The sequence below is a fragment of the Desmodus rotundus genome, chromosome 1 (genome assembly GCF_022682495.2).
Source record: "Desmodus rotundus isolate HL8 chromosome 1, HLdesRot8A.1, whole genome shotgun sequence".
NCBI classification, from domain to species: Eukaryota; Metazoa; Chordata; class Mammalia; order Chiroptera; family Phyllostomidae; genus Desmodus; species Desmodus rotundus.
The window spans coordinates 94,872,440-94,940,472 of record NC_071387.1 but is presented as its reverse complement, the minus strand read 5'-3'; the positions used below and the strand labels follow the sequence as shown (position 1 = coordinate 94,940,472).

General features: G+C 49.0%; 6 protein-coding genes and 1 pseudogene across 11 annotated transcripts in view; 4 read left to right on the top strand and 3 right to left on the bottom strand.

Moving 5' to 3' along the window:
* LOC128781188 (small nuclear ribonucleoprotein E-like) overlaps positions 1–570 on the bottom strand; it is a 2,791-nt gene extending 2,221 nt beyond the window's left edge. The window contains exon 1 of the mRNA XM_053926433.1: positions 1–570. This exon is cut by the window's left edge and continues 2,221 nt beyond it. The gene's annotated coding sequence lies outside the window, so the exon portion shown is untranslated.
* Positions 571–747: 177 nt separating this feature from the next.
* Positions 748–2,336, top strand: LOC112304871 (apoptosis-associated speck-like protein containing a CARD). 2 transcript variants are annotated; one of them, XM_024560552.3, is made up of 3 exons: positions 766–1,313; positions 1,570–1,629; positions 2,000–2,336. In XM_024560552.3, the coding sequence occupies exons 1-3, from the start codon at positions 1,040–1,042 to the stop codon at positions 2,257–2,259; spliced, it is 594 nt and encodes a 197-aa protein (XP_024416320.2). In that variant the 5' UTR covers positions 766–1,039; the 3' UTR covers positions 2,260–2,336. The 2 variants fall into 2 exon arrangements, with proteins under 2 accessions (XP_053782390.1, XP_024416320.2); XM_053926415.2 differs by lacking the exon at positions 1,570–1,629 and having other exon boundaries at positions 748–1,313.
* A 22,522-nt stretch (positions 2,337–24,858) lies between these two features.
* ARMC5 (armadillo repeat containing 5) lies at positions 24,859–32,399 on the top strand. 2 transcript variants are annotated; one of them, XM_045195469.3, is made up of 7 exons: positions 24,860–26,504; positions 27,877–27,984; positions 28,079–28,383; positions 28,753–28,865; positions 29,922–30,427; positions 31,078–31,210; positions 31,313–32,399. In XM_045195469.3, exons 1-7 carry the CDS (start codon positions 26,045–26,047, stop codon positions 32,130–32,132), a joined length of 2,445 nt encoding a protein of 814 aa, XP_045051404.2. In that variant the 5' UTR covers positions 24,860–26,044; the 3' UTR covers positions 32,133–32,399. The 2 variants fall into 2 exon arrangements, with proteins under 2 accessions (XP_024416321.2, XP_045051404.2); XM_024560553.3 differs by having other exon boundaries at positions 24,859–26,504; positions 28,079–28,865.
* Positions 32,400–35,314: 2,915 nt separating this feature from the next.
* Positions 35,315–40,413, top strand: TGFB1I1 (transforming growth factor beta 1 induced transcript 1). The gene is made up of 11 exons (XM_024560554.4): positions 35,315–35,449; positions 36,679–36,794; positions 36,920–36,972; positions 37,075–37,217; positions 37,387–37,474; positions 37,593–37,698; positions 37,810–38,004; positions 38,872–39,045; positions 39,365–39,446; positions 39,745–39,893; positions 40,129–40,413. The coding sequence occupies exons 1-11, from the start codon at positions 35,437–35,439 to the stop codon at positions 40,393–40,395; spliced, it is 1,386 nt and encodes a 461-aa protein (XP_024416322.1). The 5' UTR covers positions 35,315–35,436; the 3' UTR covers positions 40,396–40,413.
* A 3,014-nt stretch (positions 40,414–43,427) lies between these two features.
* Positions 43,428–49,396, top strand: SLC5A2 (solute carrier family 5 member 2). Its single transcript, XM_024560322.3, has 14 exons — positions 43,428–43,591; positions 44,162–44,233; positions 44,309–44,413; positions 45,267–45,431; positions 45,742–45,847; positions 46,087–46,167; positions 46,313–46,542; positions 46,874–47,009; positions 47,250–47,357; positions 47,477–47,627; positions 47,753–47,921; positions 47,997–48,212; positions 48,955–49,084; positions 49,170–49,396. Exons 1-14 carry the CDS (start codon positions 43,454–43,456, stop codon positions 49,394–49,396), a joined length of 2,034 nt encoding a protein of 677 aa, XP_024416090.1. The 5' UTR covers positions 43,428–43,453.
* RUSF1 (RUS family member 1) lies at positions 48,331–66,928 on the bottom strand. 4 transcript variants are annotated; one of them, XM_024560323.4, is made up of 13 exons: positions 66,608–66,928; positions 66,299–66,413; positions 58,188–58,233; positions 56,532–56,564; positions 56,340–56,445; positions 53,976–54,077; positions 52,118–52,188; positions 51,854–52,038; positions 51,715–51,772; positions 51,238–51,308; positions 50,423–50,566; positions 50,243–50,320; positions 48,331–49,740 (listed from the first exon to the last, which is right to left on the bottom strand). In XM_024560323.4, the coding sequence occupies exons 1-13, from the start codon at positions 66,905–66,907 to the stop codon at positions 49,643–49,645; spliced, it is 1,407 nt and encodes a 468-aa protein (XP_024416091.2). In that variant the 5' UTR covers positions 66,908–66,928; the 3' UTR covers positions 48,331–49,642. The 4 variants fall into 4 exon arrangements, with proteins under 4 accessions (XP_024416091.2, XP_024416092.2, XP_045051333.2 ...); XM_024560324.4 differs by lacking the exon at positions 56,532–56,564; XM_045195398.3 differs by lacking the exon at positions 66,299–66,413 and having other exon boundaries at positions 56,532–56,586.
* Positions 58,240–66,288, bottom strand: LOC112304682 (thioredoxin reductase-like selenoprotein T pseudogene; annotated as a pseudogene).
* Positions 66,929–68,033: the final 1,105 nt, after the last annotated feature.

Here is a 68,033-nt window from a genome sequence, read left to right as displayed (position 1 = left end):
GGGATTCTAAACCTGGTCTCTCTGAGGAAGTGACATTTAACTTGAGACCTAAAGTCTCAAGAGTTTGTCAGGCAAAGAGTGAGGGAATAGATTTCCAGTTTAAGGGAACAGCATGGGCAAAGCCTTAAAGAAGCACAGGAGCCTGGCACACCTGGGGAACTGAGAGGCGAGTGTGCTTGGAACTCAGAGATGGAGGAGGGAGAGCAGATTGGTGCAAGACAAGGCGTGCGATCCACAGAGCCAGATCAAGAGGGCCTTCCCAGCCATGTCTAAGAGCAAGTTGAGGATCCTGGGCACAGTGTGGGCTCCAATCCCCCCCCCCTGTGTACCTTTCACCTGCTCTTCTGGGTCAAGTCCCCTGGGCCTGGGGTGACTCTCCATCCATGACTTTCCTTCCAGTCAAGAATTTTCTCAACCATTTTAAGTGTCTCTTATCATGTCCCCCAAAAATTCTCCTGGGACCAAATCCTGGCTCTCCCAGGAAGCATTTGTCAAGGTTTCAGGAACCACTAGGTAGCTCACGTTCTGTTGGAATATTTACTAAATGAATGAGCCAGTGTTATCCCTACTTTACAGGTAAGGAACCTGAGGCTGAGAGAAAAAGCACACACAGTTATTCATCACTGTTTTCTTTTACACCTCATTTCTCCCCAGTATGTGGAATTGGAGGAGCTACAAGGTTCTGGCTGTTAAGATTCTGATTTTATGATCCCATGACACATGCGAGAGGATGCTAAGGTTCAGGGAATGGTGGAGATTTCAGGGCTCTAAAATTCCAAGATTCTGAGCCTTGGCACTCCCGTGAACTGGGTTCCTGCTCTGTGCTAGCAAGTGCAAGCCTTGTGTCGCAGGCACCACCCATTAACCTCTCTCCTCTGGGTCTTGCGAGTCCCATTTTCTGGACCAGCTGGAGCATGGGTTCCTGGCGCCTCCCCCTAAGCCCTTAGCTAAGGGACTCAGGTCCCGCCCAAGAGCAGAACTTCCTGGTCGGCAGATACCGGGGTGAGCGGCAGTTGCGGCAGCGGGGGACCCCGGAACCATGGGGTGCACGCGAGACGCCATCCTCGACGCGCTGGAGAACCTGACTGCCGACGAGTTTAAGAAGTTCAAGCTGAAGTTGCTTTCAGTGCCCCTGCGCGATGGCTACGGGCGCATCCCGCGGGGGACACTGCAGTCCATGGACGCCGTGGACCTCACCGACAAGCTCGTCAGCTGCTACCTGGAAGCCTACAGCGCTGAGCTCACTGCCCAAGTGCTGCGGGGCATGGGCATGCTGGAGACCGCGGAGCGGCTGCAGGACATCACGAGCAAAGGTGAGCGAACCCCGCACACCCTCCAGAATCTCCTCCGTCCTCCGAGATCCCCTCGCGTACACCCAGCCCCCAACCTGAACGTTTGCCCCTTGGGCTCTTTCACTTTCTGTTCCTCCTGCCCTCTAATGAAAACTCCTCCTGCTGGGAAGGGAGGCTTCCAACGCTTGGTCCTGACTGGCTTCCTGACCAAAGGGCCCCTGACCCCCCGGGAGCCTGGAAAAAGAGAAAGGGAAGAGAACCACTTATTCCCTTACAGGCTCTGCAGCCGTGCCAGCTGATATCAAAGCCCATACCCCGACCTCAGCCGCGACATCAGGTGAGGCCTTCATACCCAAACTCGCTTGGTCTGGGCACCTCACCAGCCCCATCCCACCACACCACACCCCTGCACAACTTTGTCTGTTCCCGCAGCCAAGAGAACCAGGAGAGAGCAAGCCTGAGCAAACCCTTCCCACCCACATACCCACACACCCACACACCTCCTTGGGCCCAGCCTGGTTGAGGAGAAGGAGAGACCAAGTTATGCCGATCCCACTGTCTCTGGAGTCCTGGCGGGCTGCCCGCCTTGAGCTCCACCCACTTAGGGTACACTCAGAGCAATTCTGAAGCAAGCAGTGTTAGCAGGGACAGGCTCCAGCACCCACCCTGGGTGCCAGCTCATCTGTTCTACTCCCTCCTGCCCCCAGGACCGCACTTTGTGGACCAGCACCGGGCAGCCCTCATTGCACGAGTCACAGACGTGGATGGTGTGCTGGATGCTCTGTACGGGAAGGTTCTGGCAGAGGAGCAGTACCAGGCTGTGCGGGCAGAGCCCACCAATCCAGGGAAGATGAGGAGGCTCTACAGCTTTGCTCCAGCCTGGGACCTGACCTGCAAAGACCTGCTCCTTGAGGCCCTGAAGAACACCCAACCCTACTTGGTGGCTGACCTGGAAAAAAAGAGCTGAGGCAACAGCTGGAACTCACAGGGGTTGGTGTGCTGAATGAATCAATTTTTTAAAATACACAGTACATTAAAAAAAGAAGTGTGTACTTGTGTGGGTTTTTCCTACTTCCAGCCTGGAATCACATGCAGAGCTAAGCTACATATCTAAATGCCACAGAAGCTCAGGAGAAATTCTACTCCACTGCCTTTCCTGGGCAGCAGGCTCCCCAAACACTTCATCCTTCCTGCCTCAGTCACTGTGGTGAACATTCCTTCACCATTGAAAAGCATTGGTCCTAGGAGCCAGGAGTTTAAAACAGTGTTCATCAGTAGTTAAATGGATATGTAAATTAGTGGTATTTCAAAGAGTGAAATGCTATACAACAAAAATGAATGGTTATAACCATGTGCGATTACAGAGATAAACCTTGAAAGCATTGTAGCACAAAAGAAACAAGGGTGAATAAATACAGTCCAATTCCATTTATATAAGGTCTAAGTGTGGCAAAAATCACAGTACATAGTTTAGAAATCTATATATAAAGATGAGAAATCTATATACTCATGGATGAGAAACTACAAAGACACACAAGAAATTATCACAAATGTCAGGATAGTTTGATAGCCCTAGAAAAGAAGAAGCAGTTGTGAAGTGTGCTCTGGGGTACATTTCTTGCCCTAGGTAGTAGTTACTGGCATATTGCCTTTAAATTATTCTTTAAAATGCACATATAAGTTATAAGTGCCTTTCTGTAATAGGACATTTTTAATTTTTATTATTTATTAATCCTCACCCACGGATTTGTTTACTGATTTTAGAGACAGGGGAAAGGAGAAAGGGAGAGAAATATTGATGTGAGAGAGAAACACTGATTGGTTGCCTCCCATACGTGCCCCAACTGGGGATCGAACCCACAACCTAGGTATGTGCCCTGACTGGAGATTGAACCCACAACCTTTGGTGTATGGGCCAATGTTCCAACCAACTGAGCCACCGGCCAGGGCAGGACATTTTTTAAATACTGGAAGAGATAGGAAGGTACCTAGAATGGTGCCTGGCACACAGTAGATACTTAATAAATACTTGCAAAATGAATGAAATGATCCAGTGCTCTAGCAGACCCTTGGTCACACAGTAAGTGGCAGAATCAGGATGGCTCTGAGGTTGTTGCTCAGAGGCCTGAGTCAGAAGTGTGGTGAAAATGAAATCTAAGTACTAAGACCTTACAGTGCTAAGTGCAAAGAACAAGTGTCCTCAAGTGCTTACCAGAGATGTGTGAGGGTTGGTGTCCGGGTGAGCTCCTGCTAGGTCTCAGGAACTCTCAAAGTGGGGAAGAGGGGAGTTACTAAAACTTATTGCCCAACCACATGATCCTGAAATTCCAGCCCAATTACTTTTTACAGGGTTACAGAAACAGCCACATCATCTAGATCTAACACCTGAGGTCTTGGTGAAATTCCTTAATCCACCATCAGAGCCTTCTTCACCTTGTCCATACATTACAATGACCAGATACTCTCCCTGGATAGTCCTCTTGGGTTGATGACACATTAGTGGGTGTAGCGCAGGACACCCAAAACAGGGAGCTGCTTAAATGTTCATGATACTCTGAAAAAAACCATCTGATGGACTAGCAGATGTGGACTTGCCACTTATTATTCATATTACAGGTGAATGGACAGTGGAAGGTTGGTGTAAGAGAGACCTTACCTCCTCCAGTCTGAGGCTCATTATAAGGGGTACCAGACAAAGGCAGCATGGGTCCAGGTTGCACAAACTTGCATGTGGCCCAGAGCTACTTACATCTGTGTATGAGCAGAAGGAAAAGGTCAAGAAGCAGTCACAGGGCAAGAAGGAAATAAGGAGGTAGTTACAACCCATTCCCAAAACAATATACATTCCTTCTGGCCAAGGGACCCCTGGCTATCCCTTGTCACAGGTGGAGGGAGAGCCATGTATTGGCCCAACACTGGGCATGGACAATTACTTGAAGGCCAGGGAAGGACTGGACCTGATGGGCCCAATCTCCTGAGTGCCTCTCAGTTGCACCAAGTCCTGGGGATGTTGAGGAATCATACCCTTCCTTGAAGAAGTTAGACTTCAATCAATTTTTTCAAAAAGCAAATCCCCTAAAAGAGTTTGCCCTGTAAATTCAATAAGAAAACAATCTATACTTCCAGTCAAGATGGCAGCATAGGTAAACATGGCTTGCCTCCTCACACAACCTCATCAAAATTACAACTAAAATATAGAACAACCATCATTCAGAACCATCAGAAATCAAGCTCAATGGAAGTCCTACAACTACAGAGTTAAAGAAACCACACCCATCCACAATGGTAGGAGGGGTGGAGATGGAGAATGAGTTGGATCCACACCCACGTGTGGGAGATAAATATTTGGGAAGGATATCTCAGGAAGAGTCCCTGCCCCACACTATGCCCCCCAGCCCAGGGTTCCAGTGCCAGAAGATAAGTCCCCATAACTTCTGGCTGCAAAAACGAACAGGGATTGAGTTGGTGGAAGAAACTTCTGGAGTCCCCAAGCAGTTCCCCTTAAAGAACCCACACATGGACTTATTCAGACTCACTCCCTCTGAGTTCCAACATCGTGGTAGCAGCTTGAAAGGCACCAGTGGCATATAGGGAGAGACTGAAGTATCTGGCATCAAGGCAAGAGCTGGGGGGACAGCCTTCTCCCAGACAGAAAGGTGGGCAGAGGCCATTGTCACTATTCTGAGCCCTTTCCCCCACAGAGCCACAGATCCATCAGGTGGGTGCCATATCTGAGACTCCATCAACCTGGCTAACACTGTTTGCCCTGTCCTGGAGATCCCCTGAGACTCTGTCCCACCCAAATTACCGACCCCCTCAAATTGTTAACCATGACTTTTCTATATGAATATCTGGCCTTGGATCATGCTTCACTATTTCCCAAATCCTATCAAACAAGCAAGAGCTAAGTGGCCCCAGGCCTGGCAGTAGCAGCAACCAGCATAGATTCATAGCTTGGCTTCACCTGGGAATCTCCAAGCTGAGCACAAGTAGCAGTCATCTCAGATTGCTTTAGAGCTTAGGTAGGCTGGCCCTGGGCAAGACACAGGTCGGTGATGACCTTGGCCTGCACCACTCAGGGAAATCCCAGAGCCTGAGCACCCATTGGAGAGCTACAGACCACATCAGAGCATCGTTACCCTGCCCCTGCACAGCTAATCCTCCACAGAGGGTGGAGGTTGGTGGTCAGAGGTCACAGCCAGTCTTTGCAACTGACTGGCTTGAGTAAATCCCTCCTATTGATGTGCCAACAGCAGTCAAGGCTTAACTACAAGAGGAAGGTATAATCAGCCCACATGAAGGGCACACCTTGAGGACCTAGCCTGGGTGATAGGGGATTCTGTGCCACTGGACCCTACAGGACACCTACTACATTAGGCCACACTAGCAACACAGGGAGTCATAGCAGATCTACCTAATACATAGAAACAAACACAGGGAGGCTGCCAAAATTAGGAGACAAAGAAACATGGCCCAAATGAAAGACTGGATCAAAATTCCAGGAAGAGAACTAAACAAAAGGGGGGTAAGCAATCTATCAGATGCAGAACTCAAAACACTGGTTATAAGGATGCTCAAGGAAATTAGTGAGGTCCTCAACCACATAAAAAAGAAAGATCCTGTCAGAAACAAAAGATACACTAATTGAAATAAAGAACAATTTACAGGGAAACAACAATAGAGTGGATGAAGCTGGAAATCAAATCAATTATTTGAAACATAAGGAAGAAAAAAAACAAGAAGAAAAAAGAATCCAAAAAAAATGAGGATAGTGTAAGCAGCCTATGGGAGAACTTCAAGCGTTCCAACATTCGCATCACAGGGGTGCCAGAAGGAGAAGAGAAAAACCAAGAAATTGGAAATCTATTTGAAAAAATAATGAAAGAAAACTTCCCTAATTTGGTGAAGGAAATAGACATGCAAGTCCAGGAAGCACAGAGAGTCCCAAGCAAAATAGATGCAAAGAGGCCCACTCCAAGAAACATCATAATTAAAATGCCAAAAACTAAAGATAAAGAGAAAATCTTAAAAGTAACAAGAGAAAAGAAGGTAGTTACCTACAGGAGAGTTCCAAAAAGGTTGTCAGCTGATTTCGCAAAAGGAACTTTGCGAGCTAGCAGGGATTGGCAAGGAATATTCCAAGTCATGAAAATCAAGGACCTGCAGCCAAGATTGCTCTTCCCAGCAAAGCTATCATTTAGAATGGAAGGGCAGATAAAGAGCTTCCCAGACAAGAAAAAACTAAAGTGACGCAGATCCCGGCCTACAGGATCTGGTGTTGTGGTTGCAATATACAAATACACACGGACTACAGAAATCCTGTGGAGGAAAAGGGATGGCACGGCCACTCTCTCAAGAAGAGAGCGCCCGACCCTTGCCTTGACAGGCTTTTTATTGTTTTTCTAGGCCCCTTACATCAAAGATGGTCCTCATTTACTACACATAGGTTTGTTTTGGGTGGTTATCTTTTACAGACAAAGGAGAGGATGTCACTAAATACATCAAAGAAGGATATTTGCAATGTAAAAGGAGAAATGGTCGAAACAGGCTATGCTCCATATCTGGAAGGTCTAGCTCAGATTTTGGGAAGATAAAGATACTCAGTAAATATTTGCTGCCTCAATTCAGGGTGAGGGAGTTTTAGCAAGAGCAAGTCTCATAGCAGTCTAGGTACAATGCAGGCCTGATATTTCCCACTGGAGAACTTATCTATGGACGTGGGTCCTGTCCACCAACCTCGCTCCCCACTGGCTTTTCCGAGTGGAGGCTGAGCCACATTTCCCATGCTTGGAACAGTTCCCCACACTAAAGGAGTTCCTCATCACCAAAACATTATTATATGAAATGTTACAGGGACTTAGTTAAGAAAAGTAAGATTAAAACTCTGAACAATAAAATGACAATATACATATCTATCAACTATTGAATCTAAAACACAAGTTAAACAAACAAGAAGAACAGACACAGAATCATGAATATGGAGAGCATTTTTATGATTGCCAGATGGGAGGGGGTATGGAGGAGAATGGGTGAAGAAGTGAGAGGATTAAGAAGTACAAACAGGTAGTTGCAGAATAGCCATAGGGATGTAAAGAACACTATAGAAAATGGAGTAGCCAAAGAACTTATACACAGGACCCATGGACATAAACAATAGTGTGTGTATTGCCTGAAGGAGTGGGTGGTGCTGGGTGGAGGGGAAACTCTAATACCATAATCAATAAAATATAATAAAAAAGGAAAACAATGTATTATCAGCTATTTGCTCTTATCAGTAGGTTCACATTTCTAAGAAAGTCGCTGTCATCAGATAACAATGACAACATAGAAACTAAGGGGTATCAGCTCCATCATCTCCTCTGAGAAAGTAGAGACCTTAAAGATGATGTTGGGAGCTGAGAGGGTATATGTAGACCTTGGAGTGAGGGAAGGACATGGGGAGAGGAACATTTCAACCAACACCTGTCCTGCATTCTTGGCACTCCTGTTACACTGTGCATATCCCCCTAGGAGAGTTAGTGTCCACTGAATGTCCCAAAGCAGCCTATCATTATTTGGAAGATGCATATGTTGGAGTTAAATTTAATGCCAAAAAAGTTACTGTGAACCCTTGAATACTGAGAGCTAAGAAAGGCTCCTGGTGGCTATGTGGGCTCAAATTAAACAAACAAAAAAGAATTCTAGTCAATATGGAGGCATAGGTAAACACACTTTGCCTCCTTGCACAACTACAGAAAAAATTACAACTAGACCACAAAACAAATATCACCCAGAACCATCAGAAAATCAAGCTGTATGAAAGTCCAATGTTAAGTATATAAAGAAGCCACATCATCCAGACAAATAGGAGGAGTGTAGAGGCAGAGACAGACAGAGGGGTGCAAAGACACTCTGTGACATGGAGAGGGGGCAGGATGGGTGGTCCCACATCCATGTGCGGTGGATAAAAATTGGGAGGGATATCTTAGGAGTGAGGGATCCCAACCCCAGGCCAGACCACACAGCCTAGGGTTCCAGAGCCAGAAGGATAAATCCCCATAACTTCTAGCTATAAAAACCATGGGGTTTGGGGCAGTAGAAGAAACTGCTGGATTTTCAGGAGACTCCTCTTAAAGGGCCCTACATAGACTTAGGACTTATGCAGACCTACCCTTCTGGGATTCAGCACCAGGGCAACAACTGGAAGGGCACCAGTGGTATAGGGGGGAAAGTGAAGTGACTGGCATCAGGGCAAGTGCCAGGAGACAGCTTCTTCCTGAGCAAACCTCCAGAAGGCAGGCAGTGGCATTGTCCCCTCTCCAAGCCCTCCCAACACAGAGCCCCAAAGTGGTAAAACGTGTTGCCTCACCCTGCAATTAGCTAAGTCTCTGCCCCACACAATTTACAGGTGCCTTTTCTACAATAGGCCACACTACTAAGACAGGGAGTCAAAGAAGCTCTACCTAATACACAGGAACAAACACAGAGAGGCTGCCAAATTGATGAGACAAAGAAATATGGCCCAAATAAAAGAACAGAACAAAACTTCAGAAAAAGAACTAAGTGAAACAGAGATAGCTAACCTATCAGATGCAGAGTTCAAAACATGGTTATCAGGATACTCAAAGAACTCATTGAGTACAGCATAAACGACTCAGGCAGAAATGAAGGTTACATTAAATGAAACAAAGGAAAATCCACAGGGAACCAACAGTTGCTGAAGCTGAAAATCAAATCAATGATTTGGAACATAAAGAAGGAAAAAAACATTCAATCAGAACAGCGAGAAGAAAAAAGAATTTTTTAAAAATGAAGATAGTCTAAGGAGCCTCTGGGAAATCTCCAAATGTACCGACATCCAAATCACAGGGGTGCCAGAAGGAGAAGAACAACAGCAAGAAATTGAAAACTTATTTGAACAAATAATGAAAGAAAATTTCCCTAATTTGGTGAAGTAAATAGACGTACAAGTCCAGGAAGCACAGGGAGTCTCAAACAAGTTGGACCCAAAGAGGAGCACACCAAGACACATCATAACTAAAATGCCAAAGGTTAAAGATAAAGAGAGAATCTTAGAAGCAGCAAGAGAAAAGGACACAGTTACCTACAAAGGGGTTCCCATAAGACTGTCAGCTGATTTCTCAAAAGAGACCTTACAGGCAAGAAGGGGCTGGAAAGAAATATTCCAAGTCATGAAAGGCAAGGACCTACATCCAAGATTACTGTATCCAGCAAAGCTATCATTTAGAATGGAAGGGAAGATAAAGTGCTTCTCAGATAAGATCAAGTTAAAGGAGTTCATCATCACCAAGCCCTTATTATATCAAATGTTAAAGGGACTCATCTTAGAAAAAGAAAATGATAAAAAATATGAACAATAAAATGACACAAACTCACAACTATCAACAACTTAACCTAAAACAAACACAAAAACAAAAACAAACTAAGCAAACAACTAGAACAGGAACAGAATCATAGATATTGAGACCATTTAGTGGGTTATCAGTGGGGAGGGGGAAAGGAGAGAATGGGGGGAAAGTTACAGGGATTAAGAAGCATAAATTAGTAGGTACAAAATACACAGGGGGATATTAAGAACAGTATAGAAAATAGAGAAGCCAAAGAACTTATATGCATGAACCATGGACATGAACTAAAGGGGTGGATTTCTGGAGAGAATGGGTGTACTGGGTAGAGGGGGACAAAAGGGGAAAAACTGGGACAACTATAATAGCATAATCAATAAAATATATTTAAAAAAACAAAAACAAAAAAAAAAGAAAGAAAGAAAGAACAAATAAAAAAAAAACCAGAGCCTAGCAGCCATTTCTGGACAGGGGCCTCTCACACAAACTGCAGACTGTACATCAGAGAAGCTTCTGTGCCAGACTGCATATTGCATTGTTTCTGCCATCTGAAGCAGCCTTTATAAAGGAGTTTCTGGAGTTCTAGTTCAACCAATACCACTGAGGCTTTCCCCATCCAATCAGAGCTGTGTAGCTCTAACCAATCAGAGCAGCTCTATTCTGACCAATCAAGGACCAGGGGTTGGGGACTTGTGTCTATGTGAGCCAGCTCCCCTCTAGCTCAGAGAGTGCACTGTCCCTGAAGACTGTAGACTGTGATCACTGGGCTTCAGCAGAAACAGGAAGACTGAAGATGGAAAGTGTTTCACCAGAGAATATTTGTTGTGGACCATGGTGGAGCTGCCTAGCAGAAGAGGGGCTTGGCTCCAGGGCGGCCTGGACCAGGGGGCAGCCTTGTGGTTGTGATGTTTTCACAGCAGCTGCAATGTAGAACTATCAAGCTGTTCCAGAGCGGTGCTGATTTTACAGCCATGCTGTATTACCTTTGAGCTGTTTGCTCTCAAGTTTCCTTCTTCACCACACCCCAAACTGGGGATTCCTGTTGGCATTTGAATTGGTGCCAACAACTATGGTTGACACTACAATAATCTGGGTGAAAGTGTTCTTGCACAGATTCTAGATAACCTCTTTAAAGACATAAATTCTGGGAGCTGTTTGTTTACTTGTCAGGAGCACTTGGTAAACTGAGAGGGGGACTGTGTTTTGGATGGCAGTTTCAGAAAGGCCCAAAGTGAAAAATGGCATAAGGCTAAGTCGGTAGCTGAGGCTGTTGGTCCCTGATCAGAGTCCCTCACCCTTACCAACTTCTGTGCACACTGACTGATTTCTAGCTGCCAGCAACTGTTTTCTTTGAGGACACTTCTGGACTCCAGAGTCAGCTTTGCCTGCTATAGGCAGGCCACAGTGTGTGTGGAGAAAACAACTATTTTGAGTTGCTGCCTAGGCATTTTACTGTTGACAACTCTGCTCACACTGAATCTAAACATTTACAAGAGGACCTGAACTTACAATGCCTGCCCCCAAGTTTCTGCTTTGGTTTTTTGAGAGCTCGTTTTAAAATAACCACTTAGGAGTTGAGCCCATGATAAGTTAGTGAACTTCCCCCAGCCACCTTATAAGTAATAGGTGCTTGCTACCCTGCTCTGTCTCCTGCTACATGGGACCTGGGACAGAGGACTGCCTTTCCCCCCTCAGCCCATTGCACCCACACTGCCCCCCACACACAACTTCTGTGATCTGTTTGTAATAAATCTTGTGACTTTACTTCTTTTGTATGAGTGAACTGAAATTATGCTTTCAATCAAAATGACTCTGGGATATTTACTTCCCCAAAGTGAGAGCTCAGATGCTGAGGAAGCTACCTGCTGACTCTGTGTGGGTGGTTTGTGATTCCTTATTCAGCAGGTCATAATCCACATATTCTTAATTTAATACACCAGCCCTGGCTGATAAGGGTCAGTGGATTGAGTGCTGGCCTGCAAACCAAAGGGTTGCTGGTTCGATTCCCCATCAGGGCATGTGCCTGGGTTGCAAGCCAGGTCCCCTGTAGGGGCGGGGAGGTGGCCACACATTAATGTATCTATCCCTCTCTTTCTCTCTCCCTTACCCTCTCTCTAAAAGAAATAAATAAAATCTTTAAAAAAAATTTTAACATACCAGCTATAGGCTCTCTAACATAGGAGTATATGATATATTGTACAGATACTTGATATCTGCATGCAAAAGAATGAATTTGGATCCCTACCTCTGAACCATGTAAAAAATTAACTCAAAGTGGATCATAGATGTAAATGTAAGAGCTAAAACTATAAAACACTTAGAATGTCTGTGACCTTGGATTAGGAATGTTTTCTCAGATATGACTCCAAAAGCACAAGCAACAAAATAAAATATATATAAACTGCACCATCAAAATTTAAACAATTTTGCTTCAAAGGGCACCAAGAAAGTGAAACTATAACCCACAGAATGGGGCACTTTTTTGCCAATTATATATCAGGTGAGGGACTTGTACCTAGAATATATAAGAAGCTACGGCAACTCGATAATAAAAAGACAAACAACCCAGTTTCCAAATGGGCAAATGACCTGAATAGATAGTTCTCTAAAGAAGATATACAAATGGCCAATATGAAAAGATGCTCAACATCATTAGCCATTAGGGAAATAAAAATAAAAACCAGCCCTGGCTGGTGTGGATCAGTGGATTGAGCTCCACAGTGCAAACCAAAGAGTTGCCAGTTCGATTCCCAGTCATGGTACATGCCTGGGTTACAGGCCAGGTCCCCAGTAGGGGGCCCTCAAGAGGCAACCATACATTGATGTTTCCCTCTCTCTCTCTTTCTCCCTGACCTCCTCTGTCTAAAAAGAAATAAATACAATCTTTTAAAAAATGCAAATAAATACCAAAAGATACCATTTTATACACACTAGAATGGCTATAATAAAAGACAAATAATTAACAAATGTTTGCAGGGATAAGGAAAGATTGGAACCCTCATACACTGCTGAGAGGAGCGTAAAATGATGCGTCTGCTTTAGTTCCTCAAATAGTTGAACATAGAGTGCTATGGACCAGCAGTTCCACTCCTAGGTATACACCCATGAATAAAAGCATATTCCCCAAGCCCTGGCTGGTGTAGCTCAGTGGATTAAGTGTGGACCTGTGAAGCAAAGTATTACCAGTTTGATTCCCAGTCAGGACACATGCCTGGGTTGTGGGCCAGGTCACTTCTGGGAGGCACAAGAGAGACAACCACATATTGATGTTTCTCTCCCTCTCTTTCTCTCTCCCTTACCCTGTCTCTAAAAATAAATAAATAAAAATTTTTTGTACTATTTTCAATTTTGCTTTTTATTGAGTAGGGGCTGACACCCCCAGAGCTTTTACAGAGTTGGATTACAATGGCAGAAATTCTCAGTAATTTCACTGGGTTTTGTTTGGGGGTGAGGCTGGAATAAAGCTGCTGTTTTTTGGTTCACATGCTGTCAAGGGGATTGAAGTTTATTTGAAATGTTCCTTTTACTTGGAAATGGCACTTGGGACTTCTCACCCTATAGAGCCATACTTTCTCCCCTTTATTTTTTTAAATATATTTATTGATTATGCTATTACAGTTGTCCCATTTCCCGCCCCCCTCACTCCACTCCATCCTGCCCACCCGCTCCCTCCCACATTCCCCCCCTATAGTTCATGTCCATGGGTCATACTTATAAGTTCTTTGGCTTCTACATTTCCTATACCATTCTTACCCTCCCCCTGTCTATTTTCTACCTACCATTTATGCTACTTATTCTCTGTACCTTTCCCCCCTCTCTCTCCCTCCCACTCCCCTATTGACAGCCCTCCATGTGATCTCCATCTCTATGGTTCTGATCCTGTTCTAGTTGTTGGCTTAGTTTGCTTTTGTTTTTGTTTTAGGTGTGGTTGTTAATAACTGTGAGTTTGCTGTCATTTTTACTGTTCATATTTTTTATCTTCTTTTTCTTAGATAAGTCCCTTTAACATTTCATACAATAAGGGCTTGGTGATGATGAACCCCTTTAACTTGACCTTATCTGAGAAGCACTTTATCTTCCCTTCCATTCTAAATGATAGCTTTGCTGGATAGAGCAATCTTGGATGTAGGTCCTTGCCTTTCATGACTTGGAATACTTCTTGCCAGCCCCTTCTTGCCTGCAAGGTCTCTTTGGAGAAATCAGCTGATAGTCTTATGGGAACTCCTTTGTAGGTAACTGTATCCTTTTTTCTTGCTGCTTCTAAGATTTTCTCCTTCTCTTTCATCTTGGGTAATGTAATTATGATGTGCCTTGGTGTGTTCCTCCTTGGGTCCAGCTTCTTTGGGACTCTCTGAGCTTCCTGGACTTCCTGGAAGTCTATTTCCTTTGCAAGATTAGGGAAGTTCTCCATTATTTGTTCAAATAAGTTTTCAAGTTTTTGTTCTTCCTCTTCTCCTTCTGGCACCCCTATAATTCGTATGTTGGAACATTTAGAGATGTCCTGGAGTTTCCTAAGGCTCTCCTCATTTTTTTGAATTCTTGTTTCTTCATTCTTTTCTGGTTGGATGTTTCTTTCTTCCTTCTGGTCCACACCGTTGATTTGAGTTCCAGTTTCCTTCCCATCATTATTGGTTCCCTGTACATTTTCCTTTGTTTCTCTTAGCATAGCCTTCATTTATTCATCTAATTTGCGACCAAAATTCAACCAATTCTGTGAGCTTCCTGATTACCAGTGTTTTGAACTGTGCATCTGATAGGTTGGCTCTCTTTGTTGCTTATTTTTATTTTTTCTGAAGCTTTGATCTGTTCTTTCATTTGGGCTTTTTTTTTTTTTTTTGTCTTGGCATGCCTGTTACATAAAGGGGTGGAACCTTAGGTGTTCACCAGGATGGGGTATAGCTGGGAGCTGCATTGTGAAGCTGTATGTGGGGGAGGGGCCGAGAGGGATCAATGGCGCTTGCTCTACTCTCTGCCAGTTTTCAGTCACCTCCCCTGCTACCCACAATCAAATTGGGCCCTTCTGGTGCTGCTTCCTGGGTGGGTGGGTTTGTGTACATTCTAGGACCCTGTGGGTCTCTCCAACGAACTCTCTTGTGAAGCTGGGAGTTTCTTCCATTGCCACCTCAACCCCCACAGGTGTTTTCAATCAGTGGTTTAAGGCTTTATTTCCCTGCGCTCGAACTCTGGGTTGCACGGTCTGTCACTCAGTCCACCAACTGCTGCCTCACTGGCCAGTTGCAGCTTTGTCCACCCCACTCCAACCATCCACCACCTCGCTGGGTCCGCCAGCCGCTCCCTTGCGGTGAGTCCTCTCCTGCCCGGCTGCTGGTCTCCGCCCCTCCTACAGGTCTGGATGAATGTTTCTTCTTTATCTCTTTGGTTGTCGGACTTCCATACAGTTTGATTTTCTGTCAGTTCTGGTTGTTTTTTGTTTTTAAATTGTTGTTATCCTTCTTTTGGTTGTGCAAGGAGGCACAGTGTGTCTACCTATGCCTCCATCTTGGCCAGAAGTCCCCAGTCTATATTTTGTTATGGCAGCCTACGCAGACAAATACAGGATGATTGTGGGGTTATAGCTAAAAGATATGAGGTTTCTTTAGGGTAATAAAATTTTCTAAACTTGATTGTGGTGACAGTTAACTGGCAGGAATGGCAGGAGAACCAAGGAATTACCATCAGTGGGAAGTTCACAGCCATGGGAAAGGCAAATTTTAATTCAGGTATGAATCCATGCTCACAATCATGCACCCTATGCGTAGTAGAATCACATACTCATTGAAGGGTAGCTCTGGAAGGGACCTTGAAGACCATCTTATCCTGTATGCTCATTTTACAGATGAAGAAACTGAGGCCCAGAGAGAAGAAGTGATTGGGGGATGGGTAAAGAGTGGCATAAAGAAGTTGGCATGAAAAAAAATCTGCAAGAAACTTCTTTGTATCCAAAGAGTTTCTAACTTTACAAATATTGGGCTGAGACGTGAATGTGTTGTGCCTAACTCAGATCCAAGATGATGCTGGCCATTAAGAGATGCAAGCCTTTTCCCCTGGAAGGGGATATGAAGAGAAAAGGTCAAGTGATTTAATTCTAAACTTCAAGACTTTTGTTGTTGTTGTTCTTTTAATTTTGAAGAGAAAATTTTGAAGCAATAGAAAAGTTACCTGTAGGAAAATAAATATAGTGATATGTTTACTTTTAAAATATTAGGTTGGCTTCAAAAAGTCCATTACTTTTTTTCCATAAAATAAAGACATTTTTCATTTTCACCAATAACTTTATTGATTTGGATATTTTGAGTATATCAGCTATCTCCTGCTGTTGTCTTCTAGTAGGTAGAGGCCAGGGGTGCTGCTAAACATCTTCCAATGCATAAGAGAGCCCTACAGCAAAGAATTATTTGGCCAAAATGTCAATAGTACCAAGAAAATTCATAAACCACTTTTGACACATTCGATCAGTCACAGCACCTTCTCCATACACTGCACAAATCCTTTTTGTGTGTGTTTTTCAGTTGTGTTTTTACCTTTCTTAAAATAATGCACCAAAAATGTTGCATATCTTCTTCATCTTCAATATTAAAATGGCTGCACAAAAATTCACCAATTTTGATAAGATATTTTTAATTTTTTAAAAGATTTTATTTATTTACTTTTAGGGAGAGGGGAAGGGAGGGAGAAAGAGAGGGAGAGAAACATCAATATATGAGAAGATACATCGATCAGTTGCCTCTCACAATCCCCAAACCGGAGACCTGGCCTGCAACCCAGGCATGTCCCTGACTGGGAAATGAGCCAGCAACCCCTCCCCTCAGTTCACAGGCCAGCTCTCAATCCACTGAGCCACACTAGGTTTATAAGTTTTTTTATATGCACACTAATGTGACAACTGTCACAATACAATCTAACAAAATTGTTTCAAATTAAGTCAAACTAGTGGTACTAAGAACCATCATACAGAAAAAATATAATGGACTTTTTGGCCAACTACTTTATATATATATATATATATATATATATATATATATATATATATATATAGAGAGAGAGAGAGAGAGAGAGAGAGAGAGAGAGATGCTAATGAAGCTCACCATGTCACATCTGCTTATTTGTGAGAAACTACTTACTTGTACCCAACTTCTTGAAAAATGTGAGCGACTGCTGGTACAGAGTGGCCAGTAGGTGTGAGGATGAAGCCTCTGGACGCTGCTCTCTCTGCTCTTCCCTGCCTCTCTTTGACTTCTTCCACACCTCCATCTCCTTACCCTTGCCAAACCTTTCCTCACAATCATTCAGGATTTTTATTCCAGAAAAATGCTACCACCACCTTTGATTGCCCCACCCTGAAAGTAGGGTGGAAACTAGGGAAGGTTGCACGTGACAGACAGAGACTGCTCACAAAGCGTGTGTGTGGTCACTGACAGTTTGCTGGGAGTGTGGGAAGCAACCTACAGGATGGTCCCAGTGATTCCTACTTCCCAGTGATTCCTACTTCCCAGTAGCCGGGCCCTTTGTGTAATCCCCTCCTCTTGAGTGTGCGCTAAATTATTGGCTCCCTTTTAGTAAATAGAATGTGGCAGAAATGGTAGGATGCTACTTCCAAGATAACATTACAAAAAGATTTCAGCTTCTACTTGGGTGTCCTCTGTCAGTCTCTCGGTTGCTTGGCCTGTGGAAGCCAGCTGCCATGTTCTAAGATGCCCTAAGGATTGACCCAAGTGTCAAAGAACTGATGCCTGGGTTCAACAGCCAGGGACGACCTGAAGCCTACCAACAGCTATAACAGTGACCTTAGGAGTGGATCCTTCCCCATTAGAGCCTTGATATGACTGCAGCTCTGGCAACACCTTGATTGCAACCAGAAGAACTCAGCTAAGCTGAGCCCAAATTCCTGATCCACAGAAACTCAGATAACACATGCTTGTTGTTTTATTTTTTTAAGATGTTTTATGTATTTGTTTTTAGAGAGAGGGGAAGGGATGGAGAAAGAGAGGGAGAGAAATACTGATGTGAGAAGAAAACATCGATCAGTTGCCTCTTGCCCACCAGGGATTGAACCTGCAACCCAGGCATGTGCCCTGACCAGGAATCAAACCAGTGACTTTTCGCTTGGCAGAAGAATGCTCAACCATCTGAGCCACAATGGCCATGGCCATGCTTGTTGTTTTAAGCCTCTTGGGGGAAATGAGACAGGGACCAGTTTCTTACTGCTGTTGGCTGTTTCTGATGACCAGTAAGATGAAAGAGACATGGGAGTTTCCTATGGCAATATTGCAGTGATTAATAACTAATAAAAATAGAAAATAATCCATTCATTTCATATATGCATTTGAACCATATTTTTCTTTCTATGTTGAGGCCTCAGTGGCTGAAGTTGGCAAGGAGGCTAGCTCTCTGGAGTTGGGCTAGACTGAATTTTTTCAAAGCCCTGTGGACCATTCATGTGAAGCTAGCCTTTGCCATGCACCTCCTAGTCTTTCTCCTAATACCTGCCCCAGTGCCTAGTCCCCCATCTTCATCTCTTAGAGGTGACCAAGACCCTAACTCTGACCCATCATTCTGCCCAGTAAGCAGCAATAACTATGTATAGAAGAGTGGGTCTCAAGTTTCCGAAATCCAGCCCTCAGCTCGAACCTGGGTAAATCCACTAGACTCTTACAACTACCGAATATTACACTAGCTATGGGCCTCCCATTTCCAAATGTTCCCTTGTAAATCAAGATGAGGTAGGTGGAAAGAGGGATGCAGAACAATCCTATCTCCACAAAAGGAAGCAAAATGTGGACTTCTGGCAGCCTTTGAGGAGCTGAGTATTGCTTACAGAAAGGGTTTGCCCCTCTCAGATCTAACCCTATTTGCACTAAATTATTTGGAATACTGACTTTCTTATCTTCTTAAATGGAAAAAAAAAAAAAAGGAAAACAAACAAATGAAAAGACCCAAGGGCTTTTTGCAACTACCTCCTTTGTAAAGCCTGCATGTGTCTTCTGGAACTGCTCCCACCTCTGTGTTCCCAAAGGCTAGAATCATGTGCACTATGAGCTCCTTGAGGGTGGGCCGTAACTTATTCCTTAGACTGAAAAAACCTTGAGAGCTGAGACCACGTCTGTCTTGTTCGTGGTTGCATTCCCAGAACTTAGCATAGAAACTAGCACTTGGCAAGTGTTCAATAATAAATAATTATGAATAAATAAATAAATAAATGAAGTTACTTAGTATAACCAATTTTTTAATGTTCTGAGCCATCATTAAGGACATCAGTTTTCTTTCTTTTTTTTTAAAAGATTTTATTTATTTATTTCTAGAGAGAGGGAGGAAGGGAGAAAGACAGGGAGAGAGACATTGCTGGGTTGTCTCTCACAGGTCCTGGGACCACAACGCAGGCATGTGCCCTGACCAGAACTGAACCGGTGACGGGAGGATGCCCACTGAGCCACACCAGTCAGAGAAAGGACATTTGCCACCCTTTAACAGAGTGGCAAATTTTCTTAGTGAAGGTCTAACCCCCCTTACACTAAACATTCCCAAACTACCACACTTTTTGACTATTTATATTTATTTTTCTAAAATTCTTTTTGAAACAAAAAACTTAACAGAAAAGTTACATTATAAAGAAATTTCCCCTGAACTATTGTAACAGGGTGCATCCAACTGGGGGCCCCAAATGGGGATTTGTAATGGGGTCCAGAACTCAGGGTGTCCAGGAAATATTAGAAAAAAACATATATATAGGATGTCCTCACCCCTACAAGTCTGAACTGGGGGATGGGACGCATGGACCAGGGCCATTCAGAGTTGTTTTGAATAGCAACAGTTTTGCAGATAATCTCTAGAATGGTCATTTAACATATCCATAACCTTTAACTGGTTTCATAGATATGATATACAGCTGTGGCCATGCTTTGAGCCAGGGGCATGGGAGTGACTTCAACCTATGATGTAACTGGGAGGCAACTCCCTCTGGGTACAGCACCTGAGTAAAAGCTTGCAGGTGATTGGCTCCACACCAGGGGGCCACGCCTGCCCAGACTTACTAGGCAGCCCAGGAAAGCTGGAATACTGGAATGCTGGCAGGTGCAACTGATTGTGGGAGGAGTCGGAAATGGGGCTGCAGAGGAAGATTGGTGCTGAGATTTAAACCCACAAGCAGCAGCCATGTGAGCTTTAAGGGACCATGTGGCTTGGGCAAAAGTTGGGACCGTGCAGCCTTAGGGTGTGCCCTTTATGCCACGTGTCTTAGGAAGCAGGAGAGACTTTGCCTGGAAGAAAAGGGATAAAAGGATTCTTGCTGGTGGGCCATTAGAAGGTGCCACAAGGTTTTGGATTAACTGGAGATCATGGCAGCGACACAGCTTCTGGTGCCAGAACTGAGGGGCTGCCTGAACCACGGACTTGTACTTCTTTTCCTGAGATACAGTACCCCGGACTGGGGAAAGGGGAGAAGGAAGGACTGTGTGCATCTGTGGGTATTGTAAAGGACTTTAGTATTTTTAATGAAGACATTAAGTCATTACTCTAAGTCTGTATAACTTTTTAAATAAATAATCTCCTTCCTTTTACCAATCTCTGGCATTGAGAACCATCTTTCCCTGGAAGCGGGCAAGGCGAACCTAGTATGGGGGAGGAGGGGAGGACCCCCGGAGCACAAGGGTGGGCCCATTCGGTAATAGTATATCATTCACTACCCCCCAGGTCTGTTCTGTAACACTATTTGGGAATAAATTGATGTTTTGATGCATTATCACCTCTGAACACTTCAGTGTGTACTTCCTATCTACTAAGACTATTCTCCTATAGAACTATAACACTACCATCTAAATCAGGAAATTGCTATTGATACTTCAAACGTTGCCCAAATCTTGCCAGTTAATAAAAAATGTCCTTTACAGCAAAAGGACTTCAGAATCACACATTTCATTCAGTTGTTATGTCTCCATAGTCTCCATTATTCTAGGACAGTACCTCAGCTTTTTCTTGACATTATTTTAAAACTTTTTCTTATTGGAATGGCACTGCTTTATGGCCCTTCAGAGCTAGGGAATAAATGGACACATACATGCGGGTATGCACATACACACATATATATTGACATAAATATTTATTTCTATATCTATTTATACATTTATTGAAAAGCATAAATCCACTTCGGTACCTCCAACTCCATCCCAGTACCATTAAAGCCACCAGAATTTTCTCCCTTTTCCTATTTTGCCTCCCTTTTCTGACACCCAGAAACCTAACTCATATCCTTAATATATATAATAATTTGATCAATACCTGGTGTAATGAGTCTCCTTTCTTCCCTCCCATGATGCCCTCTGCCCCCGCCAGAGCTCTGACACAGAAACTATGCTCTGGCCCACAGTGTCTCCTCCCACTGCGGCACTTGCCTATTTGGCTCTGTCTACCCCTAAAGGCTTTCAGACCTGATAACCTGATTATTCAGGGAGGGATCAGAAGGGAAGGGAACTGGCAGGCAGGGGAAAGACAAGAGAAGTTCTCCTTTGAAGCATTTTTTTCTTTTCTCTTTTCCTTCTTGCTTGTCCCTTTAGTTTGCATAATTCTAACAACATTCTTTCTTTCTTCTAATTGCTATCTTTAGTAAGCCATTGGCTTAGAAACCAGATTCACTAATTCATTCCTTGTTCATAATACAAAGGTTTTTCGTTTATTTGTTTGTTTTAATTACTGAGTAGATTGAGAGGTCCTGGGTTTTGAGTGAGGCCTTTCCTGGGAATTGAGAGCATGAGCTTGGGTACAGGAACTTAGAGACATCTATTTTGAACTTACAGAGACCCCATTTCACTTCACCCCCTGGAGCTCAGTTGGATTCTGGATGGGGGAGGCTGGCAAGCCTGGGAGAAGTCATACATGGCAAGTAGGGTGTTAGTCCCTCTTTTTATCACTTAGGGAATCCCTAGCACCTATTTCAGAGTCTATGGTTAGCCCAGAGAGCTGACACTGGTGTAGAGAGGTAGGTGAGTTGTGTGGGTGGGACCCCTGGGGTCCAGGAGAGGAGTCATCTGGTATTCTCTGGTGACAGGTGCCCTGAGTTTAAGATGTGGGAATTTCAATCCTAGTTTCTTCCAGCTGACCCTAGGGAGAAACAATGAGCCTCTGGGTCAGAATGGAGTTGGGGGTTACTCCTACATGATTAAGGAAGTTTCTTCATCCTCAAGTGCTTCAGTCATGGCCCCAGATGGAGCCTCTGTCTCCTCCTTTCTCCCTTTTAACTCTAAGCAGCTTCTGCCCAAGGGCTGACATGGGTCCGGGGTCAAGGGAGATGAGAGGCAGCATGTCCACGACCTAGAACATTGTGTGTGGGGAAGCAGTGGTAGGAAGTAGGGGTATGGGGGAGAAAGACCCTGTGGGTGTTTCCCAGTAATCCAGAGACTCTTGAACCCTGAGTGCCAGCCCCTAAGCTGGGACCTACCTCAAACATTCCCAGTGATCTTCATACCACTGGGATCAAAATCAGCCAGAACATAAGGTGGAAAGAGGAATTCTTATTATGCCAGAGGGGGTTGTCGTGTTTTTGGATTTCTTGCCCCTTCTTCTCCTCCCTCCCACCCTTACTGGGTAGCTGGGGTCAGGGAATCCCTGAGTCCCCCTTTTGTAGGTCTTAGATCTGGCCAGCCACCCACCGCCACCAACAACCTGCTCCCAAATGTGGCCTTAGTCTCCGCCCCTGTCCAAGTGTTCACCCACCCCCACACCCTGAAGTTAATAGCCCTGGGACCTTTAGCCCTGAGGCTGGATTGGGTTAGGGACTGGGCGTGTCTGTCCTGAGCTGGTCCATCCTCCTCAGCTCTTCCTAGAATATGTTCCCTCTCTTCTGCCACACCCTTAGAAAGTGGACACAGATCCCAGGGAGGAGAAGCTGAGATCACCCAGGCATTGATCAGAACTTCTTCAAGGCTCTCACGTGGGATGCTGTGAATGAGTCTCTGCTCCTGGAGTGTCTAGGGAAGGGAGGGAGAGAGTTTGGCTTGGGTGGGAGTGCTGTTCCAGCATCCCTAGGACCCCTCCCAGAGCACTTGCCACGCCACAGTTGAGTGTACAAGGGAACAGGACTCAAGCTGGCAGACCTTGGCCAGACCCACTCCACAGCAGGAGCCTATGTGGGGCCCACCAGGCTCAGAGGGGAAACCTGGGTTCCAGGACTGAGTGAGATCAGAAACAGAACTAGATTGTATTGGAATCAATCTCACTGAACCAGGCAGAAGCAGGGCCTGCCCCGCAGGCACAATGTTACTAACTCCCACGAGTCTAGGACCTGGTGCTATCTTGTTCATTTCTGTAACCTTAGGGAGGAGCTAGCATGTGAGCTGGCAGGATGCTTGTTGACTGACACCAGTGAAAGGGCTCTAGGCTTGGAGGAGAAGAAAGGTGAACTGACGTTAAGAGTCACTCCATTGACCCAGTGTTTCAGGTAGGTGATTCCATGGAATCCTCACCACAACTTTGTGAGGTAGCCATCATCACCCCTGTTTTACAGATGAAGAAACTAAAGCTCAGAAGAGGCAGACCTGTCCAAGGTCACACAGCTAGGAAGAGACAAGCCTGGACGTTCCGTGCTAGAAGCTGAGAGAAGGGTTACTTCACATTCCCTTCAGCCTCTATTCTCTGTGGATACAGTTCTAGACACAGCAAGTCTGACAAAAGGCGGCAAAATCTGGGGACAGGGCACCAGATGCATGGGGCTAATAATGGAAAGTCCCATGGGGGTGGGCATTTGGCCTCACTCAACCTCAAAAAGGCTTCAGTCTGTATTCTCCCAGGTATGCAGGCAGCTATGAAAAGAAAAGTCTCACAGTGTGGACTCTGCTCTGAGCAGAGATTATGAAGTGCTTTGGGAGGACCTCCATCTGGTTCCCATATACTCTAATTTTTACCAATAGAAATGCCTGTTTGGGCAGCCCTTCCCATTGCCTAGGTGAAAGGGCCATGTTCAGTCCCCAATGTCTGGGCACAAGTGAATCTTCACCATGGTTTCCTCTATTAAGGGAACAGAGAAAGATTCTGGGGAACCTGGGAGGAAAGGAATTAAAGAAGGGAAAGGGGCATATGACAATCCTTGGGCCTTCTGACCCTGCCTAGAAATGCCACAAAGCATCCCCTCAACTCAGTAGATAGGACGCCTGGTCCTTTGCTTTGGCCCTAGGCCCCTTCCAGCCCTAGCTTTACCCTGTAAAGACACTCAAAGGGGTCATACACCCCAGAACTCAGATAAAGGTCCCAAGTTCAAATTCTCAGGTCCTTCTGCAAGAACACAGCCTTCTGTATGGTACCATCTGGAGAATAGGACTCACACCACCCCTTTCCCACTGCATTCCTCACACAACATGCCTGGCCTCTGGCCCCATTCCTCTGGGATGAGGTAGTTGTTTCTCTCTTGCTGTGATTAGCTCCATCATTCCCTAGGCCTGTGAAAGGATCTGGTCAGCAGCTGCCAAAGGCATTCTACATCTGGAAGCAGCTGGGCCAGTGCTGTACAGCTCCTGCCATCCACACACTCTCCCTCTAGCTGATGTTCTGTCTCTGGGGCCTCACAGAACAGGCCTAAGCCCCTCTTTTCTGGGAAGGTTCTTTGAAGGCAGTGATCATAGCTCTGCTGTTCTGATTCCTCCAGCTGGGGGTTCCCTGATTCAGCCCATGAATCAACAGTCCTACTGGAGTAGAAAGGAGGTTTGTGTAGAGTTGCTGGTCACCTCAGTCTCCTTGAGGACTGGACTGAAGTCAGAGCTAAAGTTTGGGCTGAAACTGAAGCCAAGATACATTGGCAGGGGCTGCTACCATGCTGTACCCGTTGGTGCTAGCCCAGGTGGATCTGCTGGCAATGGCCTTGCCACACAGAAGGCAGACATAGGAGTTCTAGCTGCTGTGGGCCGTCTGGTGGAAGAGCAGGTGGGAGTTCTGGCTGACACTGTCACCACATTCACTGCTAGTGTAAGGCTTCTGATCCATGTGAAGTGTATTGGTGCTACAGCAGATTTGAACTGTCTACAAACTACTTGCTGTAATTGGGACACTTATAGGTTTCTCACCCTGCCTGTGTGTGAGCTTTGGTGTTTAAGGAGCTTGGACCTGTAGCAGGTTTTGCCACACCCTGGAAAGGAATAGGGTTGTTCACCCAAGTGCGTGCCATTGTGCTCAGCACACTGGGTGTGCTCAGTAAAGCCACAGCCACACTGAAGACGCTTGAAAGGCCGTTCTCTATTGTAGGTGCACTGGTGCCATAAGCAGTCAGCGTTTGCTGAAGTTCTCACCACACTCACAGTGTGAACGCTGGTGCTTGATCAGATAAGAACTGCACCCAAAGCTGCCTGTCATCGCACCAGGAAGTTTCTCAGGATGGGGCTAACGCTGAAAGTCTTACCCCACTCTACACAGGCGAAGGGCTTCCATCCGTGTGCATCCATTGGTGTTTAACCAGGTCCTAGAGGGGGCCCCAAACCTCCTGGAACTCTGGGTACTTGTGGGATCGGAGGCCTGAGTGGGAGCGACAGTGTTGGATGAGGTTGGATTTGAGGCTGAAGCAACAGCCACACTCAGGGGTTAATCAGATCTGAAGCCAAGTCGGAAGCTCTTGCCACAGTCCAGACAGCAATAGGGCTTGTCACCCTCGTAGCTGCTTTGGTGAATGAGGTAAGGGAGGTAGGCTGCGGTCAGAACACACTCCTGGCATTCAAAGGCTTTGGAGGTTGCAGGACAGTTGGTCCTGGCAGGGGCTTCTTCCTCCACAGATCCAGAGCCAAATGAGGAAGGAAATGGAAACATCCACTAGCCCGTGCCTCTCTTGGCAGCGAATGGTTTCGGTAGGTTCAACCCTCTCATTCACCTGATCGTCCAAGAGCTCCCCGTCTGCGGCTGCTGTCAAGGAATTTGACAAGTTCAGCCTAGCTCGAGATTCTTAATACCTTAGCGCGGACTTCGGCTTCCTCTTTGCTGGGGGTGGCGAAACGTGCATGAAGGAAAAGGCGTAGCTGCCGAGGATAACCTGGCGGCGGAATAGCAACATCACCTGGTGCCGCACGATACTGAGACTCCATGGCCGCAAGTCTAGGATCTCCAAGCCCCCACCAGCCCACTCCTGGACCCCTGGGACAGGGTTTCCCACCCTTCCTAAACTAGGTGTGTTAAGCTTTGCGTGGACTACAAATCCCAGCATGCACGGCACGCACCTCCAGTGCTCGCGCAACGACTAGATAAATTACTACCCTTGAAGTGTTTTCTGCGACTGTGCAAGAGTCAGTACCGGGATCTCGAACTACAACTTCCGACTTGCTTAATACTGCTGTGGCGCTATTTAGAAAGCGTCAGAGAGGAGGTTCCTGGCTACGTCCCTCTCTTCCAGTTCCGCTGCCTCGGATCAGCGGTGGAAGGGGGGCGGAGCCTTAGGCCTGAGCCAAGATGGCGGCTGCGAAACCAACCCCTGCGGACTCGCTCTCATTCTGCCTCTCGCAGCTCACAGCGGCGGCCGGGGAGGGTCTAGGTGGGCTAAAGGACACAGCTACCAACGAGACACCCTTAGGCCGTGCGCTCTTAGCCCTTCGCACGCGCTACGTCAAGGCAGCTGGGGGAATCGAGCGCTTCCGGGCACGCGGCGGGCTCCGCCCTCTTCTCGCGCTGCTACGGCAAGCGTCCGCTGTGGGTCCCGCCCCATCCCAGACTGGCTCCGGCTCCGCCCCTTCGTCGGTGGAGTCTGAGGCTTCTGGTGGCCCCGCCCCCTCCGTTGCGTCCTCATCGACGCCCTCGCTGTCTGCGCGCCTGCGCAAGACCCTGGACTTGGCGCTCAGCATTCTGGCCAACTGCTGTACAGAAGGGGCGTGCCGGACTGAAGTGCGCAGACTCGGTGGCATTCTCCCTTTGGGTAAGTGCTCCGCCCTCATTTCCTAGAAGGATTCCACACACGCCCACTCGTTGTCTGGGCTGTCTGGGCTGTCTGGAGTTCTTTGTGTTGTATCCTGGAAGAACGTGTTTGATGACAGCGTGGCGCACACACCTCTTAATCTTTCAAGCCTCGTTATGTTACAGCTCTGTTTATAGTCGAGCCCCCCCAGATCAATAATTACAGCCATTACCTGGGTATTGGTTGTCGGGCGCCTTCCTCGCCTCTGGGCTGGCAAGGCCAAAGGGGTTATTTGGTGACTTTTAGATGATTTTGAGTCTCCATTTATGAGGTTCATAGCAGACAATGGCTCCTAAATTGACAGCCCTATGCAGGGCTGTCATTTGATGAGCTAGAGCTTAGAAGATGTAGTGACTGCAGTCAGCTAGACCCCTCTGATCCTACGTAGAATGGGATAATAATAACTACGCAATACTGAAGTTGAGGGAAAATGAAATACAGATATAGAACGCAAGTATTCTATGCATAAACTGGGTACTTGAAGTTACTAAGAACTAGGATAGTTAAGAGCAAAACCTAACAAAAGACAGCAAGCTTTCTGTTTCCCAGCTAAGTTGGCGCCTCCTAGTAGCAACGTTGTAAACACAGTTTATGCAGTTTAAGCCTGTATGAAATTATGCCAGTTTTGATAAAATCTTAAAATTTGTGCATAAAATGAAACATCAGGATACTTTAAATTTGCATAAAATTCATCCGGACCAAAATATGTTTGACAACAGGCCTGGCACATTAATTAGTCCTCAATAAATTAAAGTTTTTATTAGTCATTCAGTCACTGTTCTGCCTTTTAAATATCTCCTGATTCCACCCATTTCTATCCCTCTTCCATCATGTGCCCAGAGACCGGTGTCCATGTTCTGGGCTGTGCTGGTAGCTGACTTGGTTCAAGCCACTCTCCTTTCTCACCTGGACTATTGCAACAAGCTTCTTGGTGCTTCCCCTGCCTTATTCTTTTCCCCTAAAATCCATTCTACCCCCTGGTTGCCAGATTCCATCACATCACTCCTTAAAGACCCATGTGGCTCCCTCTCAGTGCCTCACATTCAAGCCCTGATTCCTTGGCCTGGCATGCGAGGCTCTTCATGAGGTCATAGCAGACACTGAATGGTCTCACCTCTGGACCTTTGCAAAGGCTGTGTCCAAACCAGAAATGCCCTGTAACAGCCCCATCCATCATCCTTCTAGTAAATACCTACCTATTTAACCTTCCAGACCCAATAAGTATTAGTTTCTTCTGGAGGACTTTCCTGACCCTCTCAGGCCACATTCTTGAGGTGATTAATGAGAGAGACAAGAATGGGTATAACCCTTAAGAGGCCCAACTCTTTTGCAGTGACTATTCTTCAGTGTGTGAAGACAGACAGCATCCAGAACCGAACAGCCCGTGCTCTGGGCAACTTAGCCATGGAACCTGAAAGCTGTGGGGACATCCATTCTGCTGGTGAGAAGGCTATGATGATAGAGCAGGCTAGGGCTTGGGGTGGGAGAGGGGCTTGGGTGTCTGCTCATTCTGTGTCCATACCTTCCCTCTCCAGGTGCTGTTCCCCTACTCGTTGAGAGTCTGACGGCCTGCCAGGACTCACAGTGCCTGCAGAGTGTGGTCCGTGCCCTCCGCAACCTGGCGGACTCACCCCAACACCGCCTGGCCCTGGCACAGCAGGGAGCAGTGCGCCCACTGGCTGAGCTTCTGGCCACTGCCCCAGACCCTGCACTGACCTTGGCCCTGGTCCGTGCCCTTCTGGAGCTGAGTCGAGGCTGCTCCAGGGCCTGTGCTGAGCAACTAAGTCTGGGTGGGGGGCTAGGCCCACTGGTCACCCTGGCCTCCCACCCCAAAAGAGTGGTACGTGAGGCAGCTATCCTGACTCTTGCCAATCTGTGTGCCCAGGGCCTGGTACGGCCTGCACTAGGCAATGCTGGTGGTGTGGAGGTGCTACTGGGTGAGCTCCAGCGGCGCCGGGGAGCCAGTGGGGCTTGTCCAGCCTCCCAGCAGCCCCTGGTGCGGGCTGTGTGCCTACTTTGCCGGGAGGCCATCAACCGGGCCCGGCTGCGGGATGCTGGTGGTTTGGAGTTGCTGATGGGCCTGTTGCGGGATCCTCGTGCCAGTGCCTGGCACCCTCGTGTTGTGGCTGCCCTTGTGGGCTTCCTCTATGATACAGGGGCCCTGAGCCGGCTACAGGCTCTGGGACTTGTACCTCTCTTGGCTGGGCAGCTGTGTGGTGAGGCTGGTGATGAGGAAGAAGAGGGAAGAGAAGCTGCTTCCTGGGACTTTCCTGAGGAGCAGACCCCTGAGCGGGTAGAGGCTGGAAGCTTCCGAAGCCTCAGGTGAGTCCCCACCTGAGCTTTGGGATGGGGGTCTGTGTCTGCTCTCTTCACTACCCTTACCCCCATTCTGTCTCAGTAAGACTTTCATTGACTCTGCCTCCTGATTCCTTGTTTTCCCCCGATGTGACCACTTTCCAGTCCCCATTAAACATACCTTCTCTCCCCTGGGTCCACCTTTGACCTTGGCACCACCCCAGCATCTCTGAACTTTGGGGTCCAGACAGGTGCACTGGAAGGTAGTATATGCACTGGTTGTAATAGTATACTCTGGAGTCAAAGTTCTAATTTTGGTACCACCACTTAAAAGCTGAGTTATCATGGGAAAGTTAACTTCTCTGAGCCTCCAATTCCTTGTATGTAAAATTGAGGTCAATAATACATACCTACCCTATAGAGTTCTTATAAAGATTAAATGAGGGAACTTTGCACCATACCTGGCACCAAACACTGCTCAGTAAATGTCAGCCGTCTTGTGAACCCTCTGACTTTATCTCCTACTGTTCTCCCTGGTGCCCACTACACTCTTGCACAATGGCCTCCTCGCTAGGTTTTTAACATGACAGGTAAGTACCACCTCAAGGCCTCTTTGGTTGCTGTTCCCTCTGCCTAGAGCACTCTTCCTCCCATGTGCCTTGACTAGATCTTATCTTCTCAGTGAGGGTACCATCACTACTGTTTTTAAATGTCAGCTTTTCCCTCTTCCTGCTTTTTTCTATTTCTTCTCATTTTCTCCATATGTACCCCTTCACTAACTCCACACTAACATACCTTATGGTTTCTGTGTTTATTTTGTTGTTTGTTTCTACTTACCAGAATATAAACTCTAAGAAGACAGGAAGTTTTGTTTATTGCTACTCCCCATCACCTAAAATGGAGTTTGGCACATAACCAGCATCAGTTGTTGCTAAATGACTTGGGGTTTTCTCCCCTCCTCTCTTTCTCCCCTTTCGACCCCTCTGGCCACTTCTCCTCCTCTCCCAGGCTTCTGTCACCTTCTTTTGGCCCTCCTCCCTTGCCTTGGCTCTCAGTTCAGCCTCCTTTTTCTCCCCTCTTCAGGTCGTGGCTGATATCTGAGGGCTACGCTGCCGGCCCCGGAGACATCTCTCCAGACTGGTCTCCGGAACGCTGTCCACTGCCTGCACCACCTGAGCCAGCCGAGCCAGGCAGCCCTGCCCAGGGCTCAGCCTTCGTGCGGACGCCTCACACACTGTGCACGCCAGGGCGCAGTCCTGCCGCTGCTGAGGAACCTTGGGGCCGTGAGGGACCAGCACTGCTGCTGCTTTCACGCTTCTCCCAGGCTCCAGACCCAAGTGGAGCGCTGGTGACAGGCCCGGCTCTCTGCGGTCTACTGGCATATGTGACGGGTGCGCCAGGCCCACCGAGCCCGCGTGCACTGCGCATCCTGGCGCGCCTCACCTGCAACCCTGCCTGCCTCGAGGCCTTTGTGCGCAGCTATGGAGCTGCGCTGCTGCGTGCCTGGCTGGTGCTTGGTGTGGCCCCAGAGGACTGGCCCACACTGCGTTCCCGGCCTCTCACCCTGCGCAGTCAGCACCGGGAGCTGGGTGTGTGTCCCTGCACCTCTCTGCCTTATCTTCCACTTTCGCCTTCAATGAACTCAGAACCTTGCCTTTCTACTCCTCCCTCTCTCACTGCCATCTCAGTCCAAACAACCCTAGCCACCAGGAATGAGGAAGGGAAGGCTCCATTCTGCTCCATTATGCTCCATGTAGGCATTTGTCTCTGCCTACAAAGCTCTGCTCCATACTTTGCCCAAGCCTTGGGGCCCAGACACCCCCAAACCAAGCTTGGACCCAGCAACTTAGAATGGTGCCCGTCGGCATTTCCTTCCCCAGTCTACACTTGGTTCTGCATTGTCACCGACTTGTGAACCCAAGCTTAGACCCCATGTCCTTCCAGGTCCCACCACCATTTCCAGCACTACCAGGGACTGCCCTCTCCTGTGTACTGTTTCAGTACTTGAGGGCCCTGACTTACTCCCTGACCATCCCACTTCCTGTTCCTCCCCTTGACTTCCAATTCCTAGCGCTGGACCCCGTCTCTCCAGAGGCTGTATCCACCTTTCCTGTGCCCTTATTTCTTGCCCTGAGGTTTTACCCATCTTCTTTTCAGGGGCCTAGAGGCCTGCCTTGTCCATCCCACCCCAATCTTGGACACCAGCTCCCAACCTGACCCACTCTGCCCATCCCTGCAGGTGAGATGCTGCTGCAGAACCTGACCGTGCAGGCCGAGTCGCCCTTTGGAGTGGGTGCCCTCACTCACCTACTGCTCTCTGGGAGTCCTGAGGACCGTGTGGCCTGTGCACTGACCCTGCCCTTCATCTGTCGGTGAGGGGGATGTGGGTACCTTGGAGGGGTCAGGGGAGCAAGGTTGCTATTCCCTGGGCCCCCCCTTTTCTACCTTCTGAAGGATTCTCTTTCTCCTCAAAGGAAGCCCTCTCTGTGGCGCCGGCTACTTCTGGACCAGGGCGGCCTTCGTCTCCTCCTCTCGGCACTAACTCGGCCAGCTCCACACCCACTCTTCCTCTTCTTTGCTGCAGACTCCCTTTCCTGCCTCCAAAGCCTGATGTCTCCCACTGTGAACCCAGCCCTCCCACCTGCAATCCCCTTAGACCTAGACCCGCCCTCCCCTTGCCTCTATGAACCTCTGCTGGGCCCAGCCCCCATCCCAGCCCCTGATCTCCACTTCCTGCTGGACTCAGGCCTACGGCTCCCTGCCCAGCGGGCTGCCTCATCTACTGCCTCCCCTTTCTTCCGGGCCCTGCTAGCTGGCAGCTTTGCCGAAGCCCAGATGGACCTAGTGCCTCTTCGAGGCTTGTCACCCAGTGCAGCCTGGCCTATTCTGCATCACTTACATGGCTGCCGGGGCTGTGGAGCAGCCTTGCAGCCCATTCCCCTGCCAGGCCAGCCCCTACTGGGCTCAGAGGCTGAGGAGGCATTGGAGGCTGCTGGCCGTTTCCTGCTACCTGGGCTGGAGGAGGAGCTGGAAGAGGCTGTGGGACGTATCCACCTGGGACCCCAAGGTGGCCCAGAGTCAGTGGGTGAGGTATTCCGCCTGGGCCGACCCCGGCTGGCTGTCCACTGTGCCCGCTGGACACTGAGGCCAGGGCAGTGCCCTCGGAAGCGGGCCCTGGCCTTAGTGGGGCTTGTGGAGGCAGCAGGTGAGGAAGCAGGTCCCCTGACTGAGGCTTTACTGGCTGTGGTGATGGGAGTTGAAGTGGGGAGCAAGGGTCCCAGCCTAGACTGTTGATATCCCTTTGGAGGGGACCCAAGAGTTATTGGTTATAAAGGCAGCCTCCCTCAGAGTGGCACAGGGAGGAGGCTAAACAGAAGTCACCACTGAGGACTGATGAAAGGTTGGAACTAGACCCCAAGATGATGGGCTCAAGACTCAGGAGTGAAAAGCCAAGGCCAAGGTCCAGGCATGGGACCCATGACGTGGAGAAGAGCCAAGGGCCCCAAGCCCCTGGCTTCGCCCAGCCTTCTGGAATTGGGATTAAAACTTTGGAGTTGGCTACCCCTATTGTGTGGTGTCTCTGCTTGCTTTTCCGTGGGCATCTCTTCACCCATAAAATAGGGCCTTGTCCAGGTCTCTGTATCTCAACACAGGCCACCCTTGGCAGGTAGGAGTTTAGTAAGTAAAATGCAGCCCTGGAATAAAAGAGAGTTCCCAGGCTTCTCCCTAGGATGTAGTTTTTGGCTCCTAGGGAAGCCTGCTTCCTGCCCGTGTCTTCGTTGCTCAGACAGCCACTCAGCTGGACACAGACCTCGGTCAGGGCTGAGAGGGCAGTGCTGAGGGAATTTCTCTGCTTGGCAGTGTCTGCCAAGGACTTGGCCTTACTGTTTTCTGAGTGTCCATCACCCATCTTGGGTCTTCAATCTCTGGGTCCAAGTGCCCTCCTGCTGTTTGACTGAAGGAAAACCTACCATGTTCCTGGAGTCTCTGAAGCCCTGTCTTGGTCATGCCCAGAGAGCCAAAGCCCTGGGCTGGCACTGAGGTAAGGGAAGAGCTCATGTTGCTTTGGTCTCCAAGGCAGTGTCTCCACACCCAGCTCCCAGGTCGCTGACCACTCAGGTGGCAGCCTAACTTTGAGGAGAATGCCTGGACTGAGCCTGCTAGCTGGCCTCTGGGGAGCTAAGGCTGACACTGCTGTCTCTGTGCCTCTGTGAGAATTTGTCCAGGTCTCCCTTTATCAGGCTGTGTGTTAGAACCACCCAGACAGCTTTTTAAAGGATATTTTAAAATATTGGTGCCTGAGCTCTTTCTGATTGATTTGGACTGAAGGGAGGGTGCCAAGGCCATCTATGTTTTTAAAAAGCCCCCCAGGTTGGCCCTGATCAGTGGCATGGTTGGGCGTTGCCCCACAAGCTAAAAAGTCAAGGGTTCAATTTCGGGTCAGGGCACTTGCCTGGGTTGCAGGTTCGGTGCTCAGTCGGGGGGTGGACAACAGGTAACAGATCAATGTTTCTCTCCCTCACTTTCTCCCTCCCCCTCACTCTAAAAATAAATAAAGTCTAAAAAGCCCACAGGTTCTGACTTACTGCTGTTGCCCACCACCCAGCCTTCAGTTCAATTAATGTGGCCTACTGCCTTACCAGAAAAATACAGAATTAAGATTAGTTCTTATATGGATCTCAGCTCAAAATCAGGGCTGTATTACAAGAGATAGTATTAGCAAATATAACTACACAATTGAGAGCCATCTATGGCACTATGGTTCTTATTATATTTTTTCTGAATAATAGTCTTAAAACAAGGACTGTACCCTATTCTACACTAGTTAGCCTTGTTTTAAGCATTTGCTCCATTTACAACAGAACACTGTATACCTCAATTCCACATCCAAAGAGATAGTGCCGTAAGAAAGGTTACAGTTTAGTTAAAAATTACACATATAAATCAAAGCCCATGTGAAATTAAATTCCTCACCCAACGAAAACACCACTTGGTGGAAACGGTTTACAATGGCGCTTTGCGGTGCAGTTGCAGCAGCAGATGAATGCAGTCATACCTCGGTGCTCGTTGGCTTCAGAACTCAAACCCTGTACTTGTTGCGTTGTGAGAGAAAAAAATGTTTCAGCACTCAGTGCCTGCTCAGAATTCGTTGCACTTTCAAGAGCTTGTATGAGTCCACGACGCTGCCCCACAAGAGGAAATGCTTCGTCACTCGTGTTCTGTGTTCGGTACTCGTCAGTTTCAGCACTGGTCACAAGTTCCAGACAAATTAACCACAAGTACTGAGGTGCCACTGTAGCTTGTAAATGCAATAAGAGTAAACCCATTCTTTAGTGGCATGGTGGTGGCACATCAGCTCGTGTGGCCAGCTAATTGTTTTTCATCCTCACCTGGAGATATTTTATTGATTTGAGAGAGAGAGAGAGACAGAAACACCCGTCAGTTGCCTCCTGTACACATCCTGACCAGGGATTGAATTGAACTCACGACCTTTTGGTGTTCGGGAAGACACTCCCACTGAGCCGCCCGGCCAGGGTGCGGCCAGCTAAATTTTTAAGGCTGAGGCATGCACGTCTGAACTCAGGTCTGGGTTGAGGCTGCGGTCCCATGGCTGCTGCACTGCTGTGTGTGTGCCCATTGATAGAATGTCTTGATTTCTCAGGGTCTCAGTCCAAGGAAGGCTGCTTGTTCCTTTGTGTCACTGAAGTCTGTGTCTTTCTTCTCTCTGTTCAGCAGTATCTTGGGAAGGAGCTCTTTTGGACCAGGCCTGGGTCACCTCACTGTTAGGGAAGGTCTTTGCCTTGAAGGCTGGCTGGGTGGGGTCTGGCTGCCTGGGAGTGTTTTCTGAGTCTGCATGAGGCTTGTGCCTGGGTTTCAGTTAAACTGTGTCTGCGTGTCTGTTTTCGAGTCTTGGAGAAAAGGTCCTGCTCTAGAGTCCGCAGAGGGGTTCATTGTGTCTCTCTGTCTCTGAGAGATTTGTGTTTAGTATTTTGCCTTTTGGGAGCTCTGTTTATGTCATTGTTTGTCAGTGTCTCTAAGGGAAGGTCTCTGAACCTGGGATCTGACTGATGCTTAGAACATCATTTCTGCCCCCAACCCCAAAATTGGGTCTGGATCAAGTCTCACAAGAAAGGCCTGGGTGGAAGAAGGGCTCTGTCTGAGACTCAGGATGCTAACTTTTGGGAGGTGTCTGCTTGCGGGCCTCAGTCTGTGTCTCAGAGTCTGACTGGGCGGAAGATGCCGGGCAAGGTCTGGAAGAGCCACTTCTCTGACTCTGGCTGTGGCCGCCTGGGGCTCCCTGCAGCTGAGGCCAAGGCTGGGGTGTGGCAGCTCCCTACAAGCAGGGGGCTGGGCCTGCGTGGACGGCAGCCCTCCCTCCCCTATTACACGCCCCCACCCAAGATTCTCCCGTCCATTGCCCCCCACTCCCCACCCCCCACCTTTCCCTCTAGCCCCATCCCAACGGATCCCGGCTTCCTTACATGGTCACGGCTGGGCCTTGAGCTCCCGGACGTCCTCCCCCACCCCCACCGCCCTCCACCCCCACCGGACACGGCCCCCGCCCAGCAAACCCAGCGTGGTCTGCCTGCGCCCCACCATGGAGGATCTGGGTGAGTGGGGCCCGAGTCCCCTTGGACGCAGCCCTTCACCATCCCCTGGACCGCTTCCCCATCCTGGAGCCCCCTGGCACTCCCCCACATCTCCTCATCCTGCCTCCTGTCTTCTCGCTTCTGGTCTCTGCCCGCGCCTTCTTTCCGACTCCACGTCCCCCTTCCTGCCTCTCCCTTCCTGCCTTTCCCGGGCCGGCCGCTCCCTCCCTCCTTTCCTCGCTCTACTGCAGACGAATGGGCAGGGAGATGCAGTGCCCGCCTGTGGGCGCCTGGGCTCAGGGGCTCTAGGATGGGAGCGGTCAAAGGGGTCTTGGGTCCGGGACTGGGAAAGTAGACAGGAAGGGAAGCTATGACATTAAGTTCTGGAAAAGAAAGGGGCCCGCCCCAGGGTTTTGAAAAGGAAAGAGTTAAAGGTTCCTAAGTTTGGTAGGGGTCAGGTAGATGCCAAGGAGAGGTTAAGGGTTCCACCACAGTACTCAGAGATGAAGAGTAAAGGGGCAGGAACTTCTGGGTTCTGGAAGGGAAAGGCGATGGGGGCAGCGGGTAGTGGTGTCCCAGTGGGAGGGAGGCATTTTGTACTCCCTGTCTGTTGGAACTGGGGCTAGAAGGCAGTGCTTTCCAACTGTGAGACATAAGGGGTTCCAGCACCTTGCAATAGGGGGTGCTGCTCAGTAGGGGTTACGAGCTCTGGTATGGGGAGAATAAGCCAATCAGAAAGCAGGTCCCTGCAGACTCACCAATGAGGTGCATAAGGTGGGGCCCAGTCCTGGAGGTGGGCCAGAGCAGAGTGGGCCTGTTTAGGTCCGGGGAAGAATTGGGCGTGGCAAAAAAGCATCCAATCAGAAAGCTGGGTGCCAGGCATGTAGCCAATTGAGCAATTTGGGGTGGAGCCAAATTTGGCTCCAGTAAAGAGCCAATTTTGACTGCATTAGGGAAGGTTTTGAGAATTAAAAAAAAAAAAAAAAAATCAGGCTGCTGGATTTGTGTATGACTCCCAGGATGAGAGTTTGGGATGTTCTGGACATAAATATTCCTTGCTGCCTTTCCACTTCTCCACCTGGGTCTGGCCTTGTGTTTCCTTCTGATTATTGACCTCTACTCTTAATATTTATTGGCTTTTGTCCTCAAATACTGCCCACCTGGAACCCTTATCCTGTCGTATCTTAAGGCCCTGTCTGTGCCCTAACCTTGACCTCTCAACCTCTCACCCTGATGGCCTCTTCCTGCAGATGCCCTGCTCTCTGACCTGGAGACCACCACCTCACACATGCCAAGGTCAGGCGCTCCCAAAGAGCGACCCCCAGAGCCCCTCACATCTTCCCAGCCCTATGGCCACCACCCACAGGTGAGAGCAAATGCTGTGGACTGGGGCAACCACTAGGGCCAGTTTGGCCAAGGCTAGAGGACTCTAGGCCTGAATGAGACAAAGTACAGGCCTGTCATCCGACACATGTGTCTGTCTCTTTGTAGATAGGGTCTGGGGAGTCTTTAGGAGCCTCTGGAGACAAGGACCATCTGTACAGGTAAGGGGCCTGTGAACCAGGGAATGGGAAAGCCAAATGAGACTCAAGGTGAGGAGACTTGGATTCCCCACCCTGAACCCAAGCTCCCACCTTGTTTCCCAGTACGGTATGCAAGCCTCAGTCTCCAAAGCCTGTGGCCCCTGTGGCTCCTCCATTCTCCTCTTCCAGCGGTGTCTTGGGCACAGGGCTCTGTGAGCTAGACCGGTTGCTGCAGGAACTTAATGCTACTCAGTTCAACATCACAGGTACCAAGGTTACTGAGATAGGTCTTGATGGGATGGGGGCAGGGCTGGGAAGAGCAGAGATTAAGGGGTATGGATTTCTCAGAGTAGCAGCTAAAAGGACACAAAGCCTTAAGTGGGAGGGTGGTTAGAGCATGGCCCTACATCCAGAGCCCTTCTCTCCTCTCTGCAGATGAAATAATGTCTCAGTTCCCATCTAGCAAGGATACTGCAGGGGAGCAGAAGGAAGACCAATGTGAGGACAAGAAAAGGCCCAGCCTGTGAGTTTGGCACAGTTGGCAGGGCAAGAAGAGTGGTGATCGGTCTTGGATGCTTGAATTACTGGAGGGATCGTTATTCTGGGAGGCTCTGAGCTGACACAAGTTGTTTTCTTCACAGCCCTCCCAGCCCATCCCCTGTTCTCTCAAAACCTTCGGCCACCTCGGCCACCCTGGAGCTGGATAGGCTGATGGCCTCACTCTCTGACTTCCGAGTCCAGAACCATGTGAGTCAGGCAGGGGGGTGGGCCACTGTGGTTTTGTGGCTCCCTAACCCATTTTAGACCTTTCCACATGTGCTGCTGTTGCTGACTCAACTCGTGTCCTCCCTGTTGTAGCTTCCAGCTTCTGGGCCAACCCAGCCACCAGTGCCAAGCTCTGTGAATGAGGGCTCCCCACCCCCACCAGGGCCGACCAGCAAGGGCAGCTTAGACACCATGCTGGGGCTGCTGCAGTCCGACCTCAGCCGCCGTGGCATTCCCACCCAGGCCAAGGGCCTCTGTGGCTCCTGCAATAAACCTATTGCTGGGCAAGTAAGTGGAGCTCTGTGGAGAGGGTGATAGAGACCCATGTACTAATGATCTTCACTGAGAGCCAGCCTTTGTGCTGTTCCCTTTTAATAAGTAACTCTGGAAAGTGGGTATTATTGTTATTCATATTTTATGAATGAGGAAACTGAAGCTCTGAGTCACACAGCAAGTAAGTGGCAGGGTGAGAATTCCAACCCGGTTACCATTTACTGTGGTCCTTCTCTGTGCCAGGCACAGTGCTACTAGCTCCTTTACAAACCCCTATCTCATTTGATCTTCACAAAATCCTAGTTAGCTCCACCCACCATAAGCCTGTTTCTCCTCTACTAGAGTCTGGTTTGGCTCTTGGCTTATTGACTGAGCAGATATTATTTACAATAACTGTGCCCAGTGGTTGACGTAGATTGTCCTGGCTGATAAAGTGCCCTGCTTCTATCCCAGAATTCCCAATCTGAGCAAAGTGGGTGGCATTGACCTTCATGGGCCTTGGGCACTTTTGCCTGCATACGTCCCTTCTTCCATTAAAAAAAAATATTTAAAATTGTATTTTATGACTGTGTTAATATAAAGATGAATACATTAATATTATATATGGAATCATTTTTTTCTAGCTGTTTTTTCTTCTGAATTTAAAAGAAATTACAACATTTTTGTGGGCTCCTAAAATGTATTGTGGGCCCTAGGCAGTGTGCTGGAAGGAAGACCTGGGTTGAATCTCCATCACTTACAAGACTGAGTGACTTGAACATTAGATTCTTCATCCTCATCTCTCAGAGATGAAACTTGAAAAAGTGCCATGCAATCCTTAGCTCACTGGGGACATGGTAGCCCAAGGGCCACTCTAACCCTGGCCTCACCCCCAACTCGAAGGTGGTGACTGCGCTGGGGCGTGCTTGGCACCCTGAGCACTTCGTTTGTAGTGGCTGTTCCACCGCCCTGGGAGGCAGCAGCTTCTTCGAGAAGGATGGAGCCCCCTTCTGCCCTGAGTGCTACTTCGAGCGCTTCTCCCCACGATGTGGCCTCTGCAATCAACCCATTCGACATGTGAGCCCTGCCTGGCCCACAAATTCCTACACTGTCTCACCCAAGGAGCCTGTGAGATAGGCTTCATCTACTCACAGTCCCCTCCCTCCCTCCGCCCCCCACCTCCCTCACACACCCCTCCCACCCAGGCAGCCCTGCACCTTGGCCTCTTCCATATTCCTTCAGATTCTGCCTTCCCTCTTTGACTCCCAAGTTCCTCCTTAGGTCTCCCTTGCCTCAACTCATACTTCATTCAACTCACTCACCAAGGCTCAGGGTGGGAGAGGGAGGGAAGAAGGGATGGAGGATAACACTGAGCGTCCATTTTCATTTCCTACAGAAGATGGTTACTGCCTTGGGCACCCACTGGCACCCAGAGCATTTCTGCTGCGTCAGTTGCGGGGAGCCCTTTGGAGATGAGGGTGAGCTTGACTCCCACCTTGAAAGCCGTGGGTCTGCTTACATCCCACCTCGCATCCTTTGGCTCAGTTGACTAAGACCTCCTTAGTCCTTGGGACCATGAATTTTCTCCTGCTTTCTTCTGGCCCCAAACCCTCCCTCCTGCAGGTTCCCATCCCATCCTTTTCAGCTTGACGCCACCCCCCCAACCCCCGCCTCTCCTCAGACCTTGTCCCTCTCTCCCTATTGCTCGCTCTGGCCCCACAGTTTTCACACTGTGTAGGACCATTTTCTTTCAGCCCACTCGGTTTGCGCCCCTAGGTTTTCACGAGCGCGAGGGCCGCCCCTACTGCCGCCGGGACTTCCTGCAGCTCTTCGCCCCACGCTGCCAGGGCTGCCAAGGCCCCATTCTGGATAACTACATCTCAGCGCTCAGTGCTCTCTGGCACCCAGACTGTTTCGTCTGTAGGGTGCGCTCTGGAGGCGGGGCCTGGGGGGGGTTGGCTAACGCGGGGTGGGGAGGGAGCGGGAACTAGGATCCCGAGGTGGGTGATTATTCAGGGCTGGGTGTTCCTTGAGGCGAAGCTTCAAGTCTCAGCGGGATGGTGGGGTGATGGATGGAAAGGGGTTATTTGACTCGTAAATTGAGTTATCTGGTGGCGGTTCAGCCGCTGATCCTATTCTGTCACTGCCGCCCTTCCCTAGGAATGCTTCGCGCCCTTCTCAGCAGGCAGCTTTTACGAGCACGAGGGCCGCCCACTATGTGAGAACCATTTCCACGCACGGCGCGGTTCGCTGTGCGCCACGTGTGGCCTCCCGGTGACCGGACGTTGTGTGTCAGCCCTCGGCCGCCGCTTCCACCCGGACCACTTCACCTGCACCTTCTGCCTGCGCCCGCTCACCAAGGGCTCCTTCCAGGAGCGCGCCAGCAAGCCCTACTGCCAGCCCTGCTTCCTCAAGCTCTTCGGCTGACTCAGTCCCCCAAACCCCGCCCTTCCCGAAAAGCCGAGCTCTAGAGACTCTGAAGCCTTGCTCTTTGAGCTTGGGGCTTTCCCTAACCCCACCCTATAAGCACCACCCACTGTAGAGACCCGCCCCTAAGATAATCTTATTCTACTGTTCTCCTGGCCAATCCTAAAGCCGCACGCCCCCAAAGTGGGACACAGAGTGACTAGCACTCCTCCTGAATCCTTCACTTTATTCCTACCCTCAACAGAACCCCGACTGCAGGAAGGCCCTTGTAATTACCACTGATCAGCCGGGATGGGGCATTCCTACCCACCCCCCCTCACTGCTTTGTGCATTTTTTTCTACCTACATAAACACAGTCCACGTCGTACTGGTCCTGTGTCTGCACTGGAGAGCCTTGCGTCGCGATTTCCCGCCCCTTGTGAAGGTTCTTTCTGCAGCCGGTTCTAGGCCACCGCCTTGTGGCTGGAGCGAGACCTGCAGCCTTAGCCTTCACGATCAGCTGAGCCTGACGCTGGAGAGGAGGGCAACCAGAGTCACCTTGTAAAGATAGTGGCAGAGCCAGCACAGGAGTTCAAGCTGGGCCCCCTAGAAACTTCCTACTTCCATTTCCCCGCCTCCGACCCCCTTCAGCTCTCTATATTTTTGAAATAAGCACTTAAAACTGTTCCCAACCCCCCTGACCCCTGCCATCTTGTCTGATTGGGGAGTGGGGCGGGGAGGGGGTTCCCCTTCCTGTAAGACCTTCAGAGACGGGCTCCATCCAGAAGTGCCAATTTACGCCCACCCTTTGGATCTGGGCACGAAGGCACAGCTTCCCTCTTACTATAGTAGTGACTTATAACATCTCCCCCAGGCAGAGGGTGACACTCCGTGTGATCAGAGCGGTGACTGAGGGAAGCACTGGGGGCTGGAGGAGCTAGAAGGAGGCTTCTAACCAGGAGTCACAGAAGGCTTCCTGAAGGAGGTGACACCTGAGCTAAGTCCTAGCACAAAAGGATGGGGCGGGGGGGGGGGGGGGGAGGTTAGGTGTGGAGAAATCCAGGCTCCATCTGAATTCCCAAGCTCCAGAGGCCTTTCTGAGCCTCCAAACCTTCACCTTGTTCCCTGCAGTGCCCTAGGGAGGGGGCATGGACTCCTGGGCCCAAATTATAGGAGCCTTTGAGGATGGAAATGATGGATTCTCAGAGCCCCTTCCAGTCCAAGGAGGAGTTAGCAGCCAAAGAGAGTATGTGTGGGCACGAGGCAGGTGAGGTGTTACCTATCCTTACCTCAGGCAGACCCCCAGAACCTTTCCTCTCTGAGGCTCCTCTCCCTGGGTCTTCCCTGGCCTCCTGCTCTTCTTCCACATATTGTCCCTGGGCAATGCTGTCCATCCCCTGGCTTATAACCACCTGCATGTCTTGAGGATGCCCAAACTGGTCATCTCCAGTCTCAACTCACTCACCAAGTATGTATTGAATACTTACTGTACCAGGCTCCATACCACGTGCTGGGGGACCACAGGGAACCAAGTAAACATGGTCCTTGCCCTCATGGAGCTGAAGTCTATCTAGTAAGGGAGACAGATGACAAGTGACAAGAGTGATGATGTAATGGGACTTCTATGACTGCCTAGCTCCTCCCTAGTCCTTTAGTACTAATCACTATTGCAAATACATGTTTATTTGTTGCTTGTTTATGTTTGTTTCTGAAACTGGAATACAAGCTCCCAAGAGCTTGTCAGATGACATATGTTTTTATCATATGACATGTTTTTGTCATATGACACTATCCAGTGTCTGACAGTATGGTATCTGGTATATGGTAAGTGCTCAATAAATGTTTGTTAATGAAGGGAGGAGCAAGGAAGAAAGGAAAGGTGGGAAGATGAGAAGGAAAAACATTAGAGAACTAAGAGAAGGTAGGGAAGGGATTAATTTAGCCAGATGTTCAGAGAAAGCCTCTGTGAAAATGTGATGTCTAAGCTGAGAGTTGGTTGAGAAAAAGCTAACCAGGCAAAGAGCCAGGGGAGAGCATTCCAGGCAGAGGAAGGAATGAGTGCAAAGCCAGGAGGTAGAAAGAGCTTGGCATATTGGGAAAAAGGAAAGAAGGTCAGTGTGGCTGGATCAGAGCAAGGAAGGTGGAGAGTGTGGCAGGTGGTGAGATCAAAGAGGAAACAGGTGCCACATCATGACAGGCTTTGAAGGCCACAGTGAGACACTGCATTTCTCTCAGGCACTTCAAATTCATCATCCCTGGAAGCAGACACTGTGTGTGCCCTGTGCTGGGCAATAGAACTCCAGAGATAAATCGAGTCATTTCCATCTCTTGGGGAGGGTCTAGCCTTTTGGAGAGACAGACCTGGACCCAGACAAGGGCCATACTATGTGCTTGGAACTGTATCAGAAAAGTCAGAGAAGTCTTTCCTAAGGAGGTAACATAAGCTGGGTACTGAAGGCTGAGTAGGAGTTGGCCATTTGGGAGGCAGAGAGGCCTCTAAGCAGAAGGCACAACTTATGCAACAGTCTGGGGCATAAAAATATACCGGCTAGACGGAACAAAGGAATAGAAAGGAAATAGAAGGAAACTCTAGATTTGGTATGGGAGCAAGGGAACGGACGGGCAGGAATTGGGGTATGGCAGGCCTTGAACATCAAGCTGGGGGGCTTCTACTTCCTCCTGAGTGTGATGGGGAGCTATGGAGTGTTTCTGAGCAGGGGTGTGACAATGTCAGGTTAGTGTTGGAAAATGAACCCTCTGGATTAGTCAGAACCACGGGGGCTGTCTCAGCCAGGTTCCCTTGGTCAAGGCTGAAAAGTAGGCAGTTTTAGGGGGTGAAGTGATTTTGAGCCTGAGGCACTGGGGAAAAGGGTTGGGGATAAGGCCAAGGAAGGAGTGTTCCTGAACTTGAAAGGACCTACCTCCCCAAGACCAGCCTTCAGCCTTGATGTGACCTGATTCAGCTAAACAAATCCAGGGAGGGGGGACAAGGCCTGGATGATTTGTCAGCTCACTGCACCTGAGGTAACCATTAATCTCTCCCCTGGGAGAATCCAAGGGCTGGTCCCTTGAGGGGCAGATGTTGGCCAGAATGGAGGAGCACACAGAGGCAGGCTTGCCACCAGGGCTGGGGGAGCAGAGGGCCTTAATTGACAACCCTGCTGATATCCTGGTCATTGCTGCTTATTTCCTGCTGGTCATTGGTGTCGGCTTGTGGGTGAGAAGTTGAGGGGTGCTGCTGGGGACCAGGTTTCTGGTGCATGGGGGGAAGTCTCAGGGAGACTTCAGGTAGCAATAGGGGAAGGATGCCTAGATCTTTGACGGAGAAACCAGGGGCTGGGGGAAAAGGAGCAAGTAAGTCTCTCCACTGTCCTCTACCCCCACAAGTGAGTCTTTTGATAGCCTCAGGGAGGCTTAGCCAACACCCATTCTTTGTCTTTCCACTTTTGGAATGGGCTAGTATTTTCCCCAGGAACAGCATTGTAAATGACTCCTCTGTTCCCCTGTCTATATTATGGCTGACCAGAGCTCATAGGCCTGATCGAAGGCCCCCAGGAAAGTCAGGCCAAATCCAGCCACACTCAGGCTTGGGTAGATGGACACCAGATTAGGGTGTGGGTGGCTCTTAGTGCCTGGGAAGGGGTTGTGGGGGTGGGGTGTGAACCATCAGGGGAGCCAAGCACTGGTTAATCTTCAGCCTGAAACAAGGCTGAGGAATGTGTTGAGGAGGCTAATGAGGTCCAGAGATATGCCCTGAGCCCAGGTCTCTCCAACTCCTGTCTCCCAGTCCATGTGCAGAACCAACAGAGGCACCGTGGGCGGCTACTTCCTGGCAGGACGAAGCATGGTGTGGTGGCCGGTGAGAGAGGCTGGGCTGTGGAGTGGGAGGGGTCTAGAGAAGCAGCCTGGCTCACTCATACCTCTGGTCACCTAGGTCGGGGCCTCTCTCTTTGCCAGCAACATCGGCAGTGGCCACTTTGTGGGCCTTGCAGGGACGGGTGCTGCAAGCGGCTTGGCTGTGGCTGGATTTGAGTGGAACGTGAGGCCCCCTTTTTGCCAATAATCCTCAGTGGGAACCCTTGGAAGGGTAATACCTAGGCTGGCTCCAGGCAGAGAGAATGTGAGGCTAGATTGTGGGGTGGGGTTGGGCTTCAAGTGAGGGTCACATGTCCAGCATGGAGGCAGTGGGATGTAGGAAATGACCACTTCAGGGTAAGGATATGTCCTGCTCCTGATTTGCTGTTTGAGCCTGGACCAGCCCCAACTTTCTGTGGCCTTGATTTACTCCTATCTGAAGTGGGATGAACAGCCTCAAAGATAGTGAAGTTCTTGTTCTTATGCTCTCTGAAGTTGTGGCCCAATGAAGATCTCTGGGCCAAATTAAAGCCCCTTGCAGAAGTGGGAGGGAGATAAAGCTCTGGGACAGACTCACCCTGGAAAGCTGGAGAGATAAGGGCTTCGGGTTCAGGGCTTCCTGGAGGAGGAGGCCTCCGAGCTGAGCCTTGATGGTTTCTTGAATGGAGAGGACAGTGGAAGCAGCCCTTCCTGGCAGAGGCTGGGGTCAGGCTGATGGGTCTGTGCTTGGACTCATGTGCTTGAGGGTAGGGGTTAGGGACCATCTTGGGAAGGACTGGCCAGGGGTCATGGCCTGGGGAGGCAAGGAGGGCTCTAGTTAAGGGCTCAAGAAGGTGTTAAGACCGTCTTCCTTAATGCCCAGGGCTTAGAGATACCCTCTGTATTTTTATCCTCTGAGCTCCAGATGCGAACTTGCCTTTAGAACAGCACGTTGACGGAGGGAAGATCTCTCATACTCTTGTGGGGGGTGGGAGACGGGGATGTGCTCAGGGCAGGACCTCAGGGAGTCACGCTCAGCTGTTGCACTGTGCCCACAGGCGCTGTTTGTGGTGCTGCTACTCGGCTGGCTCTTTGCGCCGGTGTATCTGACCGCTGGTGTCATTACGATGCCGCAGTACCTACGCAAGCGCTTCGGTGGCCACCGTATTCGCCTCTACCTGTCCGTGCTATCGCTTTTTCTGTATATCTTCACCAAGATTTCGGTGCGCACGTGTTGGCGGGCAGAACCGGGCCCTGAAAGAGCGGGATCACCAAGTCAAGGTCTTTAGAAAGCCTTGGAGGGGGCGGGTCCAAGGAGAAATTGATGTAAGATCCTGATGGAGGCAGGGCCAGGAAGGCATGGATTTCTGGAGCCATGGCCACAGTGGGTGGGACCTGCGAAGACCAGGCCATGGAAAAATGAGGGAACCTTTGAGGCGTGGCCCCATAGGATTGTGGTCTGGGCAGGAAGTGAACCTGGGGCCCTACCCTGGCCTTTGGGCCCTGACTTGCGTGCTCTCTGCTTACCCCAAGGTGGACATGTTCTCCGGGGCGGTATTCATTCAGCAGGCTCTGGGCTGGAACATCTATGCCTCCGTCATTGCGCTCCTGGGCATCACCATGGTCTACACTGTGACAGGTGGCCGTGGCAGGGGCTTGGGGAAGGGAGTAGGTTTGGGAGATGTGATAAGAGCATCGCTCAGCCATACTCTGCTCACCAAGCCCTGCCTTCTGTTTCCTGAGTGCATGAGGCTGGAAATGGGCCATCATTTTGAAACTTGTTCTCCAGGAAGGGGCACCTTTTCCATATTAGAATGACAGGGTCTGTACTAGGAACGGCCTGTCTGGGACGTCCCCACTGACTCAGGCCCATTGCAGGAGGGTTGGCAGCACTGATGTACACGGATACCGTGCAGACCTTTGTCATTCTCGGGGGGGCCTTCATCCTCATGGGTTACGGTATGTCCCAATGGGGGAGGGGCACGGAGGTCATGTGTTGCGAGGCTTTCATTCTGGGAGCTGGGACATCCCATGTCTCAGGTGTGTGGGCCGTAGGGAGGGTCTTGGTGGGGCACCAGGTTCCCTGATGGTCTTGCCCACACAGCTTTCCACGAAGTGGGCGGGTATTCGGGGCTTTTCGACAAATACTTGGGGGCAATGACGGCGCTGACGGTGTCTGAGGATCCGGCCGTGGGCAACATCTCCAGCTCCTGCTACCAACCTCGGCCAGACTCCTACCATCTGCTCCGGGACCCTGTCACGGGGGACCTACCATGGCCCGCTCTGCTCCTGGGGCTTACCATTGTCTCTGGCTGGTACTGGTGTAGTGACCAGGTGAGGGGTCAGGGCTTGGGTGGGGAGCAAGGCTGGGGCAGAACCAGAACCACTGTGCGCCTTGGGGGGAGGAGGGATGCTGAGATGGGTGGAGCCTGAAACTGGTGGACCTGGGTTGAGGCATGGTCTGACACTGCGAGAACCCTGCCAGGGTGGAGCTAAACTCTAGGAAGCTGGGTCCAACCAACCAGGGCTGCGTATGGAGCGGCCCTCAGGATTGCTGCAGCCCTTAGCCAGGCAGGGCCTGAATTGGAGCGGCAAGTTGAGGCAAGGCCTGAGGGGTAGAAGTAGCTGGGACTGGCTGCAGGTAGTCGAACGCCCCTGGTCGCAGGTCATTGTGCAGCGCTGCCTGGCAGGGAAGAACCTGACCCACATCAAGGCCGGCTGCATCCTGTGTGGCTACTTGAAGCTGATGCCTATGTTCCTTATGGTCATGCCGGGCATGATCAGCCGCATCCTTTACCCAGGTAACATATGCACACTGACCCAACCAAGAGTCCTGACCCCCATCTAGACCCTTTCTTGTATAAGGATCCGGGTGCCTGCTTTCCATATCTGTTAGTCCTAGGATTTGGGAATTCAGTCATCCACTCCCACCTCCTTTCAGGAATCCCACCTCACTTTCATTAGAATTCCCAGCCCCCACTTCAGGGATCCAAGTTCCCAGACCAGGACCTGTCCTAACTGTGTCCTGCCCTTTCCCCCAGACGAAGTGGCATGCGTGGTGCCTGAGGTGTGTAAGCATGTGTGCGGCACTGAGGTGGGCTGCTCCAACATCGCCTACCCACGGCTCGTCGTGAAGCTCATGCCCAATGGTGAGGGCAAGCACCCAGGTTGCCCCCTGCCCACCGGTGCAGGCATGCTCCAGAGACTGCCACCGGGAGGAATCACCCACCGCAAAGCCCACACCCTCACTGCTCCCATTGGCCCACAGGTCTGCGTGGACTCATGTTGGCGGTCATGCTGGCTGCACTGATGTCCTCGCTAGCCTCAATCTTTAACAGCAGCAGCACACTTTTCACCATGGACATCTACACACGCTTGCGGCCTCACGCCGGGGACCGCGAGCTGCTGTTAGTAGGACGGTGAGACTGGAGTCCCAACCCCCCCACCTCCTGACCCACGAGTCAGCCTGGGAGGGGGAGAGGAAGCACTGGTAGGGTTAAGGAAAGAATGGGGCCCTGGGTGGTCTGATGGCTGCTCCCCACAGGCTCTGGGTGGTGTTCATCGTGGCAGTATCTGTGGCCTGGCTACCTGTGGTGCAGGCAGCACAGGGCGGGCAGCTCTTCGACTATATCCAGGCAGTCTCCAGCTACCTGGCGCCACCAGTGTCTGCGGTCTTCGTGCTGGCGCTCTTTGTGCCCCGCGTCAATGAGAAAGTGAGCATGTGTGTACATTGTTTGCTTCGTGCAGGGCTTGGGTATCAGGGGTGGCTGATGCTCTCTATCCCACAGGGTGCCTTCTGGGGGCTGATTGGGGGCCTGCTGATGGGTCTGGCGCGCCTTATTCCGGAGTTTTCCTTTGGCTCCGGCAGCTGTGTTCAACCCTCTGTGTGCCCAGCACTCCTCTGCGGGGTGCATTACCTCTATTTTGCCATTGTGCTCTTCATCTGCTCTGGCCTCCTCACTCTCGTAGTCTCACTGTGCACAGCACCCATCCCGCGCAAGCACGTAAGTGGCAGCCTCTGGACAGGCACCAAACAGGTACCATGTTTGCCAGTTTGCTTCCAGGTACACCAGTGGGGAGGACCTGATTTTCTGTTAAGGACTACTGAGGGCAGGCTGGAGGTCCAGTTTGAAGTTGCATTTGCAAAGCAAGCACAATGTTTTTATTTAGTGACATTTATTTGAGGTGGTTTGGGGGAGGTGGCTTGAAAAAGTTTGTAGGGGGAAGTGATAAAGCCCCCAACTGTCCTTGGCATGGCCTTTGGGACTCAAAACACAGGAAATGATTGGTGGCTGAGAGGAACAAAAAAGGGTTTGGTCTTGTTCTGCTGCAGGGCAAGTGCCAGGAGGCAGGGCTGATTGGGACGAGCCAGGCCCTGAAGGATGGGCTCATGACTTCACAGATGGAGAAGTGGGGGGAAAGGCAACTGGAGGAAATATGAGCAAATATCCACATGAACACTGTGTTAGCAGGACTGTGAGACTGGAGTCTGAAGTACTACAATTTTAAGCGCAGACAGGAGACCTGGGGTGATGAAGCAGGGCCAAGAGCTTTAGACACCCAGCTGAGGAGCTTCAGTTTAGCCTGAGAGCAAAAGGCAGCCATACGTCCTGTTTGAGCTGAGCGTGGGCTAGGTGTACAGGCTGGACAGAGGGAGGCTAGGAAGTGCTAGTGTGGATGAGACACCAGGGTATGGGGTTGGGGGAACCCAACTCCCACTCAGTCCCTGTTCCCACCTTTCCCCAGCTCCACCGCCTGGTTTTCAGTCTCCGACACAGCAAGGAGGAGAGGGAGGACCTGGATGCTGATGAGGTGGAAGGTCCAGCCTCAACCCCTGTACAGAATGGGTGTCCCGAGCATGCAGTAGAGATGGAGGGTAAGGCACTACTCAGGAGGTTGGACTATGGAGCAGGGCAAGCCAAGTTCCCTCAAACTAACTGTAGGGCTTCAATTGTTCCCAGAGTCCCAATCTCCAGCACCAGGCCTGTTTCGCCAGTGCCTGCTCTGGTTCTGCGGAATGAGCAGGGGTGGGGCAGGTAGTTCCCCACCTCCTACCCAGGAGGAGGTGGCTGCAGCAACCAGGCAGCTGGAGGACATCAGTGAGGACCCAAGATGGGCTCGTGTGGTCAACTTCAATGCTCTGCTCATGATGGCCGTGGCCACGTTCCTCTGGGGCTTTTATGCCTGAGGCCAACTGTGTTGGGACACCATGAGCCACAGCCAGGGCAGGAGGGAAGGAGGAAGGCCACAGTTCCCCTTCTAATTTTGTCTTTGCCTGGGGCCCAATCTGATTGGCATATGTACTGAGGGCTTGGCCAACCAGCCACAGCCATTCCCCATGCAAAAATAAAGATGCCTTTTCCCCATGCTCTGCTGTAGTCAGTGTTCTTGCTTCAGGCTCTTAGCCTGGGATCTGGCCCTCCACGTGGGCTGCTCACAAGACCTTCTTTTCTGGAGACAAGAGCCATGTGGCCCTCCACTCATCCACCTCTAGCTGGTGCTTCTCAGTCTTCCAGCCCACATCCTGCAGTCCTGGGGAGAGGTCATGGGGGTATCGGTACTACAGGGACTCCTGGGCAGGAGTATGGGCTTACCCTGGAGAGAGGGGTTAAGGAGCAGCACAGTCTGGGTAGAGGCTTTATGCCCTGCTCAGGCTTCCCTTGCCTCTGCTGGGTGATCTCTGGTGTAAAATGAGGCTAAAACCTCATCTGGTTACAGCAAGAACTCACTGAGCTAGCACATGGTAAAGGGATGGAATGGAATAGGTGCTAAATTAAATATCAGCACCTGCCTTTTATGTAAGCCTCCCCTCACTCTCAGTTCTTCAGTGCCAGTTGGGATTTATTACAGAGACTCAACACTAACAAAGCCTCAGGGAGCATCCTAACCTCCCCATTCCACAGATGGGGAAACTGAGGCCCAGACTTAAGCTAACAGAGAAGCCAGGTCTACCACTTCTCAGGTGGAGGGGATGGGGGTAGGCACGGCCCCTGGGGAGAAGGCCTCAGAGGCCAAGGAGTCCGAAGGATGTTACCTTTCAAGAACTTTGGGAATAGCTTGTCCAACACTTGGTGTGTCTCCTTGACGATGACCCAGCTGTCTTTCTTAGGACCTGGATGGGGGTGCAGAACCAGGAGCTCTTGGATCCCCAAGCTGAACTTCCTCTCTCCATCCCACTTGGACTTATCAATAGTCTAGATTGTGAGGCGCTTACCTGCCTGTATTTGGTTCCTCAGTTCCTCCAGCTCTCTTGGGAGGGGCCCGTCTTCCCGCAGGGCTCCAAGCACCAGCCCATGTGTGGCAGCCCTTAGGATGGTCTCAGGGCCTGCCATCTGGCTCAGAACAACCTGTACTCGGTCTGGACACCCAGAGGCAGACTGGTACCAGGGAGGGCCACTCCCCAAACACTTGACTTCATCACCTGCTTCATCCCTGTCTGCCCCCAGAGGCCCTCACCTGGCAAGGAAGGCCATCTCTCACCCTTTCCTTTCCCACTTCATCTCCTGTTGCTCCCCAGTGCTCTGGCCAAACCAAAATGCCCAATTTCCAAATGCAACTTCACAGCAGCTCACTGAGGTAGGTTTATTTTGCATGTTTGTAATGGCTAGTGAGAATAAGCACCTTTTAACATACAACCAGCAGACCAGTAAACTCTAGTACTATTTTCCTCAAGGAGTGACTCTGGGTGGGAGGGAAAAGCGGCCCCCCTGAGATAACTAAAGGTCATAAACTAATTTAAGTAAGTATGTCACAATATACAAAGTGCTTTTACATAACCATCTCATTTGATCCTCATAAAAACACTGCAGGTAGTAAGGCAGGTATCATTAGCTCCATGCTACAGAGGGGTAAAGTGAACTTTATGGCACATGCAGCTCTAATTCGAATGCATCAAGTCTGAGTCTAGAGCCCCCTCCAGGACACCAGGTGAACTCCAAACTGTCCAGAGCTTGTGGCCCTAGGGCTGGAGGAAGGAGAGGCTGACCCCGGGTGGGCGAGTCTAAGGCTGGGAGAACATGGCACACTTACTTTGTGACTGGTCCCAGTGAAGAAGGTAAGGTTCTCGGTGTCCCTCAACCAGCTGCTGCAGCTCAAAGACACTGAAGGAAAGAGTGTGGTGGGGGAAAAGAAAGCAAAGGCAGGAGTGAACAGCCACCTGTTAACCGTTAACTGTCCATACTTCATCTGTCCTTCACCCACTTCCTATCTATCCCTTAGCCATTACCCACATACCCCACAGCCACCTTCCCTTCCTTCCACATCTAGTCATCCACTTACCCCATCCACCCATTCTTCCTTCATCTAATATATCCTTTATATTGACTCTACATTACACACCCAGCTGCACTCAAGCACCCACGCTGACCCCACGTCTGTTCAGTGGAAATAAAGAACCTAGAACAGGGGTGGGCCTGGTCAAGGGAGGCCACTGTGTAATTGGAACAAGGTGCATGTGGGGGGGTAGGGGGCCGGTAGTGATGAGTGGGAGATACTTGGGCTACTTACCTGGAGATCAAGCGATGTAAGGGGGCTCCCAAGGACAGAGACAGAGATGGCCAGAAACCTGTGGGAAATTGGAGTCAGGAGTCCCAGGCAGAAGGACAGACTGAGAGACATAGGACTTGAGACCAAGGGGCTGGGTCACCTGTCCACAATGGCTCCATTTGATTGGCTGAAGTGGGGTCAAGTACCTCCCCCCTCTGAAGGAAGTGCTTCAGGACCAGCCAGAGCCGGCCTTCATTCAGGGTCTCTATGACAAGGGCTTGGACTGCCCGGTAGTTGGCATAGACGTGGAGGGCAGTGAGGAGGAAGAAACAACCGAGGCTGAAGCTGGAATGAAAGAGTGAGGTGGTCAGCAGGGGCAGAGGCCCAGATGGGCACCTCCGTCCCACGCTTGCGCTCAGCTTACCTAGGGCATTCTGACACGAGGGGAAGCATCAAGAGGCTGACCAGGAGCCCTGCCAGGTTTACCAGTGTCTCCTGGAAGATGGCAGAGGGGTTGGGAGTTGGAGGGCTCCCCTCCAAGCCAGAATGAATAGCCTTGAGTGCCTTTTACAACATTCCTTCCTGCCTTAGAACCACCCAGGTCTCCCTACACTGATGAGGGTCCTTGTAAATTTGTAACATTTTTAGTGAGTGTGCTGTCATTTAAAAGATACCAGCCGCTTCTCTGTCCAGGCAGATACAGTGCCCTTGAAACATTTTCTTTGTTTGGCAAGAGTCACCTGAGTAGCCCTATGCTTAGACAAGGAAATGTTCAGAGAATGGGGAAGTATTTTTTTTTTTTTTTTTGGTGGTTAAAAAAGGTTGAATTCCCCCTAGTAACTGCTGGGTATGCAATTACCAGCAGACACTTTTACAAAGAGGTCAAGTTATGGCCTAGGAAGAAAGGCACAAGATTTAAACCTCTTACCTTGAGAAACAATGTTATTAAATTGCTCTGATGGCCTGAGATGGCCTGACTGAGCTCACCCTAGGAGAAAGGACCCCAGGCCGCCTGCCCCCAACTTATCATGAGGGAGGAGGAATGTGGATTGGTGCCCCTGACTACTGGGGCCTCCAGAAGAGTTGGTCCTGGCACAGAGGGGGCCTTAAGCTGGAGAGCTTTTCTTACCCAGCCATCTGGATGAGGGGGTGAGCTGGAAATAGAGGCTATGGGTGCAACAGTAATCTGGGACCAGAAACCTTGGGAGCTCAGGAGCAGAGGGACTGCCTCTTCCCTAGGCAAGAAGAGTCATATCTAGCAGCAACATCAGCAGAAAGCAAGGGCCTGCTGCAGGACCCAACGTGTCCCAGGTGTGTCCCAGGTTGCCCCTGCGATGTGTTACTGTCTCTGTGGATTGATGAAGCCCTGGGGCCTTGGAAAATACAGCTTGGGGGTAGGGGAGGGCTGAGGAGTTAGAAAAAAGAGTAGATGACAGATGGCAGGAACAATGCTGGGAGATCTTAAAGATCAAGGCTTGGGTTGTACTTATTTCTTCTTCCCTAACAATCTACAGGAGAGATAACAGGGAAGAACTAGTCCAACCAGTTCCAGAGGGAAGGGATGTGTCCAAGGGTACCCAGGGAAACTGAACTGCTCTCTACACCTTACTTCATTGTTGGTAGAATGGCAACAGTGAGTAGCACCTGACAAGACCACTACAGGAACTTATGAGTTCATTCAAATGAAATACATGGTTAACGCTTAACAAATACAGGGTTGGTGTGAGACTTAAATGATGCAATGCACATAAGCACTCAGCACATGGGGTAATAGGGGACCCAATACCTGTAGGGCTCAGCCTATAGGGGTGACAACACCCCTACTCCAAGCTCCCTTGGCCAGGGGAGTGGCTGGGCCAGAAGGCCTGCTAAACTGCTGAGTGGATGCCTCTGGCCAGTCAGTGACCCCAGCACCTCACAAGCCGAGCACTTTTTGACTTGCCAAGTGCTTTAACATGTGGGGCCTCACATGATCAGAACATTCCCCTCCCAGTGTGGGGCTGTGGCCCAGACAGGGTGAGGGCTGGGGCTCATTCTCGGCCACTTGGGCAGTGGGCAAAGGCTAAGATGATCAGCTTGGACTTCCTGCCACCACAGCCCTCACACCTGATTACCTAACCTGAAAGTCAGAGCAGCTAGCACCCGCATTTTTCTGCATGTCTCCCACCCCTTCCCCGAGAAGCACTCAGGTGCTTCTGCCCACACTCCCAAATTGTGAGCAAGCCTGACACGCCTGCCCACCCCATTCTCCATTGCGCCATGCGCCCAATTCTGCGGCTCACCTGGCTGCTGTCCTTGGCTGACACATCGGCCATGTTGTTTCTCCGGGCCTGGTGCATGGTCAGTGCAGCCCGAGTGGCCCCACCAGCCACGCTCACAACGCACTGGGTGGGGAAAGGGAAGAGTGAAGGTGAGAGTGGCCATGAGCTCAGAAAACACAGGCACTTCTGTGGGTGAGCCAAGTTAATGGCTCAAACCAGCTGGAGAAAATGAGGCCTCAGGCAACCCCACAGCAAAACCCTGCATGTTGTCCTTGGTGCCGGTTCTCACTCTGCACTTCTGCTACGCCCACCTCCCATCTTATTGCAGGAGAAAACTCAAGTTCTGCCTGCCACACCACTCCATGGACTCAGCCCCAAGGACACTCAATTTCCTTCCCCAAGGCGGAGGCCCAAAGACCATTCTTAGCCCAGAACTTCCTGCCCTCCATCTTCTACTTTGGCTGCACCCTCCCCCTTGCTGAGCTCCCAGGCTCAGTCTGGTTTCCAAGTTTATGCTTGCACTTTGCCTGCCACAACTAACACTCCACTCTCTTCCTGCCCCAGTCAAGGCATATCCAAGTCTTCCAGGCCATTTCAAAACCCACAAGGGTGATCCTGACCTCCAAACTCTCCCACAGAGGTCTGGATCTCTCCCTCTGCGATCTAAAGCTTATTGATGGGAGTCACTGATCACCTTCATTCATCTGATATTTATCAAACCTTTTTAAGATGTCAGGCACAGATTTAAGTGATATAATACAGGCTCAACCTCTGCCCGCAGGAAGCTTATAAATCAGCATATGATAAAGAAACAAACAAGCTGTTCTGCAGACAGAGGAAACAGTCTGCTCAAAGGTAAGAGGAACATGGTACAAAATGAGCAGGAATGACTGGGGACCTGGTCACTTGGAACATTGCAAGGCTTGTTAAACTCTGTCCCAAGAGCAATGGGGCAGGGAAGTGACCTGATTTGACTCCACTCTTAAGAGGACTATTGGGCCGCTCTGAGGACTGAAGAGGGTGAGAGTGGAAGCGGAGACTCTTTGGGAAGCAGCTGTGTTTCTTTAGTAGTGAGGAACCACCGGGTGACATGGAGATGGAGGAGCGACTGGATTGGAGAGATTCAGGAGGGAAAATAACAGAACTGAATGGAGATTTAGTTGAGGGTGACAGGGGAGGGGGCAGGAGAAGGCATGGATGACGGTCAGGCTTTTGGTTAGTGTACCTGGGGGACAGAGGTGCTGGTCACTGAGACCAGAACTCTAGAGAGGGTTGGGGGAGGGGGGAAGTGGGGCGGAGTTAAGTTCATGGCCCTGTTCTAGTCCCTTATATGAAGAGACTGAGGCCCAAAAGGTGAAGTTTAGTGCAGAATTTGAAACATGGCAGAGGTCTCAATCCTTGGTCCACAGCAGTGATTTTCTCTGGGGTTTCCTGGCCTGGGGGGTGAGAGGACGCTCACAGCATGTAGCACGTGGGCCAGGAAGCCACATGTCCTCCACACAAAGAACTTCTGCATATGAAATGTCAACAGTGCCCTCAGGAAAAACAGATACATGGGCCTTTGAGATGGGTCGGACGTGTCTTAAGAGTCTTCAGTCTGCACCAGGTACTTAATCCTGTGGTGATGACCTGCTGAACTCTTCACCAAACCTTGCTGGGCTTCAGTTTCCTCACCTGGATGAAGCCAACCTGAAGGAACCATGAGGGTGAGCAGCCTGGCAGAGATGAAGAGCTTGCATTTACTCCACTTGCCCCTCCAGCCCCACCATCCAGTCTGTGCTCTGTCTTGCCACTGGACCTTGACCCACACTGTTCCTTCTGCGCAGAACACCCACCCTGCACCTTAAACTCATTCTTCAGGACCCAGCCCCAGGAGAGGACCTGCTCCCCTCACCAATCAGATTACCTGCTGAACCCTCTTGCCCATACACTTCTCACCTGGAATATCTGGAGCTGTAATTCTATACATATTTGTTTAATTTTGTGTGGCTTTCTTGCAAAGACGGGAGGGCCCATATTCCATGCCAAACAAGCATTAGGCACTCAAAAAATATTTTATTGAAAGAAAAGTAGCCAGGGAACTGGTCCCAAGATGCTGGACTGGAACACCCCTTCTACCTGTCAGCTCAGAGCTCCCTCACTAGTACTGTGGCTTTACACACTTCCTTCAACTACCAGAGTCACCAGAAGATATCTAGCTGAAGAAGGACCAGAAGGTGTGGTTGGGTATGACTAAAAAGGTTTCATCTAGAAGTTCTCACTCTTCTGGAAGTGCGTTGCACACAGGGTTCAGGCTGGCCTTACCTGTGTGCCCCAAGTGAGTCCCTACACAGCAACACTAAGGAGGGTATCTTGGGTACAGGGGTGCCCCAGAGGTGTAGGTACCTTGGCCAGGTTGCTGATGCAGATGGTCACAGTAAAACACATTGGGTATATGGGAGCCATAATCTCCAGGAACATGGCTACATCATTGAGGATGTCAGCAAAAAGTCTGGGGGAATGGATGAGAGGTTAGAGGTCAGAGGTGAGGGATGTTCGTAACAGAAGACTCCCCTCCCTTCAGTCCCAGCTCCTCACCTCCACTGCTTGGCATTACAGTCCAGTTTGCTCCTATTGGGGAGGAAAGGTCGGTCTGCAATTTGGATTTAAGACAAAAACACGTCCTGTGGGCAGTGCTGGCCATCCTTAGGCCACGGTAGGGTCTGAAGGGCTCAGGAAAACCCACACCCCAGCCAGAGACCTGTCCCAACACCCTGTCACTGCTGCCTGAAATGGCCACCATTAGCTGGGACAACTTTGGTGGTCACTTAGTGTTTCCCCCTAATTAACCCACGACACACCAAGGAATAAAACCATCTTATGGCTGCTCCCGCTCTCCAGCCCTCTGCTGAGAGAGGCTATCCCTGGGTTCCTCTGCCATCTCCCCTCCCCTTCCTTCCACTTTGAGGGTACCCAGCAGGGAGTCCACATATTTTGGACTGGTAAAAACTACATTATATAACCCCCCTGCATTTTACAGATAATTAGCCCAGAGAAGGGATACGACTTCCCTCGGATCCCAGGGCGAGTGGGGGAACAGGCCAGGAGGAAGAGCCAGGTTCTGATGTCCAGGCCCAGGCTATTTCTATTATATGACACCACGATGGCCACCTCTCTTCTGCCAGGCAGAGTGACCCCCTGATCCACGCACACACACCTGGGGACCACCTCCCCAATGGCAGGAGATGTTGCAGCCCCCAGCTCAGCTCCGAATTTATAGCATTAGCCCTGACCTTTAACCTGAAATCTCTTAGAGAGAAAGGGAGAATTCCCGGGTGAGGAGTGGGACACATGTGGGGAACTCCTCAGGGAATATATGGCAAAGGCAGGACTGGACCACGTGGGCCCAGTCTAGGACTCTGCCCTCTAAAGCACCTGATACCACAGAAAGAGTACAGGCTTTAGGTTCAAATCCCACCTCACTAGTTACAAGCTGTGTGACATGAATAACTTTCCTCTTTTAGGTTTGCTTCACATTATAAAATGTACACATTCAATTCTACTCTAAAATCTTTTATAAGAACTAGAGATGATATATAAAAGCTTGTGTGGTACAGTTAGAGTTGTTAATAGCAGCTAGAGTTCACTGAGCACATATTATGTACCACACAATAGCACTTAGCACTAAGCACTTAGTATAAACTATCTCACTGTACCTCACAATTAACAGAAGATACTTGATCAGTCCTGATGCTGCCCAATACTGACTCAAGGAGATGGGAAGCACACGGCCCTCAATCCCTTCTAGAGAAATGGTGACATTGGTCCCATGTGATAGAGGGATCCTGATGACTTGCTCAAGCCCACTCCCCACTCAGCTTGGCAAAGTCCAACTAAGTGTCTGAACCTCCACAGTAGCCTCTGGAGTACAGTCATTCCCTCAGTTCCATCTTCTCTTCCAATAAGCAAACAAAGGTAACTCAGAGCTTTGTGGAAAGTCAGTGCTCTTGGAAGGCAACTATGATCACGGCAATGGCTGTGTGGATTCCCTGCTAGGTGACCCTGGGCGAGCCACCTGTACTGGGTACTCTAGTAACTAAAGACTCCTTAGCTCTAACGATACCATTGCTAAATCTCCTCCACCTTGAAAAGTGGTAGTAGAGAGAAGCTGAAAAATACAGCCAGTGTTGAGACAGACATGACTACTGTCTGGGGAGAGTGGTCAGAAGTCTCTGACCTGGAAGACAGACTCACCCCTTCCACCAGGCAAAGATGATGCGGCCCAGCATGCCCGTTGAATCTGGGGGAGAGAGGCATTGGTAAGGAATGAGGAAGAAGAGCCTTGGGGCCTGTGGGGCCTGGCAGACCCTAGCACTGAAATGGCTGATTGACCTTGGGTCACTGTCCCCGGGAGCTCAGTCTGGCACAGTAAGTTCTAGACAGTCGTAGCTGTATGAAGCTGTATGACAGGGCAGCCGTGCCTGGCCTTAGCAGTTCCTCAACTCGGTATGTACCCAAGAGAACTATGCACCCACGCACACTGAGATATGGACCAGAAATAATCTTTGTAGCACTGTTCATAACAGCAAAAACTGGGAAAAATGCAAATGCTCATCAACAGAAGCACAAATAAATTCTGGTGCATTCTCTCAGTGGCATGTCAGACGGCTGTGAAAGTCAGCAGACCACTCGCATCAACATGGACGAATTCGAGTAAAACTTCACATGAAAAAAGTCATGATGACTATATACAGCATAGCACAGTTTTCATAAAGCTCTAAAATAAAACTGAACGCTAAAATGTTTAAACCACCACAAAAAGCAGGAAATCTTGTGCGCAAAGTTCAGATATTCTGGCTCGTAGGTTGGGCAGTAGGTTCACAGGCAGTCATTAGAATACAAATAAATAAAAAGGATCTGACCTGCAGGTTGGTGACAGAGACCTGGGGGTGTGGGCCACAGGGAGAAGCCTCCTCAGGCTAGGGAGAATCAGAGAAGTCTCTGGAATCTGCCAGACCTTCAGATGCACAACAAATGCGTACACTGGCTACCTAATCTGTGCCAGGCACTGAGACATAGCGGATACCACAGTGACCCAGAAAATTATGGTTCCAGGCTCCAAATCTAGTGTAAAAGCAAACAGCAATCAGTATGAAAAACACTGATGGAGACCAAGGATCAGTTAACTGGGATCTGTGGGCTCCAATTCCTGTTTTTGTAAATCAAGTTTTATTGGAACTCAGCTGTGCCCATTCATTCATACTGTCAAAAACAAAAAAGGAAAATGAGCCACTTTAAAATGAAGCCAGAGCTGCCACCCCAGAAGAACTGCCTTGCACATCTCACATGCCTCAAATCTTTGGCATGTTAAAACAGGGCAAAATAATCTTTGGACTGGGACTAAAGAAATCTGTGCCTCAAAGAACTGTTTGCACAAAATATAACCAGAGACACTGAAGTTAAGAACAACCTAACAATAGCCAGAGGGGAGGGGGGAAGGGATAGTGGGGAGAAGGGTTTTCAGGAACTACTATAAAGGACACATGGACAAAACCAAGGGGGAGGGTGGAAGCAGGGGAGGGAGGTGAGTGGGGTAGAGAGGTGGGGAGAAAAAGCAGACTACTGTAACTGATCAACAATAAAATAATTGAAAAATTGAAAAAAAAAGAACTGTTTGCAAAGATAACAAGAAAGCAGATATTATGACGACATGACTGAAAATTAAAACCATTGTTTAGAACCAACATCACTATGTTATGTTATTGGCACTAACAGAAATACCTTCTATTGATGTAATTGCTCCCTTGACCCTTCTTATACCCGCTGCATTTGTCTCCTAACTGAAACATTATTTGGGCTTCTGTCTGATGCTTTCCAAAGAGTTATTCTTTTTTAAAAAAACATTAAAAATTAATCTAACGATTAATTTCTTCCACAATAGCAATTGCAGTAAAAACCCCAATAACTTTAGCTAACCCGTTGTTATATTCTATGGTCTTCTAATTCATATATAGGTAGACATTTATAAACTACAGAGCTACACAAATTTGTAACCAACCAATAGATTCTGAAATGTTAGGAATAAAACTATGTTCTTTTTTTAAAAAAAGATTTTATTTATTAATTTTTAGAGAGAGAACAGAGGGAGAAAGAAAAGGAGAGAAACATTGATCGGTTGCCTCTCACGGCCCCCAACTGGGGACCTGGCCTGCAACCCACGCATGTGCCCTGACAGGGAATCAAACCAGCAACCTTTCAGTTCGCAGGTCAAGGCAAAACTATATTCTAAATAGCTTCATTTAAACTTTCCTTTTTCCCTTAAATTTTTCTTTTTATATTCAGGCTTCCCAGTAATTTTTTCGCTAAACTCCATTAAATCCTAGATTTAAATATGGCCAAAGATAAAACAACAATATTGAGACAGGCATCAACAAAAAATAAGACACCTAAAGCTATCCTCTGAAAGATAATTGATTCACCCCAGGCAAACATGGAAAGCTAGAATCAAATCTTAGGTTCTTCACGGCTGACCTGTCAGATACATGGGAACAGCCAAGGCTCCAGGCTGAAAGGTCTAAACGCTAAAAGGTTAACTGTCACTAGTGGAATGTCCGTCAGCTGAAGACCCTCGACATGCTCAGCAGTGTGTTCAACTTGCAGAAGATGTGAAGTCTGAGCTGGAGCAAATCAAGTTAACAAGGTTTTAGCCCTAGTCAAAGGTAACAAAATGCTATCACACCTGAAAAATAATAACCTGTGACTAACTTCTCAGCTTAACCTGCACTGACTCTTGCCATTATATGAACTTAGGTTAACAGTTCTGCAGTCTTAGTTAGAAGGATAACCATTTTAATAGATTTCCTGCAGACTAACTTCTTCAAAGCTAGAGACTGCAGTACATTCCACCTCGAGGCTGTCACAACCACGAGTGTTAGCAGACATGCATTCAACAAACATCCAGGGACAAATAAAGTATATAGTCGTGCCAAGTGTTTGACGGACCCGATGTTGAATTATCTCATAACTTCTCCATAAATCCCTCTACTTCCACTAACAAATCTGGACCTACCACCTCTAATCCTAAGTGGAGGGTTGTGTATGTGATGACTGTTGTTATGTGACTATTTTTCTACATTATGGTTCTATTTCTGCTAAATTACTCTTATAGTTTTTTTAAATCTCTTGAAAAGATATTAAATTCACTGAATAAAAAATTTATTCAGTTTTGTTCAAGTATAACAAAATCTGATACATGTTAGGCAAGTGAAGTTAGACAAGTGACATCCATTCATCTAATATAATGTTGTAAAGAAGTTCAACTAAACTTTCTTTACTTGGACGAGTTTCAATTATCCTAAAAACGGTAAATGATCTGTTGTGTGTGAATCTGAAGTGCGTTCCTTACGAAATTATCTGAGTCTAAACAAAAATTTAAGCATATGATTGTTAAATATGTTAATAGGTACACTGGGCAATAAATTCAAATTTTTTATTTAACATATCTGCTTAGTTTTTTATTAAATATCAAGGCCCAGTTAATCAACTCATTAGATTGATCAAGTCAAGACACTTGAACTGGAAGAGGACTTAAAAAGCAGTTGGTTTTTAGTAGTTCTCTGGTAATCGCACACGCTCACACACACACACACAAGTTGGTAGAGTACTCTGCATACAGGATTCCCCCCATCATCTTGTATAATGCACTGTTTACAATCTGCAATATTTTGAAATCTATATAAATTGGACATGACCAAATTAAAGATGTCTGATAAACTTATAAAGTTTTTGAAAACTTCAGCTGTGTTCCCAAGAAGATCAATTCTAAACTATAAAAAAGGAAAATTAATATAAAAATCAAAAGATTGTAAGACATCTTTTTTACAAAAATCAAATTCTAACTCATTTTGCTACTTTTTCAAATATGACTAAGGAAAAAGAGGTGCCAACAGTAAAGTTTACTTTTTTTTTTTAAAGATTTTATTTATTTTTAGAGAGGGGAAAGGAAGGAGAAAGGGAAGAAGAGAAACATCAATGTGTGGCTGCCTTTCGAATACCCTGCACTGGGGACCAGGCCCGCAACCCAGACATGTGCCCTGACTGGGAATTGAACCTGTGACTCTCCAGTTCGCAGGCCAGCACTCAATCCACTGAGCGACACCAGCCAAGGCAGTAATGTTTACATTTTTAAAAAACCATTAACTGAGTGGATTTGGGGTAGAAAAAATAACCATACAGTATTACTGAACTCCACAAATGCACCAAATTCCAAAACGTGCCAGCACTGAAAAACTGTGTTGCACTGAGGTTTTCCAAGAGGCACAATGAGCCTGCCAAGAAAACATTCCGTCGGTACTAACAGCTTGCTGTCTTCAGTACAGACCTTCACGACGTTAGTCACGCTGCTCCTGCAAAAATCCCTTAACATAAAAGAGTTTTCAGTGCCGATAGGTGGGGCTATGATTGATGATGTGAACTGAATCCATATGCGCACTGAGTTTCATTTCATTGTCAAGAATTTGAACAAGCTGTTGTATAGACAGGTGACTAGATTCCAGCTCAGACCACACAGGTTCCTCATTCAGTTATCTCAGATGCACCTGTCCACATGCACTGGTTCTCAGTCGTGTTGCTCAAGGAGAAAACCATCCTATATCCATAGGCCTTATTTTCTTGACCCTACCCCCAGATGCTAGGAGCCTTGCATGCCAAAGAAAGCAAAGGGATCCTTGCCAACAATTATTAAGCCTATTAATATTAGTTTGAAGACTGATAGGAAAGATGCTATGTGTCTATACATTGCTTGAGGGAGGAAATTCTCTCCTTCAATGCAGATGTCTGGATACCCTAACTGACAACCTGCATGTACTCCTCAAACACCTGCCTAGAACCTCAGGAAACACAAATCTGGAACTTGAGCAGTGGCTCTGTGGCAACTTGAAACACTGCATCTTTAATGTCTCGCTAGGCACACTACTCAGGTGGGCCTCCAGACCAACACCCATGCTGCCACCAGGAGCAGTGGCAAAAGCCTCATCTTGTTCAAGCCAGCCATGTCAGCCACACTCAGACTCACACTGCAGCCACAACGGGCAGTGAGCTGCTCTCCACCCCGCAGGTGCAATCTGCCAAGGGCCAACGTCCGGGAGGAGGCAGAAGTCTGGAACAGTTATCCTTACTGATCTCAAATAAATGCTTGTTGCCTCTCACTTGGAAAAATGTTTTATTTTTAGGTTAGCAACAGACTGTCTCTGGATGTTTCTGTGACACAATGGTGGCATCAGGTTGCTCGACAGAAACTATACAGCCTGCAAAGTGTAAAATATTTACCATCTGATCCGTTATAGAAAGTCTGCCCACGCCTTATTTAGACTACACCTTATACTGAGACTAACCATCATTAAGTTCAGGAGGGGAAACACAAAAGGCCATTGAGAACCAAACAAGTGGAAAGGCCTCATACAGTGGCACTGGAAAGGACAGATACAGCAGGCAGAGGACTCCCAACTTGTTCAAGCTTAAGGGCATGGACCCATAAGTGGGAGATGCAAGAAGGAAAGCCAGGTTATGGAAAGGGGGTTGGGAGCTTCTCACAACACAGAAAGGTGGTGACATATACCAGCCTTCCCCATTCTCCACTGGATCTACTCATCCTTTGCCACAGCCTCCATCCGCAGGTACTGAGGCCTTCTAACTAGATTACCCAATCCTGGACTTGAAGGAGACTGCGAAGCACCCTGGTGGACACCTGAAATATATATGCCATTCAATCTTTACATAGTCCTGACTTTGAGAGGAATCATTCCCTTTCACAGATAAAGCTTGAAGGTAGGTAAACAAAATGGGACATTTTACCAAAAATCCGAATTCCCAGTTTTTCTGAAAGAAGCTGAAGACATGGCAATGCTGGACCTGCCTTCCCTTACTGCCATAACGGGCTGGGGCTGAGCAGAGGCTATTTCATTCAGAGGCACATGTCCAACACATTTCCCATCCAGCCTGCTGGGCCTCTCCGTTTTTGTCTCCTGTTATGTCCCTGGAAGTAAAACCTGTCAGGCTGGCTGTGGTGAAGGCATCCTCCCTTTATCACTCACCTTACACTCTTCCATTCAAGTACATTTTATTCTACACAAAATTTTCACTGTTCATTTCAGATTCTCGTATTGGATCAACTTAGTGGCTCTGAACACGGCAAGACTGCTTTTACTGGTTGAGAGAGAGCTCACTGGCCAGACTCTTTATTTTTCTTCTTTTGACTGCATACTCATAAGGTGTCCTGCACACCAGGGTCACTGGCAGAACGGGAACTACTCTATCCTTCATCAGAGGCAGTCTTCAAGGCCCCTACCAGAATCTGGAGGTTGGCACTAGAATGCAATAATGACATATATCCTCCCTGTTATCTAAAATTCAACATTGCCCATGAGATTAGGAAACTTAATTTCTACGTGCTTGTCTCTGCCTCGTTTACAATTACTTGAGCTGTAAGATCTAGAAACTTTTGAGTTCTAGTGAGGGCTAGGCTGTCCACAAATTCTACTTAGTTCCACTCTAAAATCCTAACTGGCAAAAGGAGTGTGGTGTTAAGAGTGAGACACAGGAGTCAGTCAGTTTGGGTCCAAATCCAGTCCAAGTTACTAAATCTTGCTGTGCCTCGGCTTTCCCCTCTGAGTATTATGTATTAACAATGTATTAACAACGGCATGGCACCCACCTAACAAGGCTGCTGCAGAGACCAAGTTAGGTATTATGTGAATGTGCAAAATGCCTCGCACACAGTAGACTGTCAAAATGTTAGCTGCTAATAGTATTACTATTGTTAGGTATGACAACTGATATCCTGTTCCATTAAGAGATCTGTAACCAAAAATGACCTCATCAAAAAATTCCAAGGGAGTTTCTTATATAAAGCTCTACATACAAATTTCCTGTGTTTGATGGAAATGAATTTGTAAAATTCTTTCTAATTAAGAGGGCTTTCTATATTAACAACAGGCTCTAAAGTAAATGGATAGTTTTTCATATTTTAAAGTAGTCTTATTTTTTTAAATTAATCTAAAGACATATATAGGCAGCATGCTGGTGGTAAGACTAGGGTGCTTAGAAATGACATGAAAACATTAGCTGCAGGCTCCTCCCACTGCACTCCAGACACTTAGCAAACAGGAGAGCAATGGAAACGATCCAAATTAAGCAGTTCGGTGGTATGAAAATTACTCTGAACTACACTTCCTGGGTTCAAATCCATGCCCTACAACTATGACCCTGGGCAAGTCACTTTTCTGCACCTCAGATTCCTCATCTACAAAATGAAGGTAATGACAACACTTATCTCAGAGCTACCTTGAGGACTGGGTCAGCACATTTAAAGACTGGCATGCGATGAGCATGGCTTGTGCGAGGCACAGGTCACTAACACTTCTCCACTGACACCTGCTGCGAGAGCTTCTTCCCAGAGGTAACTCACATTTGGTCAGTTCTCTCAGTCTAATGGTAAGGGTATAAGCAGGAGCCTCCTGATTCTCCAAAGATCCAGGGAGGCTCATCAGAGATGTGGGCAGGCTGATGCTAGGAGCAGAACAAGCCTGACTTTGGCCTAATTAAACCTCAGGAGGAACAGCAGTGAAACGGAAAGAAGCGTGGAGAGCGCCACGGGTTCTGATGTGGAGCACATGGCAGTTTCCCTTTTCTTCTGTTTCACTCTCTAGGTGGCATGGTACCAACCGTATCTTCTGGGTTTTATTTGTGGTTTTTCAAAAAGCTGTACACGTTCAACAAATGATTACTACAGTTATTATTTATAACACTGTCTAGTATTACAGATCTAAAATGCCTTTCTTTCATTTTTCTCAGAACCTCCTATCTCCTACTCAGAACCACCTACAAAATTTTTTTCTAGTACTAACCAATTTCCCACATCCTAGGCAGCTGGTAGGTTTATTTACTTACGCAGTCCTCCACAAACAGCCCAGGGGCAAAGGGGAGAGGCTGATTAAGTTAAGGATCTGGGCTCCAGATGATTTAGGGACTCTAGCCGCGGCAAGGCTGGTGTGCGAGATGGGTACTAAAGTATTCCAGCAGTTTGTGGCTACTCACTGAATAATGCCAATAAAATCTTTAAAACTTACTCCGCTTATTTATTTATTTTTCTTTAGCAGGATACAAGGCACTATTCTAAGCACTAGGGAGATTTGGCTCCCTGACCTAATCAGGTATAGGTCCATAATCATACCGATCACAGTCCAGAGGCCAGAACACAAGGAGAGCGGTAAAGGAGAGGCTGGGGTCCTTAGCCGAAGGAAAAAGAAGAGGCTAGAGATGGCAGGGCTGAGAGCAGCGATAGGTTAGGCTCTAGGGATCCAGCTTACCTTTCACTATCCAGGTGGCCGTGGCAGCTGAAACAGAGGCTTTTGCATTTCCCACCCCTATGCCTAGCAAGACTGCGTGGGTGGCCAGGGAGCCTGAGAGGCTGGAAGCAAAAGCCTGGAGAAGAAAAGGAAGGGGGTGAGAAGTGAGCGCAGGGCCATGGAGGTCTAAGTTCTGATATCAGCGCTCCCTGGTGTGTGACCTGGCACGTCACAACTCCGCTCTGGGCCTCAGTCTGCAGTCCGTAAACGGGGAGAGAGAGGTGGCCCTCACTGTTTGGCTTACCCCCGGCTAAGTGCCGCCCCGCTGACCTGCACGGAATCCCAAAGCTGGTAGGACAGGTAGTCTGGGCTGACGCTATCAGGAAAGCCCTGAGGCAGGAACACAGCCAGGAGGCCGGAGAGAGGTGGACAGGCGGTCCCGCGAGCTCCCCCTCCGCCCCCATCTCGTCCTTCGGAGTTCACTGTACCAGCCCCGGAGAACCCCCACCAGCGCCAGCCCCAGGTCTCCCACTGCAGGCTCCCGTCGGCAGCGGCGCAGCAGCCCCGGGCCGCTTGCGAGCCGAACTGCTCGGAGCACAGCAGGTCCCCAACACTTGCGCGGCCAGCCATCCCCGATCACTTCCGGCGGTCCCGCCCCCCCCCACCCCCGGACGGAACACGTCGGCAGTTCCTCCGCCTGGGCTACGGCGGCTGCAGAGGGGCAATCTTCCCTCGCGAAAGGGCGGTCGGCCTCTGCATAGTCCTTGGGCAAGCCCGGGAGCTAGACTATTGCTGTGTGACCTTGCTGACTCGCCGACACTCCAGGGTTGGTCTCAGCCCTTGTTCTTTATAGCATTTTATAGCATTTTGTAGCGGGCCGCGGAGCAATGGGGACCGTCTGGCCCGCCTGAGAGACCCGGAAATGCAGGTCCTGGAAGTGTCTGCATTTCTGCGGCCCGCGACTTCCAGTTTTGGCGAGAAGCAAAGACGGCGTCTCTAGGGAAACTTGGCGTTCCAGTGGTCACAGAATTTTTAGTTATGTGACTTGCAAGGCAGTGTCTCCCTCTGAGCTGCAAGTGCCTTGTTGGTTGTGAGGCCCGTAGCTACATTTTACTTCTACTTTATCCCCGGCAACAAAGACATAATAGTAGATGCTTAAAAAAATATTTGTAAATGAATGAATGTACGATGAGAATTTGGGCCGTATGCTCCCTGAAGGGGCCCTGTTAAACTTCCCTTTGTGTTTGTTTTTCTTCTGGGCGGCTCTGCAACTCCACTAGAAATTAGCTGTCCCCAAGACTGGAGAGGATTGTTTCTGAAAGGACCCTAAGGACACCCGAGGAGTGAGAAAATGAAGGGATTGCAGTTAATAGTGTCAGAAAACAAGAGAGATAAGCAAAAAGTTCTTGAGTGTTTGTTAGGGGAGTCTTAAGACTGTTTCTCTCCCCTGCAATTCACCTTTCTTTCTCGTCCTCTTACTGCCTGCCTTCTTCCTGTTTAGCGCAATGTACTGACTCCAATGTAGAAATTTGCCAAAAGCGCCCTCTTATTATCAGAAAAAAACACCCCGATTCCTTAACGTGGTGTGGGGGTTCAGAAAGAGTCAACCAAAGAGCATTTCTGTGATATGTGGGTTATTTTGAGCTAAAGACAATTTCAGCTACAGGCTCAAGAGAAACTTCTGCCCCTTCCTTAACTACCTAGGAGAACTTGAATTAGGGGCCTTGCCCATAGTGAAAAGATTATCAGCAATAAT

Excerpts from the sequence above, each read along its gene's own strand:
- RUSF1 (XM_024560323.4), bottom strand. The coding sequence starts at position 66,907 with ATGGCTGGCCGCGCAAGTGTTGGGGACCTGCTGTGCTCCGAGCAGTTC. Across the intron at positions 52,189-53,975 it reads CAGCCAAGGACAGCAGCCAG|GAGACACTGGTAAACCTGGC; the intron begins GTGAGCCGCAGA and ends GCCATCTTCCAG. Across the intron at positions 50,321-50,422 it reads GAGGAACCAAATACAGGCAG|GTCCTAAGAAAGACAGCTGG; the intron begins GTAAGCGCCTCA and ends ACCCCCATCCAG.
- SLC5A2 (XM_024560322.3), top strand. The coding sequence starts at position 43,454 with ATGTTGGCCAGAATGGAGGAGCACACAGAGGCAGGCTTGCCACCAGGG. Across the intron at positions 45,432-45,741 it reads ATATCTTCACCAAGATTTCG|GTGGACATGTTCTCCGGGGC; the intron begins GTGCGCACGTGT and ends GCTTACCCCAAG. Across the intron at positions 47,628-47,752 it reads GAGCTGCTGTTAGTAGGACG|GCTCTGGGTGGTGTTCATCG; the intron begins GTGAGACTGGAG and ends TGCTCCCCACAG.
- TGFB1I1 (XM_024560554.4), top strand. Across the intron at positions 37,475-37,592 it reads GACAAGAAAAGGCCCAGCCT|CCCTCCCAGCCCATCCCCTG; the intron begins GTGAGTTTGGCA and ends TTTTCTTCACAG. Across the intron at positions 39,894-40,128 it reads CAGACTGTTTCGTCTGTAGG|GAATGCTTCGCGCCCTTCTC; the intron begins GTGCGCTCTGGA and ends GCCCTTCCCTAG.
- ARMC5 (XM_024560553.3), top strand. The coding sequence starts at position 26,045 with ATGGCGGCTGCGAAACCAACCCCTGCGGACTCGCTCTCATTCTGCCTC. Across the intron at positions 30,428-31,077 it reads CAGTCAGCACCGGGAGCTGG|GTGAGATGCTGCTGCAGAAC; the intron begins GTGTGTGTCCCT and ends CCATCCCTGCAG. Across the intron at positions 31,211-31,312 it reads ACCCTGCCCTTCATCTGTCG|GAAGCCCTCTCTGTGGCGCC; the intron begins GTGAGGGGGATG and ends TTCTCCTCAAAG.
- LOC112304871 (XM_024560552.3), top strand. The coding sequence starts at position 1,040 with ATGGGGTGCACGCGAGACGCCATCCTCGACGCGCTGGAGAACCTGACT. Across the intron at positions 1,314-1,569 it reads GCAGGACATCACGAGCAAAG|GCTCTGCAGCCGTGCCAGCT; the intron begins GTGAGCGAACCC and ends ATTCCCTTACAG. Across the intron at positions 1,630-1,999 it reads GACCTCAGCCGCGACATCAG|GACCGCACTTTGTGGACCAG; the intron begins GTGAGGCCTTCA and ends TCCTGCCCCCAG.